Here is a 71,548-nt window from a genome sequence, read left to right on the forward strand (position 1 = left end):
TAGAGAATCAGTCAGCATGGGTAAAACTGAATTAAGTTTTTTATGTTTTAAATGAATTGAGTTTTTATATAAAAAACTCAAAAACTCAATTCATAGAATCTTATCAGGAAATTCTTAGCACCAGAGATACTGAAAGAAATCACAAAATTACCGTTTTGTAATCCCAAATTTGCAAAACCAGTGTGACATAGGGAGGGGGAAATTTTGTATAACATGCTGAGCTTGACATATGAGATTCATAACAACTAAAAATACCAACTGGGTATGTGATAGCTCAAAGGTTCCCATGGTCTGCTGGCATAAGTTTTCATGTGATACTATGACTGTTCCAAGTCAAAGCCAATTGCTTGAAACTTTTCAAGTCTGGAGCAATTAATAACCTGTATAAGGAAACAGATAACTTGCAAATATCACTTCTATGAATATTCAATTATGGAAGTTCATGTAGTTAGATTCAAAATTATCATGATTATAATCTAGTCACTTATTGCTATTTTGATAAATGATAGCATTTCAAATATATATTATGTGATGCCTGAGTTGATAAACAGAGAATAAATTACAAGTAGTGTCTGACCATCACTGCAATACACACACCTATCCTCTTTTTGTCCACCCATGGGGTTTAGACACATCAAGAATAGTGCCTATTGTGTTGTTGTCCAATTAGTCAACTGGGACCAACACTCTTGCCATGAAAACACTGAGTTTGGCAATATGTCAACACACACACTATCACTTGTGCTGGTGCTCGAGACGCATCAATGGTGATGTAGCCAACATTCCAGCTATCAAATATGGGAGACTAAGCATGCTTAGTTAGCAAGATATTGACATGTTGATACAATAGCAAAAGGCACAACCTACCCTCTTCCTCGACAAGTACCAGCATCACAAGATCTTTTTTTTGAAACCAAGATTGTTGTTGCCCTTATCAGTACTAGTGGTGAATTACAGTAAAAGCCCTCTTATTGCATCTAGGCTTAATAATATAAAAAGTTAGTCAGATTTAAGAGTATTGTCATTGTCATGGTAGGTATGGTACTCATATTTGGGCTCGAGTATATCAGCAAAAGTTATTATTGTAAAAAAATATCTCATAAATGCTAGTAAGATACTGAACTTGAATTGCTTAGATTTAAGATGAAATCTCATATAAACAACTAGTTAGGTATAAGATTATTTTTGCTATTATTATAAATTAGTCCTCACAGAACCCTACTATGATATCTAGGCTTAACTATATAGATCCAGTTAGTCAGGTTGAGGATTATAAAAGTATATCAAAGTAACAAGCTCTTCATATTCTCAGGCTTGATGCTACAACCTTAGATTGTTGTGATTGCTACTAGTATGGTCAAATGAGCATCACTCAACTCTTTAAAATTCTCAGGATTGAACATTTACATATGATATTCCAATATAGTTAAGGCTAGATTTGCTTTTAGTACACCATAGGTAATGGAGAGGTAATTAAGGGAAAATTAATGAATATTTTCTGATTTGGAAGTGTGAGAAACAATTAGGGCTATTGGCCATCACCATAATAATATACACATATAGCCAGCCATAATATGGTGCCATAACCATATTGTATTGGAGCACTGGCCTTAGTAATTCATTTACTCCACACTGCCATTTTGAGGGTCACTGGCATACTGTGCTGTTAAAGCCCTGAATTGGTAACAAAAGCTGTAAAATCTAACTAATCATAATTAGTGCTGGCCAGAATTATATTATGGTTGATTAAATATTGAATATATTCAGAATATTATGAATATATTCAGAATATTATGCCCTTAGTAGATCACTTGAATATGGTTATGTTTGAATATATTATATTATATTATGACTATACTATATTATAGTCATAGAATATTCAACTATAGTAAGGTGGATGATCACAGCTATTTTCTCAGTCCATGTACTCAGTCTTAGTACTAATTCTAGTCTGAGTTAGCCCTACTTCTGATGAATATCATATATTATCTATCATATATGGTGGTTCATACATTACTCCTAGTAGGAACAAGTGTCAGGAATGATCACTTTGGGTTGACCCTATTGAACATAGTGTAGAACCTGTGATCAAGTGTCTACTGGCCAACCTGATACTAGTGGCAATGCCCCTGATTGTATTTTGAGAGTCCTACTTTGTTGTATTCTCAGCATGCACTATATAGATTCTTCTCTTTGGATCCTCTCCTGCCAGACTTAGGTCAGAGCCTCCAGGGTTGCTCTCACAATAGGTGATGAGTAGAAAGAGTTCTATCTGGTATGAAAGATCACACATCCAGAAACCTAACTGCAAACTAACATAAAAAAAGTGTCAGTGAATTGGTAATAAATGTTATTGGATCCCTGGGTCTAATTACTGGGCTAATTTCATTTTTGCTGTTCAGAAGGCTGTCCCATCCATAAGGTCTTTCTGAATCCTTTTTTTAACAATGAATAAAGAGATGCCCTTTTATAGTATTGTTGCCTTCAATAGTAATTGTGAGTTATACTCAACAGATCTGTACATTACTTACTAAATTAATTTTAGTTACTTCTTTCAGTCTAGGTCTAAACTCATTCAGAATAGGTGAGCTTCCTGCATAAATATCAGCAATGATATATTGAACAGATCATTGTCAATCATGGTCTAATCATGGTCTGATCATGATGTATTGTCATCTGATGACAATCCCTGTCAGACAACCTCAACCTCAAACCACAAACCACCATCTGCTAACCTCAAGACACATCACTCAAACCTCAATCCAGGAAAAACAAAGCTCACAGTTGAAAACACAAACCTTCACTTCTGGACAAAAGCACATCTCAACCACCTCAAAATCAGTCAGAAACACCACCCAACAAGCTCACAAAGAGCAAAAAACCTCATTGCACTATTAAACAATGAAAAAAGATGTTATAGGAAGAAGGAGCGATCATCGGACGCGCTGTCACACGTTTACGCCGATCGATCGATCAACGTCTTCTTCGTCTCGCCCGCCATGTGCCTGCGGCGCCTTGACCGCGCCCGCTACCAGCGCGGGACAAACTGCTGTGCGGCACGACCGTCTGGACGAGAGGGACTACGGGTCCGGACTCCGGGGTGGCGCGGCGCGTGACCGTCGGCCTCCGCCACTCTGGCTTGCAGTCCGGTCCTCCCGGGCCCTCGTAGGCTGCGCGCATGAGGCACACTCACGCCCCGGTGGGTTATAAAGTCCCTTCCATTATGTTGTCAACGCTGAGTTGCTGCAGTCCTGCCCAGCATCAGGGCCGCCTCCGTTTCTGCTAGTGAATTGCTGGCCTTGGCTTTGGCCCAAGCCAAGGCCAAGCCAGGAAAAGCCAAAGCCGAGCCAAAGCCACTGGCTTGGGGCCTGGGCCATGGCTTTGCACAGCATTTGATGGATCGCGGAATTGAAGGTACATATTTGGGATAGAATTGGTGGTTGAGGATATCAAGACTACATCCTAGAGCTCACACTCTGGCCAATTATTTACTCCCATGTCTTTAATGTGCCTTTTGAAGGTCGAGGATGAATGTGACTGTGACTTTGATGTCATCACCCAGAGTTCCCAGGAAATTGACGCGACCTCTGGTGCCAAGGAATCACCTGTTGACTACCAAAATTGACCAGATCAGTCCTAGTATTGGTTACTTTAGAAATATGACACAAATGTACAGCAAATATGGCTATTTCCCGACCACTTCCTAATTGGGAAAAGCCATTTTGCCAAAGCCAAGCCCGGGCCGAGCCAAGCCAAAGCCGGGCCAGAAAGCCATGGCTTTTTGGCCTGAGGCCAAAGCCAGCAATCCACTAGTTTCTGCTTTCTGTCTAGCAGGCCGAGCCTGCTGTCGCGGGACGCTAGCGCAACCGTAGTGGTCTGCAAGCTACGACGAGAGAAGGGTAGAGCTGGTATATGATATTCAGGTGCGTCCGAGCCTGGTTTGCTGTCAACTTTCTGTTTGTAAATTGCCAGCCTGAGCGCTGACCGTTTTTCCCTCAGATGTCCTCTTACTCTTACTACGGTGACTCCGAGCCGGCCACAATGGACTATGTACCGCCCGTATACGCGCCTCCGCTGCTCGATAACGACTACCCGCTAACTCGACTCTCTCCACGAACAAGTACTCGGGGACCTGACAGGCTGAAGCCTGAAGGGAGAAGCGGGGCATGTCGAGTACTTTCAAGAACTACCCGTGCGAAATTGGCATAAGTAATGCTAGTCATACCACTCTTTCTCCTCAAACTTTGCGGGTGATTGCGCTCTAGCAGGAGCTGGCGGACCAAATATGACGTCCTGGAGCACCGCCGCGGACGCCGACGAGCCGCGCTCCGCGCAGAAGAACAGCAGCTTGCTTGCCATCGCCTCGCGCACGGCGGGCTTATCCAAGTTTGCGCGGAGAAAAGCGACTTGCATTGTTTTGACTTCGTCAAACCTGCAGCGCCGGTCAGTCGGCTGCAGCAGAAGAAAAGAGGCGTACAGGGCAGTGAAGTTGGAGAATAGTTCGTGCACGATGGTGTCGATGGACAGCCGCGCACGGATCGCCTCGAACGCGAGCAGTTTAAGTTCCGCAAGGCCATGCTATTGGTGGATTCTCAGCAGGTATCATCAGACTGACAGCTGCCTCACCTTGTCCGCGAGTTTGTACATTGACTTCGCTGAGCATTCTGGTGCCCCGTCTTCCCTCGGGTACCGGTAACTCAAGTCGAAACGCGAAAGTCTGCCGCCGACCTTACGGAAATGTATCTTGCCTGTGTAGAGGTAATATATCAACGCTTTCCAACTATGCGCCTGTGTCAATTCAACGGCCCTCAATAAAAAGACGACTCACGTGTTGTAAGCATGTCCCTTGATGATCGACGCCCCTGAAGCTCTTGTTGAGCGATAACATCAGGCGGTGTCGAGCGCTGTGTGCTTGGTCCGGCGAAGGGCGGCTCTTTCTCATCTAGTCATGTTTCGTCTAAGTAATGGGAGAGAGGACGACGGCTCGCTTACCGGATTCCATTTCGCCATCGAATTCCTCGCCGTCCTCGAGGTCACTGTCGGACATGTAGTCGTACCCATCAAACGCGTCCTCGGGAGCCTGATCATTCGTGATATCCGTCTGCCCAGATTCGGAAAACCCGCTGAACATGTCGTCAAGATCTGGACATTCAACTCTATCAGCACAAAAAAAAGATGAGCGCACAAGTACCTTCATCGAACTGTTTCGAAGTCCCGCGCATGAGCCTGAGGTTTCCGTAGAGCGGACGGGGAGCACAGACGTAGCCGTTCCGCGCGCGCGAATATGCCCAGAACTTGACATCGATGAGCTCGCCGCCATGGATCGTGTCGACAAGAGCGGCGCGGACGCGTGTTGGGAGGGGCTCGTCAGAGAACGGGAGGCGGGTCTGGATGGTGACAGGCTGGGGAGGCGTGAGCGCGAAGGTAGCCTCAAAGGATATGGTAAGCCTCAAGAGCCGATAAGCGCCGAATTCTGAGTGTTTTGAGGAGGCTCTGTAGATGGGGACTCGGAGATGAAGCGACTCAAGGGGAGGTTGAAGGAGAACGTCCGCAAAGAGTAATCCAAGCCATACTTCGACAGTCCTGTTGCTACGACATTGGCAGTGCACGATACGCGTCCGTACTCCGCGTTCGCGACAAGGTACGGGTCGAAGTAGACAGCAATGGGACCATACGAGCTGTCCCACTTGAATCGCCAGCCCCAGCCGCAGACATCGGTCGTCCCAGTGGGCGAGGAGTCCTTGTCGAAGCTGACACGGAAAGTGGATTCGACGCCGTTGGCCGTCCAGGTATCGGGGAGTCTCTGACGAGCGCCATCGATGAGGGCAGGAGAGAAGAGGCGTCTGTGAGTAGCCAACTCGTGTAGGCAGCATGTATGTCTGTGTATGCAGCGTGTTTGGTTGTTTTGCTCGGCCCGAAAGTGGGAGGAAAGAGAGGAATCCGTTGTGACGTGACAACCACTCTTCTTCGTCTTCTCCGCCATGCCGCGTCTCGCCATCCTCTCCCATTCCATCTCGCTCAACTCGGACACAACGAACGCCAACGTCTGAGGCGACCCATGAGAAGAAATTCAGCGCTTATGTACTTGGTGCGCGTGAATAGTTTCACTTACAAAACTCGTGCTGATCGCTGGACCAGCCGTCTTGACTCGATTGCTCGCAAGCTCGCACACTGTACCGGTCTTCTGGAGGGCAGGGAAACACCATAGTCGACGAGGAGCTGCTCTTCTGCTGGCCCTAGGTGCGTGGCCCAAATCCTCTATCTTCTCCCCTTTCGTCGTCACTTACGCCGCCTCTCTAGATAGCCCCCACTCATTCACGCCCAACACCGCATATCTACTCCAAACTCACGCCCTCACCACCCCGAAAGCCGTGTTTTTCACTCCCCGCTTGTTCTTCGAGTTTGGCGGGCGAGGTCAGCCTCTCCAGCAAGAAGATGTCCCCGAGCTCTTCTGAATCCATTCGCGACGGGCGCTGCTGTTGTAAACGAATCAGATCGAGGTCTCGAGTGCGTATCTCGAGCTACCGCCCATTTCTTGTGTTTGACGCAGTCTTTTAGCTCCGTTTTTGCCCTATTCCTCTTACTCCCTCCTCGCGCTTCAAGTCGGACTCCCACCCGTCCCAGTATCCATTCTCCGGTTGGAGAAGGAGCAAAAGCCGCTGTCAGGTCCGTTTCAAGCTTTCCGCCAGCGAATTCGACTAACGAGAATATGCAGCCGCCGTCTCACAGTCTTTGACGTTCACAGACGATGCACGAGGAATCGCGGAGGCGGAGGAACGGAAGAATTGAGCTGGATGGTGAAGAAGCCGGCCTCAAACTTGTCTCTTTTACAGACCCAATATCGTGGCGGTCGTAAACTCCCTACGAGAAAATAGGGCCTCAAACAGCTGTGGTCATCAGGTCTAATCGTGCGTGTCTTTTCATCGTGTCGCTGGTCAGCTGGTAAGACTATCGTTGGTAGTTTTACACCTGTTTGTCCTGCGGCAAGGCCACAGACACAGGCTACACCCACTTCCCTCCCTTTCTCTCTCGACTCCTTCCTCTTTCGACAGCCAAAAGCAATACAAATACTCGTCTATGCCTTCTCCATCGCTTTCCAGACACACCCTCTGTCCACCCTCTCCATACACACCCCCTCTGTCCTCTGTGCTTTCCCCCCGCCCTCCATCCTTCTTCACCACTCCCTCCGTGCCGATAACGCGTATCGCCGTCATACATCGACGAGGAGCCGGTGTAGCATTTGCTGAGGACGATGGATATACCCGAAATATGTGTACCTCGTCCTACATGTTGGAGACATGTTTGCGCAAGATTGGCGAAGACATTATCGTCGACTGGATCGTTTCTTCCTTTCGAGCGGCAGACGCGGGATGAGTTATTGCGGTAGGAGGCAGCGTCTTCCGAGGAAATTTGGAGCCGCTGGCGCTACTGCAACTCATGGGAGTCAAGTCAGCCGCTTCCTTTGCTGCTTTTACTGCCTTTTGTTATTCATGTCGTTCACTCCTACATTCTTGCTTTTACTTTTGTATACGATTACACTACTCTACGTTCGCGGATGTAGAATTCTGGGCTCGGCAGCACAATCAAGCGGCTGGACTGTCTCTAACGACAACGCTCCCCGAGAAATTACAAGCGACCACTTAGATCTTTTGAATAAACTTGTGCTGATATAACACTGGCAGTCTCTTTGCGTTCATGGGTTTCATCCAGCTCGTGAATAAGTATTCACGTTCTCCTCAAGCGAGAGAGTCTGTGGAGTCAATATTTGGCCATCTTGCCCGACGCAGCCCTAGTTACATAAATCCGACTCACTTTCTTTGATATCCATAATGCATGCTCGTAGTACGCGACCTCTTCTTCGGGTTGGGCACGGGGAATGAGTATTAGGGAACCCTTGGAACTAATATTTGTCAGAGATTTCCTAGTATTCAGGTACTGATAGCTATGGCTCGCATTCAATTACCAATCCCCTTTCGCCTCGCTCGTGTCTCCACTCTGCTCCACAATATCCGCAACCGCTTCCCAGCGGAGCTTGAACAGCTGTTGTTCAGCCACTACCTGTAGCGCAATTTCGGGGGTCTCCAGGCAGCGGTGCATCGATGAAGATAACCGAAGATGAGCGAGTAAAGCAAGGCTTAGCAAGCACACCGAATTAGGCAAAATATATCACCTTGTTGAAACCGAGCTGAAACGGTCGCTGAAACAGTCGGGGAAAGCCGGAAGGGACCCGATTGGAACGGCGCATTCGGCCCGCTCAGCCGCTCCAATCGGGTTGCTTCCGGTTTTCCCCGACAATTTCAGCGACCGTTTCAGCAGATATATTTTGCCTAATCCGGTGCTTGTAAAATGTGATCTGATAGAGGAAAAAGTGTGATCGATCACACTTTTCCTCTCTTCCGTACCACCATCCCGTTATTGCCGTCTTGTCCCCCAGCATCGTTCTCTCGTCTTTAGCAACTGTATCCTCCCGCAGATGCTGGCGCGTCTGCTCCGTTCCTCCTGCACCCGCTCTACTAACTTTTCATGTAGCTTTCTCCTTGAAGTGACTAGTATCGCAGAGCTGAAAGCTTCAGCACTACAGCCGCCGCACCCCCGCACACAGGCAACCCTCTCTGGTCCAAAACGCGCCAACGACGGATACGAAGGATCTACTACTGAGGATGGTCGTTCGCGGAGAGGAAACTTCAAGGATGGAGGATGCATGTGGATGGCAATCTGCAGACACCAGTCGTTGACCGAGCTTTCCTCCCTTTGCCGATTGCTCATTGCGACTTCAGGACTCGATTATACTCCCTCTTCTTAGCGCCCCGCGCACAAAAGCGTGCAGCCTGGCTATGCATCTACGCTCACACTCCTGACGAGCCCCACACACACCCATCCGTCCTTCGTGAACAGGGTTTTCGCCGCCTCAGTCACCTTCAATGTCGTTTTCGAGCGCTTCCTGACCCAAACAACGCCCTCCTCCCACCCAAATAGCCCTATCTCCCACTCGAAAGTCGTCTCTACCGCCTTCCCCAAGATATCGGGCTTACAAGCCCTATCAAGCATATCTTGTCCGCTCGTGTCTTCCTTTCATCCAGGTTCCCCCGCCCTCGTTTGCCTTTTCGTCCCCCTCTTCCAAAACCAGCCGACTTCGCTATCGACATCGGAAAGCAAAGCCGCCAAGAGTGGTGGTGAACGGCGCTCAAGCGTAGTCGGCGGGCGCAGAAGCTGTCGTGGTCGTCGCAAACAGAGAGGAGAATGTCGTTGTGGAGCGCGCAAAGGAAAGTCAGGGAACTCCAGTATGTAATCGGCTTCTTGCTGCGAGATGCGAGCTGACAACAAATGGGCAGGCTGCAGGACGTTATATTCGGCCCGCCACTGGTGCGATCGCCCCCCACGAATGTTGTTTCTTCCTACGAGGAAGATTGGGAGTGATTATCTGCTTATTTGCCCTGTCAGTACTGTGGTGTATTCATGCTTATTTATTGTCTTCGAAAGTACTTCAAATGAAATCATAGCACTCGCCTCTTTCTGGCGCTGACTCTTCTCTCACTTGCCGAACAAAAACAGCTTCTTGTTGCCTGTCCTAGTCGAGCAGCGCAGCGTCTCGGCGGTTGTAGTTGGTCGGGAACTGCCCGGAGCCGACAACGCAGAAGCTCTTGCGGATGCTTTACAACAGGATGAAGGGCAAGAATACCAGCATGCTGGTTGTAGACGAGGAGGTGTTGCCAGATCTAGAATACCAAAGTTGCTCATCAAGGTCACGGTCAGTTGCAATGAGTCCAACAAAGGCAAGAAGCACCCTTCCGACGGCCGAGGACTTGAAACAATCGACAGGCAACTATGGAGATCGCACAGACCGTTCAGACTGGCCAGTGCTTCAAGTTCGTCTGGAATGGCAGTCGAGCTTCGACCACGAAGACGTTCGCAGGCATCAGTATAAACACCAGTCCTCCGTTGTTCTTCTCCATTGTGGTCCGCGGACAAGTTGCCTCGAGCGCCGGGACCGATTCAAGATATGTGAAGGTAATAAGGCGGAGTCCGATGTATGCATAGTGAAGGTAATGACGGCGAGAGCGAAAGTGGGGGGATCGAGATTGTAAGAGCAGTAGAAACATCAAGAGCATACGGAAGCTATAGTAGGGGAGTCGGTAAGGTGTCGACGGGCATAGACCGAGAAGTAGCGAAAATCATTATGGAATGGATGGGGCCAAAACCACCCGCAGAGGTTGAACGCGGTGCCAAAGCGAATTCGAAAACCTTCCCAATCCTGAGGGTACATGCACGGGCATGCGTAGATACGTAATTTCGAGTGGTCGTAGCTTGCAGTACGGATGTACATCCAATTCCGGTCCAAGTGTGGCCGTTGTCAAAAACGGCGTCAACGAAGCCCTTCTGGACCATCGTGGCGCCCGGAAAGAATTGCATGGCACAGGTGGTGTGTAATGCACCACGATATCCAGTCGATATAGGCGTAGGTAATGCACGAGGAGAGATTCAAAGTCGGATGTGGACAGCATGACGGTGTCGCATGTGACTTGCGAGAAGGCACCGAAAAAGGTGTCGTCGAAGCGGGTTCTGCCCTCGCAAATGGCGGGAGTAGCGGGGGCTGGTGCCTGCGCGGACGTGGAGGAGCGGGAGGCTGTTGTGGAAGGAGTATAGCACTTGGCAAGAGTCTGCGTGTCGACGCTGCTAACCAGCGGCTCTGGCGCTTCCCTGCCTGCTTGAAAAGAAGAATGAGTCGACGATTCGGTGCAATAAGGACGACCAGACGCACCGATTCAATTAGCTTCCGCCGCAGATAAAGTCTTTCCGCCTTGGGCTCCTAGGCAGCCTCGCTTTGAGTGGTTGTCGCGAGTCCTACGCACCAAGAGGGCCAGCGATTCGCTATTCAGCCGCGTCAAACGGGGTCGTTGTCTTCGAAAGCCCGGTGCATGTTGGTGGTGTTCACTGAAAACGTTAGCAAACACGACAATAAAGGGAAAAGAGCATACTTACCACTCCCGACACACCTTGCTCCCGCGTATTCTCGCCCTCGTTCGCAAGGCTACCTTCCGCTTCATCGCCAGACTTGAATCGTCCTCGCTCTTCACGACTGCCGTGCCCTCCATTTCCCCCACCGACACCATTCGCGATGACGAGTCTTCTTTGCAGGGTTCGCCGTCCAGGTAAGGATGTCTGGCTCCTTCATTCTCGCGCGCTGAATGTCCTTCACGCCGTGTTGTCAAGATTACTGGAATGGGAGGAGCGCGCCGGTTTGGTAAGCTTGGAAGAACGAGTCAGCATTCCCGCCAAGAGTAATGGCCAGCACTTACGGAGTCATAGTCTAGCATACCCTGCTATTCATCCCCCCCTCCTCGTGCTAAACCTCTGTTCGGCGCTTCAAGTTCTTTCCTTCCTGGTGCCGTTCCCGACTTGTGCATGATCGATGCTGACCAGAGCCAGACCTTGCTTGGCGGCATGGATTCGAAAGACACAGAGGACGGAGACACCAATTTGCTTCGCCAGAACTTGATGGACGGGCCCGAGGGCTTGTTTCCGTTGGTACGGGTGCAAGCGGGAACGAGAACAAGCTTGAGCTCAGGGTCGAAGCAGTGTCGTCGAGAGCGAGCGAGCTGATCAGCGCCTGGATCGCGTTGATCTGGGAACCCGCGTCAAACGCGGTACCCGGAGGCCCAGTCCACTGGAGGCACCATAGATATCGCCGCCACCCTGCTTCGCGAGGTCGGCGACAGCGTTATACTACGCCTGGGTGATCACTAACATTATTTGCGGGAACGAAGGAATGCACACCTGAACAGCTAGATATGCGAGAACGCTCGGTGTCAACGACGCACTTTTCGCGTTACGCAGGTGCGCGGCCCACGAGGAACCGACCCGTCGCCGTTTTTGGTCGCTAGCAACGCTGAAAACCAATGCGAAAACCAAAACACACACATCAACTCGCGTCCCCACTGGATGATCCCCGTGCTGTTTTGGGGCCATCACACCTCTACCGCCGGCCCCAGGCATACTGCAGGCACCACCTGCACCTGCACCACCTGCACCTGCACCTGCACCCGCGCCCGCACCCGCGCCCGCACCTGCACCCACGCCCGCACCTGCACCCACGCCCGCGCCCGCGCCCGCACCCGCACCCGCACCTGCACCCGCACCCGCACCTGCACCCGCGCCCGCACCTGCACCCACGCCCGCGCCCGCGCCCGCACCTGCACCCGCGCCCGCACCCGCACCCGCACCTGCACCCGCGCCCGCACCCGCACCCGCGCCCGCACCTGCACCCGCACCCGCGCCCGCACCTGCACCCGCACCCGCACCCGCACCCGCGCCCGCACCCGCACCCGCACCCGCACCACCCGCGCCGGCCCCGGCCCCCGCGCCGGGCCCCGGCCACTGCATCTACCCATAGGAGCAACATATAGGAGCAAGCGTCGCGCGGCCGCGCCGATGAAGACGGGACTCATCGCAAACGCCAGAAGGTTGAGGCAAGGTGACCCATGAATTACTACACATGTTTATGGTCTGACTTGAACTCAAAGTGCACGCAAGTCCACACGCCAGAAAAAGCCACGAAATCTGGAGCTCCCATCGACAACAACAAGTAAGGCCAAGACTGCCAAGCGTGTCTGTCCAACCATTCCCGGTTTATTCTCCACACACAGACTGCCCAAGGCATATCGAGCATGCACCACCCGCTGCCTTCACCCAATACCCCCCGCTCAATGGCTCTTTCCCACGATGGTCTATCTGAATAAGGACGATGACTGGGGCGCACTCTGGAACATCCTGAACGAGTGGTGCCATGCAGCGGGAGCGAAATTCAACGGAGAGTGCACTTTTGGGCGTGCCCGATGGGCGTGGGCCTGCGCCAACGGGCAAAAATATTTCGCCGCTTCTGGGGTGGGCGGCTCGGAGGCGGCTGGTGGGCGGCTCCACGAAAGTTCTGTAGACAATATCTTTGTAAGTACTTGACATAATAACAACATTCTTGGGGCGTTCGATAGCCCCCGACGAGCCCTTTCCAACGCGCCACTGAGCGGTTCGAACGGTGGCTTTGTTGTCGAGCATCGCCCTTTGACTTTTTGGGTGGGCGGCTCGGACGCGGCGGTGGGCGGCTTTTTTGCCTGGTTTTCGCCGCCCTCTTTTTGCGGTGGGCGGCCGGTGGCAGTGTTGCCGCGGCTGTGGGCGGCTCTCGCACAAGTGGAAGCGGCTCTCGTGTGACAGAGGGCGGCTCCCAGCGAAAGCAGGAGGGCGGCGATTAACAGTGCCGCTACCCCAGTACGCGGCAGCCATCGACCTCACTCTGCCCTAGGCCTCACTGCCTCGTCATCGCGAGGCTATTCATCGCTTTGGTCGCCAGCCTGACGCATGTTGTGTTGCTCTTACCGTCGTCGTCATCGCCATCAACGTTCGCCGCCGGCGTTAACGCTGACAGATGGTGAGTCATCTTCATCACCGCATCTTGTCTTCGCTCCACCACCATGTCCCCCGCCCGAGCGGTCCGAGCCCGGCCACCGTGCTCACCTGCTCCTACCGCGCGACTTGCGGGTCCAGGACGAGCCCGCGAAAACAAACAACGGGCTCGACTTCACACCGCTGTTCCCGAACGCAACGCCGACTTCTTCTGGACATTCCGGCGGGCCGCCTTCCAGAGTCGCTCGACACCCGCGACCAGCGGCGGTTGTTCCCGAACACGGGCCAACTCCCTCGGTTAGCATCTGCGGCGCCGCTCCCGCACCGTCCTCCCGCTGCACGTGCAACCGCTCAGCCGCTGGTCATGAGGGAGCCCACCGTCTTTCGAGGGCCAGTGGCTGGCGCGGCGATGTACACCAGCATCCTTTCTATAAGTATATGCCCATCGCTTGGCAGAATGGTGAGCGGCAGTATAGCGTGGGGTGGGCGGCTCAACGTGGGATGGGCGGCTGGGTGGGCGGCTTGCCATCGGTGAGCGGCTCGGTGAGCGGCTCGGCAAGCATACTTTCTAGGTGAGCGGCGGTGCGCACTCAACTGACTCATGTATAAACAGACACAACATAGTTTTCATTGGCCCCCCTCATGTGCGCTGGCAAACAGTTTCGTGCAGACCGCGCGATTACACTGCTATCGACCACGCGGGCGGGCGCTAATCCGCAGCTTGCCAGCAGCACTATTGCCACTGTCTGCTTCACAAGAACGCCACGCTCCTTTGGCAACAGCACTATGCTTAGCATGCTGACCAAGTATCGGTGGCCGCGGATGGTGGGCATACCAATGGGCAACTCGCTGAGCACACCTCCTAGCGCAAGCGGCGATATGCAGAGGGCTGCAGATTACTGCCAAAGTCAAAGTAGCAGCTTGGCTGGTACCCTCGCGTTCCGATGACCATCCACTGTTGCTACACGGCCGCATCGATCTGAACCGAAATTGCAACGGTGTGTCGCATTCTCCTCTCATTGTTATGCTGAGCTCAGTGTACAAACAGAAAAACATCCCCATTATCACGCTCATGGACATCGTAGAGCGCTGGTTGAGCTGCTTGGTATACGCATGCCTTGGCGAGCGGCCTTTTGGGTGAGCGGCAGTGCGCCACTGTGTAAGCGGCGGCTGCCGCAGTAAATAGACTGACTGTACATTGTGCCCGGAAACGACGAAGGGATAGTCATCGCAATGCCCGCAGATGAGTTTACCTTACCACCTGACACTCAAATACCACAAATTATGGAGTTCTATACAAGTTATACACCTCAAGTTAAAACTTAAGAATCCCTCAAAATTTCATCATTACTTAGAATGGGAATAACGGCGAAACGATTACAAAGTTCGCATCGGGGTCTTCAGTGTTGTATACAGTACAGGTATGAGTACCCAATACACCCATAACCTCGGAATCCAAAAATTGAGTATTTCGCCGCCCACCTCATGGCGCCGGCGCCCGCGATGATAACGCTGTGGGGAGCCAGGCGCCATAGGCGGCGACGCCAATCGTTGGTCTTATGTCTGGTCTTCGACATAGACCATTGGGCAGCATAATCTGGTTGAGATGTTGTTCTTGAGTGAAGATGCTCTCACGACGGTGGGCGGCTTGCATGATTACGTCAGATCATGCGCCGCGCCACCTCGCCGCCCACCCACTGGTGTGACTGCCGCCCGGCAGCGTGACAGAGGTGGGCGGCGATGGGGCTAAGTGACGCGGGCGGTGGGCGGCGGAGGGCGGCGAAATATATCTGCCCTGCGCCAACGGGCGTGGATGGGCGTGGCGGTGGGTTTTGGCGGGCGATCAAAGCCCACGCCCGTCCATCAGGCGTGCCACGCCCATCGGTCGGCTTGGCACGCCCGTTTGTCCTGCTTGGCACGCCCGACAAACAGGCGTGGGCTTCATACGACTAACCTTCTGAGCGTTGTCCGAAGGTGGCAGAGTTATATGTCTGCTTTTCCTACGTGCCTCGGTGGCCGCCAAGCCGTCCCATGACTCCCATCCGTAGGCCAACCGACGGTAGGCGCACGGTGCCGCCCGCGCATCGGCTGGCCGCTCCTTGGTCAGCGCTCACTGGCGGCACCGACTCGGCCCAGCGCTGGCAAGTAGATTGAGGAGCACTTGTAACTCTACCACTCCCGCCGATCCCGACGCGGACGCGAAGGCGAAGACGCCAAGCCAATGTCCGCCTCCGGCCCTCCGAATCGCCTCGGTCGGCCCGGTCCGAAGCCCTTGGCGATAGTCGGTGTCCTCGCCTACAATCCAACACCTTGCGACATAAGCAGCTGCGCACAGTCTGTGCACGGCCCAAGTGGTCGATGGGGGAGTGGTTTGCCAAGTATCTGGGTGCTCTGTACCTGCTTGGCACCGTGGTTGACGGCGATCAACACATGTTGATGCGTTCTGGTGGGGGCCGAGACGGTGTTGCGGATAAGCGAGCGCTACATGACGGTCATAGAGCCGTCACTTCACGCAGCGTAGAGCAGGAGATAGCCTCCGCACAGTGTCCCACGCCCGCCCCGCCACGCCCACGCCATCACGGGCGTGCACGCCCGTTGGCGCAGGCCCACGCCGTTTGGCCACGCCCATATGCGAAGTCTCAAATTCAACGTTACCAAAACAGAGGTTATACCAATCGGGTCCAAAACACACCGAGATGCGGTGATCGAAAGCCGAACGGTAAATGGCATAGACGGCTCACAGATCCCCGGAGGGATCAAAGTGGCAGCGGAAGGTGAACCATCCGGACTCTGGGGGCATGGGTCGGAAACGGCGTCAAACAGGTTGACACCTGGTCGCGCGTGCTCGAGAAAATTGACAAGGCGCTCGAGTTGTGGGAGCGAGGCAACCCGACGATGGAAGGACGACGGTTGATTGTCCAGATGGTAATCGGGGGCATGACCCAATACCTTGCGACCGTACAAGGAATGCCAAAACATATCGAGAACAAACTGGAGAAGAGAGTCAGACACTTTCTCTGGGAAAACAAAACCCACGTCACGATAAACCGAGAGACTGTTTACGCGCCCAAGGGTGAAGGAGGTCGAGACCTGCTGGATATAGTCGCGAGGAACGAAGCGATTGCCATAACGTGGCTTCAACGATACCTGAGCTTGGACCCGACCGTCCACGCTGGGCAAACATAGTTGACGAAATACTTGGGATAGTCAGGAAACATAAAGAATATATAAAGCTTGATAGACATACCGTGACTTAAGAAACAAATTGTAGGGTTATTATGCGCAGTGTTGTAGATAAGGGTTGAATCCTTATCATTATTAAGGCCTTATCATAAGATAATGATAAGTACTTATCATAGTCCGAGGTCTCGATAAGAGTCTTAATATGGTCGGTCACCTGATATGTCACGGCGTCACATCACATCTTTTTTTTTTGCTTCCTTCTACGGCTCAATGCCTCCGAAGATCGGTCCGATCTGGGGTCGAAGCACGGAGAAGATCAATGGTGCTCATCACCGTGCAACCCACTATCGCTGCATTCAGACACGTATGCCCACGACCGCGCCGGTCGTCGTGGATTCCGATGACGAAGAAGATATGGCTCACATTCCGCGTGTCTCCCGGATTGAGCAAGAGGTATGGTTTGCTCAGGGTGTGTCCTCTGCAATACACAGTTGCTTTGACTCACTCAGAACTTAGCGCTAGCGGACACTATTGCCGCCAAGGAATTATTTTGACTACCCTTAATAAGGCTTAACATATAATTAAGGGCTTATCATGGACAAGCAGTCTTATTAAGGGTCTTATCTACAACACTGGCCTCGTTTACCCCGTCAACACTCTCCCTGCCGAGACCCTATGCCAAATCTTTGCGGCAGCCCTGTCCACTGGTATTTCACCTCGGAGCCGGCGTCGCGTCACAATGATCAACCGCCCACGCTTGCGGATTACCGCCGTTTGTCGGTATTGGCGCAGCATCGCAATCGCAGACCCGCACTGCACAAATTCGCAAATAAGTAAAGGGTCAATTGAGCTTCAAGATTTCACCGAGCAATACTGTAGTATTTTACTCAATTCGAATGCCAAAAATGGTGTGACATCTGATACGAAAATTGGAATTCGAATTATTTCCCAATTAGGAAGTTCTTGGCGCCGGAGGCGCCCGGAAATGTCATAAATTACCTTTTTGGGACAGGAATTTGAGCAAAATGGTGTGACATGCGGAAAAATTTCGAATTTTATAGCCTGTGTGACGCGTGACATACGAACTGAGTAAAATACTACAGTATTGTCTTCTTCTTGAAACGATGTTTTCGATGACAGAAGTAAGGGAGGTAGTCAATAGATTAACAGAGGGCGGTTCTGAGATGATATAGAAAAGGGGGGAGGACGTAGAACGACGGAAAGCCATGTACTGACTGCATGCCAGTACTTCAAAGCAAAATTTATCGACTTAAAGAGTGACTAGGCGAAGATAGGCAGCAAAAAACGACATTTGCGCACGCACGCCTGGCTTTGAAGACGGAGGAAGGGTATGAGGATGAGGGGGGATTAGATTCCGCTCTGAAATGGGCATTGGCTGTCTTTCATGAAGAGACACAATGGATGTATTGACGGTGTGATACATGTTTGTAACGTCTCTGCCCATTTGTTGTCAGCTTCGGAATCCTTGTCGAGCAAAACCCAACCTATATCAGATTTCTCTCGTCTCTCCTTCGCGTGCTCCAGAACCAAATCTTGTTCTGTCTTTGCGACACTCCCGAGATGTTCTGTGCCGGTGCCCACTGCTTCAACGCGATATATCGCAAGGCTAGCGGTCGTTTCCATCTTCGTAAGCGAAGATGCTTGGACCGGGCGATGGAGCACGACAAGGACAGAGACAGAAACAACGGGCCTGGAATAGCCTAACCAGAAGATTAGGCATAGCAAGGTCGACGGGTAGCAGCTCGAGGTCGTTGAGACCAAATCGACGGCCTTCCGGCGGCGGAGGCCGGCGTGTCACGTGATCTGGCCGTTTGGGAAGGATGACCGAAAGCAAACGCGGATTGTGGAGGGGCGACCGTGGGCAAGGGAGATGGAGGCGGGAGAGGGTGACCGTGGAGGTGGAGAGGGAAGAGGTGAATATGAGGAAGTAGAATCGGTGATTAATGAGTTCCATGGTCGTTTGGCCTTTCGGTGGGTGGAGTCGAAACTTGAGACAACATGGCCGGGCAGTCTTCGACCTCGAGGTCAACGGGGAAGAGCGAATGCTTTACAAGGATGCAGACGAGATGAGGTGTGTGTCGGTTGTTGTCATGGGCATTGGGTTTAGCGCTGAAGAAGAATTCATGCTTTCAGCCTTCCATGTCCGCGACGACCCAATCTAAAAGCCCGGCATTAAGTTAGTGCACTTGAACGGGGTGGAGCAACGCACTCTTCAACTCGAGGCGCGAGTGTAACAAAGGCATTGCCGGTCGCAGAGGGTACGGAAGTGTTGTTTGTGCGTCAAGTCTGGCGTTGGAAACGTTAGAAGTGCTTGCAAGCAACTGGTTGCTGCTACATACCTCTCTTGCCGACTTCGAGTATGCTAGCTCTCCCGCAGGGCCCTGCCGCCTGCGATTTGCAACAAGCCATCTTCGGGAGTGGGCTGCAAAGGTGTCAGCTTAGCTAGAGAGGATGGCAAGCTAGCGGGCATACCCAGGCGGTTATTGTCGCTATCCCGCTTGTAGCAGCGAAGAGCAAGTATTGTCCGTCTACTCTGAATGACGGCGGACTCGTCGAAGCTATACTTCGTCTGAGTTGTTGTTGCTGGTCACAGCAGCTGGCCCGGGTGTCAAGGAGACCGGCCCCGACACGATTGCTCTTCCTCCCAGCTCCATCGAGCTTGTCCTCCCCACTCCTCTACATTCGCATAGCTCCGCTTGGGTAGCGCGCACTACTGCTGGCATAAACGGTGACCATAGTTGGCCCACGGCAAGACACGACACGAGAGTTGCTGTATCGAAAAACGAGTGCGGGGGGTGTAGCAGTCGAAACGAGTATCTGCATCAGACAGTGAAAAGAGGGCGGAAATGCAGTAGGAAAAGGCGCACCTCCAAACTTCCTCTTCCGCTTCCCAAGACCTCACTACCGTCCCATCGTGTCGTCCCTCAATCATCCGCCAGCTCGAACAGTCGTTTGCCGCAATGTATGGGCGGATATGGAGGGTGTGCCCAACGGGAAGCTTGCGTGGAATTGGCGTGGATGGTGGAAAGAGGCAGGAGTGGAAACGCGTAAACGCGTGACCATCCTTCCTCGTTGTCCCAAACTCCGACAGCCACAGTATCGACTTGATATCACCACCCCTTTACCAAAGTTATTGGCCATTCGCTCCCACAGTCTCCATACAGCCTCAGGCTTCCCAGAACCGCAAATTGAATGCTTGACCCGCGCTACCGGGATGCCGTCCAAACCACTGCGGGCGGTATATTATGTAGCTCTGTGGATGGCAGAGAGGTGTAAGCGACTCTTCAGGAGCGGAACACATCTAATTTATTGGAAGGCTGCATTTGGCTGTAAATGAACGAAGGAGGGTAAATTCGGTGAGTTAGCTTATTTGTTAGTACTGAATATTCTAGAAATGTCATTCTATATATAGCTGCAAGAGGTGTACAATCACCTCAGAACAAATAGATGTGCGTGCATTCTCGCCTGCGCTACATACCTTTTGCCGTTCCCGATTCCGCATTTCTGTACCTACATCTATCTTAGATGTCTAGGCGACACAAGTTCTCCCATTGGATCTACATAGCTATGGCTAACTGATATCATTCGGCTTTGTATCTACTTGGTTAAATGTGCCTAGTCTCAGTCTTCTTGTCCTGCTTCGCACGCAGTGACCGTAACCTTCTTTGCAGGTATGCCAGATCGCGCATATCCTCAGCCGGAATCACCCCCGGCGCGCGAGAGTCGAGAACGAGCCGAGTAAGTTTCATCCTGTGTGGAGCGCCGCTGAGCAGCGCATTTGCAGCTCTCATAGCAATCCCCTCGAGGAAAGGCCGAATGCTGCCGCACAGAAATGCTACTTCGGGTCTATTGTCAATGAAGGAGATCGACTCGAGGTTGGGAAGGTAATCGAGGCGTGCGAAGTTCGCGGAACATTGTAATGCCTCGTCAGGGTTCATGTCGAGTAGGGTTAAAGCCAGGTGTTTGAGTGAGCTGAGCAGGGAAGACAGGGCAGTGATGTAAGCAATAGAGTTGATTGGTGCCAAGAACAGAGAGGTTATGTTTGCTGAAGATCGGAGGATACAGGCTCCCAAAAGGTTTACATCTTCTGTATAGCACTGCAAGAGATGCAGCGTCGTGAGGACCGGCAAATCGAGAAATTTCAGGATGTGGCCCTCGGCCACCAACAATGTTGACAGACAGGGCAATCGTACAGGTGCCAGTGGCCGCAAGCCCCATCTTAAATCCCGATCTTCCCAGCCATGGGGGGACGACATGGTGATAGAGAGCTCTTCCAAGCCCACGAGTTGTGCGAGCAGAAGGATAAGCTCCTTATAATTTACGGGTTGAAGAAGAGTCAATTTCTTCAGTCGCTGTGGAGGAAACGAGAGGCGAGAGAATAAGTCGGTTATAGTGCAGGTAGAAAGCTCGCGGAGACAGGGAGCATTCATCAACAAATCCTGGGGCGTACTCGCTCTGTCCTTTGTTGCGTCGAAGGTAAGTTTTGTAAGCTGAGGACAATCAATTCCTTGATTGGTTGCCGTATTAGGCGCCCAATTTCGTGGCCAGTACACGTTTATCAGGCACACTTCCTTCCACTGTGCAACAGAGTCAAACACGAAATGGGGAAGTGATTGCGATCCCGCGCGAGCTATCAGGGTGAATTTGATGGGGAGGCTGTGCGTGCGTGGCAGGAAGTTCTCGAATAGCAAGTCGCGCTGAGGGTTGTTGCTATTGATCAAGTAGTATGTCTGTGTCCACAAGTGCGGGTCTGCGATTGCGATGCTGCGCCAATACCGACAAACGGCGGTAATCCGCAAGCGTGGGCGGTTGATCATTGTGACGCGACGCCGGCTCCGAGGTGAAATACCAGTGGACAGGGCTGCCGCAAAGATTTGGCATAGGGTCTCGGCAGGGAGAGTGTTGACGGGGTAAACGAGGCTGGATAAGTCGTACTGGACCTCATCGAGACGGTCTTCGAGGGCTTGTAGCTTTGTCTTCAGCTCATCAATGAGCTTTTTAAGTTGTTCTGCCTCTTCTCTGAGCCTAGACTTGGTAGGACCGTCAAGGAAGTCGGGTGTCAGGTGGCACAGTCGACGCAAAAACGCAGTCGCATCGGCGATGTCCTGATAGCGTGTGTCGAGCATTCGATTTGCAGATCTGGGACAGATGAGGCTTTATGCAGCTTGCAAGTGCAAGTATACAGTACTCTAGTCCTTGGAGAGATTGTGAGACAGTCGTTGGTATTGTTACTGTCGAAGTTGAGGGCACAAGTGTCACACATCACCTCTTTCCACCATCCACTGGGAATTCCAAGCAATCACCCCGTGGGTTAAGACCCTCAATCTTCGAGAATGTGCCACAGCAAACGAGTGCTCGAGCTAGTCGACGCTGGAAAGACATCGGACGGAGCGGGTAAAGTGAAGGCTTTGAAAAAGCGAAACTGGTGTCGGTCGAGGTGCGCTGTGCTCACTGGCCTCTGCAGATATTTGTCTTTAATATGACATGTCCTCCCTCATTCTCCGAGGATGGTCTTGTCGATCGGCAGCAAGCGCCTTGACCGGGTTGACTACTCCCGATTGCGTCGTTTTGCCACTGGTAACCCAGGCGGAGGGCTATCCTAAGGCATATGCGGATGGATGGAGGCTCTGCTTGCGTCAGGCCCGGGTACACAGAACAGCATGCAAAGAAGGAAACCAAGAAGGTGCGTCATTCAGCTCGCGATTGCTTTGGTCCGACTAACTGCCTTCATAGCTCCTCTCTTCAACCTCCACCCGTCTTGTCTCCTCTGGCCATGGATGGCTGCCTCCCTCCCCATACTCAACCACAAACCTCACACCAACTCGTTGAATTACCCTCCCGCTCGGAATCGATGGTGAAGGGATGCTGGTACCCGTGCGACGGCACTTGGGAGGCGCTGTGGTGCTCCGGCCACAAGAGTCTGAGCGGCTTTTCCGACTGTTTCGGCAGTAAGCCCTCTCGCTCGGCGGTCATATGATTATCCTGCCTCACTCATTTTGCTCTAGCCTCTCGGCCGTCGGATGCGCGGGACTTCGGTTCCTGGCAGAATGTGAGAATATGGGAGCATTGTAGGAAGGATAGAAGGGGTGGAGCAGAAGAAACAGTCTACATAGAGGGTCAGTGCTTCAAAAACCCTCCGGTCGTGCTGACTTGCCTCAAGTTGCCTCTGGTTTCACTACCATCTACAATCATATTGATTATCGTCTCGTTCTCCGCTATTCTATTTTTCACCGGTATTCAGCTTCCAATCTAGCGACACGAAACTCCGCCTCTTTGTTTTGTCTGCACTGCAAGCCGTTCTAGTACCAATAAGAGCACCCACATCTACGCGACACATTCCCTAATTTTCCGCTGGTTCCTTCTTTCTTTGCGCGTGCATGGCCTCGTCACGACGATAATACTCTTCCAGTTCCCATCCTGTGCCTCTCTCAACCCAATCTCGCGCTCAGGCTGCCCGAAGTGAATACAGCACTAGCAATTAGTGCCTCCCTTGGTGGACTCGTCGAAGCCTTTCCCGGGACAAACTTTCGCGAGGACAAAGACTTCATTGTATGGACAGTCGCGAGATCGAGATTTGTGGATGGTGGGGAATCTGGGGATGGATACTGTCTTGGTTGAGCATACCTCTAGCTCTGCGCGTCGCAGTACTAGCGATTAGTGCCTCCCTTGGTGCTCTTGTCTTCCCACCACCCCGCCCTCCTAGACGCGCTCTGCGTCAGGTTGCACAAGTCAGTCAGTGGTTGCGCAATTGCTGCATAGCCCTTGATGAGCGTGCGGAAATAGCCTGTGAGCCCCAGGAAAGCACATAAATTTTGGATGTTTTGCGGACGCTCCCAATTTACTACCGCTGTCAACTTCTTGAAGTCTGGCGCAATCCCATTTTGGCTGACTCTCCCGCCTGCAAACACTGCGCTTGACAAGAAGAACCCGGATTTTGCTGCAGAGAGCGACAGATGCTTCTCGCGGACGCGTGTTAACAGTGTCACGGTGTCCCGAAGCATTTGCTCAAAGTCGTCGCCTGCCATACCGCCATCGTCAACCACCAACTCGAACAGTATTCCTACCAAGTCGCCCATCGCATCTGCAGTGAGCTGTGCAAATGTTGAGGGAGCCTGTCAAGCCAAAAGGCATTCTGAGGTATTTGAAGAACCCTCGACCTTCGATATAGAAACAGATATATGGTTGATCTTGCTCTGCAATCACACGTATAAAACCCTGATGTGAAATCGAATGTGTTGAGCCACCGGTGGCCGCTTAGACGCTGTTGCTTTAGGCGGATATCTCCGTGTGGCATTGGCGGCACTTCTGTCACCTTATTGAGGTCGCACCTGTTTAGCCCACAAAGCACTGTACATTATCAGTGGTATGCAGTGTTGCTGCTATGGACTATAGGGTCCTATGATGTTAGGGCCCTATAGGCCCTACAGTAGAGGCCCTAAGGACTTCTTTAGTTTCTGAAGGGTCATATATAGGGCCCTATATTCGCATCTGATCCCATCAAATCATCATTTAGACCATTAATATCCATAGACACTTATATTTAGGTTGTCTGTCTGACTAAAATATGTGTATAGAAGCAACAATATCTGAATAGTCATATAGTATGTCTAAAAAAACTCATCTTCCTTTATATATGCTTGATCAAAGATTTCCTAATTTGGACAATAGGGCCCTATGCTCGGCCCTGGCCTGGCAGAACAGCAGAAGTTGAAGGGGTTGGCAGAAGGTGGCAGAAAGTCTCGGACCGACTGTGGTGATCCATGATTTGAACGGCTTCTAGCACCCTGTACCTATATAAATGATACAGCAGTAGTCATTGCTCAACCCACAGGTGAACTTCCACTACTTTGGAGGCAAGAATAGTAGTGGAAGGGGGTCAGCGAGGCATCAGCCATGTCTGTCACTGGTGAGAGAGTTGTTGATTGGAGTGAACTGGGTCATATTGGCAGTGGACAGGTAGCCTTCACTCCAGAAGTACTTCAAGTTATTTCTTTGGACAGTGTAACATAGTATATTTACTTCGTTCCTTTTTAAAATATGCTAATTCAATTCTGCCATTCTGCCACCTTCTGCCACCTTTCTGCCAGCCATTTCTGCTGCACCGACTGGCAGAATTCATCAAAATATTTCTGCCCCTCACACTATGCTCGGGCCCTATATATAGGGACATAGGGTCATGTAGGGTCCTAAGGGGTCCTGGCTCTCAATATAGGGGCCCTATCAGCAATACTGCAAGGCTTGCATCATACTTAAAATTAATTTCCTGTCAGACTTCGGGTCGGGCCGTGCAAGGACCTCTCCTAAGAACGCACGCCCGGAACAGAACAGACGGATAGTCGGGCCTGCAAGTACGGCGGGCGGGGTAGATCGAAACCGAAAGGGCCCGTGAACTCGGTCCCTTGTTGCCGTCAGTGGTCGAAGGTTCGAATCGGGTCGTGTCGGGCCCGATGAGTCGATAGCGCCTCCTTGCACAGAGTAAGGTAGTTCTTCAGACGATCTAAGCGATAGGGTACAGGGTACACTATCGCGCCTTATATACGCGGGCCCGCAAAGGGGGTGATCGGACACCCTGGCCTCTCCTCCTCCTCCTCGCTCTCGTTCCTGGCCGCAGAGGGGACGATTGTACATCCCTTGCGGGCCAGGCACTACTCCTAACCTCCTAGCACTCCTCCCCAGTCCCCTTGTGTCGAGTTGGGCTCGGCGATGGCTCGACACGTCATTCTCGGTCACGTGCTTCCCACCTGTGCGTTCCTCCTACTGGGGCGCATGTTCCCCGTCGTCACGTGCTGCATGCTACGGGCCCGTCACCAGCGCCGGAGCGGACGGGCCGGGTCTTATCCGTGACACAATTTTCATTAAGTAACCTATAGTGGTAGCTGAATAGTTATGCCCATACTAGCCTTTTACTAGCAGATCTATAACTGATGAGCCTCTATGTCTATAACTAGAGTATATACGAGAGTAGTGGGACTGGGACTGGGACAATGGGACTCAAGTCCCACTTTTCCCGGTCCCAGTCCCATTCCCGAGGGCCCAGAGTGGGACTCGGTGAATCAATATCATCCGCGTTGATGGATCGACACATGTCGCATCACATCGGTTGCGGCGCCCGGCCCGCGACGGCCGGGGTTTTCCACCCGGACCCCGACCAGGGCCTTGCCCTGGACCCACCCTGCCGGGGGCTTCCGCTCGCCCGCGTGGCCGCTGCGCGCGGAGCGTGGGGGTCCATTTCCGGCGTGTTTCATCCTCTTTTGGATGGAAGCATGCGGATTTCAACAGGGTGGCGGCGCCCGGCCGCGACGGCCGGGGGTTTTCCACCCCGGACCCCAACTAGGGCTTTGCCCCAGACCCCACGCTGCCGCGGGCTGCCGCTCGCCGCGGAGGCCCACTGTGTAGTGCCTTAGACATCTTTTTTTGATTGATTTAAATTTTTGATTGATTCTGATTGTCTTGCTAGTCCTCGGCTAGGTGTTCTCGGCGCCCGAGAGTGAGACTCACCCCATCAAAGTGGGACTGAGCGCATCAAAGTGGGACTGGGTCCCATTGTGCGAGTCCCAGTCCCACTACTCTTGTCACTCCTCCTATAACTACTTAATGGAAATACATGATTGAAGTACTGTTAGGAAGATTCTCAAGAGTATTATTAATAGTCCATGGCTCCTGATCACCATCATATGATTAATCACTGTAATTAGTATTTAGTCATATAGAAGGGAATATCTGCTACTTCAACATTATAAGGTACATGACCTATATTTGCAAAGACTCCAAACTAAGACTTTACTATGTCCACTTGCAGTCCCAAGTGAATTTAACACTGAGAAGGCAAGGCATTCACTCATCAGTGGTATTTGATATCCATCAACCTTGAAAGATAACCATGGATATTGAGCTAGCCTGAGTGGATAAGGCTGGGAGGGAGCTTATTTGAAGGGTATACCATTCTACCATGATGTTGTCTATCTACCCCACTCATCATGTACCATCACATTAATCTATTGACTGCCAAGTATCACTGAATATAGAGTTGAGGAGCATTTTGCTGATATCTTGGGCCCCATGCATGAAATCTCATGATCCGAGTTGATATACTTCAACAGGATGGACTACTATAATCCTACCCATTGGTAATGCGAGCAATGCTGAATGCGGGAACAACTCCACAAATAAACAAAACACACAAATCATGGTTGATGTATTCGGGGCTCCATGGAAAGTATATCCATGCTGCAACCCATAAGAGCAACATGAGGGTGATGACAAAATTGGATAAGAAGTGTGAGTGTAGGTGTAGGTGTGGTTGTGGTAATGATGGGATCACTGATGATGGTGATGGTGGATGGTATGAAGAAGGTGGTGGTGGTGGGGTTGTTGAGTTGGGTGGAGAGGAAGGGGGTGTGGATGTAGAGGAGAGCAGGTATGACACACAGAGTATGCCTCTTGTAGTCAAACATACTCCCAACAACAAACCACTCCAAAATGAACACAGCCCAAAACCAGCACTAAAACCCAAAACAGTAGTGGTCACAGTCACAGTCACATCTGATATGTTTTTGATATTTGATATGTTTTCTCTTGTTTTCGTTGCATTTTCTGTTATTGTGCACAGCCAAACCACCAGCATCAAGAGCATCAACTGCCACACCAAGAATGGCATAAACAGCTCCAACATGGGTCGCTCAATCCAAAGAGGGCGACGTTCCATGAAGGTAAGCGCATCTGAGCATAGTGGAGTCTTCATCTAATCACATAGACCACAGGTTCAGTATGTCCAAGTGTTGACGGAAAGTCTCTCTCTTCATATGTTGTCCCAATATATCGTTTGTTGCCAAGTCCAAGGTCCGAGATCGCTTATCTTATCGTTATCTTATCGTGTTATTGCCATCAGAGAGGTGAGCCAAATCTAACCCAAAGGTGGGGCTACGATTCACTGTCTTCTAGGTACAAAAGCTGCTAATTATATACCTTTTCCCCTTGCTTACATCAGCAGGGTGCTCGGCCTCCACAGCGCTCCCCGCACCCTCGAATCCGGGGTTGTCCGCACTGCCCAACAGTGCCTCCACTTTCTGAAACATGCCCTGCCGCAGCCACCTTGTTTCATCTTCGTGTTTGAGGGTTTGCACCCCAGAACCCCGTTTTTGAGGGCTCGTCCCTCTTTCCTTCGCGTTTGAGGGCGCTCTGTGCTTGCCAGTGTGTCTAGTCGCGCCCAGTCGCGTTTCGGATCACTCCTCCGTGATCGGCCATCATCGGCCGATGATCAGGTCATTGGACTTTGACCCAGTGCGATAATCCTGGCTGAACGGGGTCTTTTGAGGCCTTTTCAGCACAATTCCATGCGTGAACGCGTGCCTCGCTTGTCACTATATAACTCAGGATGTATATATGCTAGAGGGGCAGGGGCACCACTTTCTGAGAGGTGGACCATTCCCTTACTGGTCTATGTGCTTTGATTTCTCAGATTCATAAAGGCCAGGACATGGTGAACTCATCATCTTTGCAATGGATAACACTGATAATGGTACTGTGAGAGATCCAGAATAGCTATGAGGTTGATTCAAGTGCTAGAAAGGTTCATTTGAAGTTCTATACTATCCTACGTTAAAGTCTTGTATCATACTTGAAATTAATTTCTGACCAGTTGTAATAGCAAAGACACTCTTTTCTGCTCTAGGGGTACCTACCCTCTCTTTAGCTACCTTCTGTAACACATGCCAGAACCACGGCTAATTACAGTACAGGCTCCTAGTAGATATCCAGATACCCCCATCCATGCATCTCAATGTCCAGTACTCAGCCTATAGACCCACTATTCATGTAAACTAGTTTCACACCTAACTGGTCTTTGAATGTCCATCCAAATTCATCCTTTATCAGCATTCAGACATCAATCAAAGTATGTCTGCATATACCTCATTGACTCAATTTGACATATTTTGATTCATAATCACCTGGCAGATCATGGCTGTATTGTCAATATCATGTGTAATAGTAGTCATATGTATAATGGAGAAGAACAAGCAATTACACGGATATAGGATCATGGAGAGCATACTACCTCTTAGGGGGACCCTTCTGTATGCTTCCTACCTTTATCTCATCAGTGATCCTGTACCTCTAAGTAAGTTATTGGGAGATTGGAATAACAGGATATATGCCATATATACAGGTATGTAGGGTGTCTAAAAATATGTGTGTCTTTCAGAACTATAATGGACATCCAGCCGGCTATAACACAACTTAGATCATGGTTATCCATGCATTCCTCACCCAGATATCATAACATCATCATGCTTGATCAAATTCAAAACAGAAAAACCACAGAAAAATGGTATAACAGTATATTTCAAAGGTCTGGGACTATGGTCATATAGGACCATATCAAGACAATATGACCACCTACCTACTAATGCAACAATCATCCGAATCCATAGAGAACTAGTAGAGATATAGCTAGATTAATAAGTCTGATGCACAATCATTAGATAGTATGGATATACTGATAATATCATATTGACAGGGATATTGACCCTACCACTCAGGTATCCTTAGTAGAACTTCACTCAGCTCTGTAGCCACTCTAGTTGTTGAGATATCATTTTATTAGTGGTAGATCAGCTAGTGATTGGCTAGTGTGGACACAACTAATCAGATGCCACTATAGGTTACTTAATGGAAGTTGTTTATATAGACAATATAGATAACTTTGGTTTGTGACGATCTGTGACATTCTCTAATGATTGCATCGTCAAAGGGTGGAAATTTCCTTTTTTGGAAACTTGTCATGTATATCATGTTGTGTTACAGTATATAACCATATAATATAGTGTCTGAAACTACCAGCTCTAGTGTCTATTGACAAAAGTTCCTTTTTGGGACACTGTGTAACATGTCACATAGCGTGACTCCGAGAGACTTGGCCTAGATGGCCTATGTCATATTATTCACCTTTATTCACCCCCCCTATATACTGGACTTAGCGAAAAATTTGCCTTGGACTTCACAATTATTCACCCCCTTCACCACCAATTATTCACCCCTCAGTAGATTTGTGGGCTTATCAGTGGCAAGCGTGCAGGTTGCCACTGATAATATACAGTGGGTTTTGGGCTAAACAGGTGACCATGTGGTTGAAGGCATGTCATTTCATAGGGGAATCCCTCTACATGCTTCCCACCTTAATCTCATTGGAGACCCCTCACCTCTAAGTAGGTTGTTAAGAGATTGAATTCATAGGACATATGTCATATATACAGGTATATATGATATCTAAAAATATAAGGGGTACCAAGGGCTATCATGGACATCTATTAGACCTGAATACAACTTGGATCATGATTATCCATAAATCCCTCAGCAAGATATCAAGTGATCATTGTGCCCGATCAAATTTAAAATGTGGAAACCAGGGAAAAGTTGTATAATATTGGAGTCTCCAGATATGGGACTACAATAACATCAGAACATTTAAAGCCTAGATAACTGGCTACCTACCAGTACAACAATTATCTGATTTCATACAGAATTAGTGGAGATATTTCAGTATCAATGGATGTGATGAGCCATCATGAGATGATATAGGTATACTACCAACATTATATTTTTGAGAGTATTGGTCTTAACATTCAGGCACCCTAAGTAGTGCTTTAATCACCTATGTGGGTTGTCTACATAGTAAGATATCACTGTACCAGACATAGATCAGCTAATGATTGGCCAATGCTAATATAATTACTGAGCTGTCACTATATGTCACTTAATGAAAGTTGTTCATATAGTCAAAGTATACAACTTTGATCTTGTGACATTGTGTGATGTTCTCTGTACTATTAAATGGTAAAAAAAATTCCTTTTTGAGGGATATGTCACATTTGTGACACTGTAGTTGAAACTAGTATCATCAATCTATATATAGTATGACATAATATAACAAATATAGTCAGATGTCATATAACAGTGTCATATCTCATAGTTACTTAGGTACTAGATTTGGCCTACAGTAGTACTAAGCATTTCCTTTTTTGGTAACTTTCAACAATGTAATCATAATATGTCACTGGAGAGAGTCAATATTACAGTCTACACGCCTTGTACTTAGTCCTGTCAACTGAAATTTCCTTTTTTGGCAAGCATTAATGATCTGTTAGCTGAATATTCATAGTAGATATTACAGCATAGGTTGCCGACTTAGCATTCAAGTCTTAGGCCCCAGAATCATTACATTTATTGCAACTTTAAACTCTATTTATTGCAGCATTAGGCTGTTTACAGAAACCTTTCTAGTTAGAATGCACACCACGCTGTAGCGTACATTCTAACTACAAGGGATGTGTGGGATTAACAGGTGCACACACGTCCAGTCACGCGCCCGGGCCTCCTCACAAGAAGAAGCACGGGCTCGGCGCGGGCATCATGCATGGGCAGGGGCATAATCACCAGTCCCCCATGTGCCGCCTCCTACCCGCCGAGTGCCGGCTAGCCGAACTAGACACAGCGGCGCAGCGAGGCTCCTCAGGTTTGGGAGGGCGCTCGTCACAGTGTGACTCTGTTTCAGAACAGTGTAACACTGTGACATCCTCTGTGTCATCCGTGCGGGCCTGCCTGGCGCCGCGTCCAACAGGACCAGGGTACAGCATGCGACCCTGCATGCAGCGGCAGCCCGGTGTGATGTGTGTAGTGATGGCCAGGTCTGGTTTGGGATTTTGGTTTGAACCCGGACCAGACCGGACTGAACACGCGTTCGGCGTTCAGGTTTGGCCAAGGCCATTTCCAAACCGAACCTGGCCCTCGGTTCGGCCAGGTTCGCCCGTTTTCGGTCCAAAAACGCCAGTTCGGGGCTGGTCCGAACCGGCGTTCAGCAAAATCCCGTTTTGAACCGGCCCGGCGTTCCGGCGTTCCGGCGTTCGGCCGAAAAGGGCCAAGAACCGGACCGAACCGGACTTGGTCATCACTAGATGCGTGACATCAGCAGCCGAGACCTCCGGTCTTGGTGGGTGTGGCATGGTTACGTGTATGGGTTTGATTGATTGATTGGTGGGTGGTAAGTCGCGTACTTAGATGGCTGTCTGTTCTGTAGCCAGGTATAGCGCTTGGAGGTGCACTGTGCGGGCTGAACCAAGGCCTGATTCCTGTACCTTTGTATGTTATTTGTAGTATGTAGTATGTATGCACTAGGGACTCATGTATGCAGGGTATTAGGACTGGGGCTCATGTGAATGCATACTAGTTCTCCAGAGTCCAGACACGAGGAGGAACACTGCAAATCCAAGGAAGGAATTTCATTCCATATATCTCATATCTTGATACTGACGAGCCTCCAGCCTCGTCATCACTGCTTAGTCATCATTGATCCGTCGGATGTGCCATCCTTCTGGGACCACTCCGGCACATATGTTCCTTTTTGTCCCTAGTTCCTGTTCCTGATATTCAGTAGCTCCTATAGCTTTTAGTATAAAAAAGCTTGTAGTAGTTTAGTTTCTCCAGAATAGTCATTCTCCCACTTTTGTCCACTTCTGTCCTCTGTCCATCCCTCTGCCTCTCTGGATTTGTTGAGCTGTTTCCTTTGGAGCAGTGAAGCAGTTTGGAAACACTTGCCATATTTAGTCACTTGCTCATTTGGTGAGCAACGCGTCATTTTGGAGCCCACCCGAGGGTTTTCAAAAATAGCTTCTGACTCCTACGGCTTACGGCCCAACTCATCCCGAACCGCCGACCGCGAACTCCGTCAAGAAGTCCTCGCTGCGCTTCACGACCCCTACCTGTCGGCTCCTTTCCTCCCTGGCGACCCCGACGATCTACTCGAACCCGTACCTGATTTATTTGCGACTCACACCAATCTCACTCCTCACCGACACGGAGATCCAACACTAGCTTGGCTATTCGACAACCCACCTACACCCATCGACGAACAAGACGACACCCCCGACAACCAGTCCCCGCCTGACTCTCCCACACCCAACCGCGCACCTCTCCAGTCCCACCACCTCGATTACCCCTGCCAACCATCAGCCCCTCATGGCTCCCATCCCTATGCCTGCTCGCGGCGCCCATACCACGCCTCGGTTCGACTCTACCAAGCCTGGTGAGCTGCGCCGCCGCCGACGACGACGACGAGTTCCTGCTCGCCCAAGCCGCCATCACCACCACGCTCGAGAAAAAGAAGGCGTGCTCACGCTACTTGTCAGTTGCAGACCAAGAACTGGTCGAAGGCCTTGACGAGTTCAGCGACGCCACCAAGACCTACGAGGAATTCAAGAAAGCGGCTTTAGCGCACTATGCGGGCAACGACGAAGACCACTTACACACCTTGAAAGACTGGGACGCGCATCTCCCGAGTCGGCAGCACCGCCCGTGTGGGTATCCACTCTGAAGCGGAGCTGGCCACGTTCTACCGCACCTTTGTCCATATGGGCAAATTCCTCATCGCCAAGAAGCGTCTCTCCGAAACGGAGCAAAGCCACGTGTTCCTGCGCGCACTGCAGCCTGCTTCGCTCCAAGCCGCTGTCAAGCAGTGCCTCCAAATCATCCGCCCAAACATCCACGCTGACGACCCGTATGAGCTGAAAGACTTGTACGAGGCAGCGAAATCCCACTGGCGGGGGCCCCATCCACTTTCCTGTCCACCACCGACTCCCTCGTAAAGCCCGAGCCAGCCCCAGCTGCGATGAACTCCGAGCTCAAAGAGATGCTCATGTCGTTGACCAAGCTGGTCACGGTGCTCGGCCACCAGATTCAGACCAACCAGCGCAACGCGGCCCAGCCCAAGTCTATGAGGCCAGTTATCACAAAAAATTATTTGCTTGTGGTTTGTGGTTTATGACTTATAGTTATGTTCACTTTCTGTGGTTGAGGCCATTTTTGTGCTTGTGGTATACATGGTTGAGGTTTTGATTTCCGTGGTTAAGGTTTTGATTTCTGTGGTTGAGGTTTCAGGGCTGTATTGTAAGTGTCTAGAAGCTAAAATTCAGATTTCCTTTCTCCCTCCCATCAGATTCAGATCAATTCATCAATGCTCTACGATAAGTTAATACTCTTTGCAAAGCTCCAAAGTCTGGACAGCTTTACTTACCAGGTGATTTATCTGGGGATCTTGCAGTTCAAATGTCTGAGGGCCTGAGGCTCTCTGACGCTTGGTGAGATCAGGAGAATCTAGATATGAAGGAGGTAGGTGCCTTAAACTGCGATAGCAAGATTGATGGGATTGATCGGCCATCATAATATCAATTTGTACGAGATTTAAATGTGGGTAAGAGGTCTAATGTATGATACCTGAAGCTCAAACATAATGAACATGACCATAAATCTCATAGCACAACCACAAACCATCAATTGAGAAGCAAAAACCATGTAGACCACACACCACAACCTGGTAAAAAAACCACAACCATAAAGCTGTACCATCTTTAACACCTCAATGGAAAGAGCACAGACTCCAATAACTAAATTTTTGTGGAAACTGCTCTTATACAAGTCTGACAACGCGCGCGCCCGCAAACCGGGTTCCAACCCGGGCTGCGGCTACTGTCGAAAACCGACTCACTACGTCGGTGAGTGCAAAGACGTCAAGGAAGACCTCCTAGCGGGGTTAATCAAAAAGAATCAGCAAAACCGCATTGTTCTCCCCAACGGCGAGTACGCACCTCGTTCCCTGGAGGGCAAGTCCCTCCGTGAGAAGGTACAGAAGTGGCACGAGGAGAACCTTGGGAGAACCCCGGCCGCAAAATCCAGCCCCAGATGGTTGTCGAAGTCGTCCCCCAGCAGCACGCGCACGCCGCCGAACCCTGCCTCTCTGCCCATCACCACCCCACTCACTCCTTCGTCCTGAGCACGGAAGAGCGCCTCGAGTCGATGGCCGTCGAGCAGCACATGCTGCGAACGCGTATGGCGGCGAAAAGAGAGAAGGAGGCAAAACCAAGAAGGGTGACGTGACACCCGCTGACCGAGACACCGCCGATCACGGAGCCAAGCCCGCGGGACCGGATAGCCGCCCGATCATCGCTCCAGCCGCTTCTCTCTCTGACTCCGCCACTGCCAGCGCATCGACCACGGCCAACGCGTCCACCTCAGACGCGGTCCCACCTCCCGCGGTACCCTTCCCCCGAACACCCATACGCAGCCGCACGCGACGCCGCTTACGCGCCACCTAAAGACCGCAACGTGGGTGCAGCCCCAAAAGCTCAGCCACGCGCTTATGCGCCAATCCACGACGCGCACAATACGAACGACCTGTACCAAGCCGTGCTCAACACGCCGGTAACCCTCCCGGCACGCACTATCCTCGCCAATCCGGAAGTCTCGGCACTTGCACGCGCAAATCTGACCCCGCGGCGAATCACCGAGAAGAAGGCCGCCGAACAGCTCTATCAAGCCGAACACCCTCTCGCTGGCTTCAATGACTGGGCCTCCGACCCTGCTGACGAACGCGAGACCGCCCGCGCCGCCGCTATCGCCTACGCGCTCCCGAATACGGCCACGCCAGCCTCCGCCGAATCTCGCGGCAAGCTCGTCAGCAGAGACGAATACGTCCTGCTCTACGATGTTGGCCAGCTCCCCGAAGACTTGGTCGTCTCGGCCAAAACCACAGCTATCCGCTGTGTACTTCCCGTCGTCGACAACCATGAGGCTATCGAAAGCATTGTCGACCCCGGCTCTCAGATCATCGCAATGTCTGAGGAGGTCTGCCACCGTTTAGGCCTCCAATACGACCCCAACATCGTCCTCCAGATGCAGTCCGCCAACGGCGCTGTCACCCCCGTCCCTCGGCGTCGCCCGCAACGTCCCTTTCCGCTTCAAGGACATCGTCCTTTACCTCCAGGTCCACATAGTGCGCAATCCGGCCTACGACATCTTGTTGGGCCGCCCGTTCGACACCTTGACTCGCTCGGTGATCCACAACTATGCAAACGACAACCAAACAATCACTATTCACTGTCCTAACACCGACCGCGCTGCCACCATCCCAACGCTTCCGCGCGGCTCCGCCCGCGCTGCCAAACTGGATTTTATCCAGGACAAGATGATCCGCTGGAAGCGCTAGCCGCGGACAACGAAATCGCGCTCGTGATCGACCACGACGCGCTCACGGACTCATTTCACATCTCGGCCTACAAATCACTCGAATCAGACACCCGCGAACACGTCCAGCTCGCTTATCTGGCGGCCTGCAACAACATAGGTAACTCCTACGATACCGTGCATTGCGCGCACTACGCCGCGCAACCGGCTTTCACTCTAATCGACGGCGATTCAACTCGCCCGTCATTTCCCTTCCCTCCATCTCACTCATCTACTACCAGTGGGCTAGTCCCCATATTCTCTATCCACAACTCTCAGCGCCTTCCGCGCGCACGGCCTTTTACTCCTCTACTGAACTACTCGTACCTGACTCACTTACCTCACCTTACAGACCATCTCCTTCTCCACTCTCACCACTACATGCTTTCGTACATAGCTTCCGCCACAACCCAACGGAACGAGAATCATGTACCCACTCGCCAGCCGCTCTCTTTTACTACAACTTCTCACTCGCTGCTCCCCACGACCATACGAAAGGCTGTCCGTCTTGTTCCTGCTTGCAAACGATGGAAGAAAATTGACAAGGAGGGGTTTGCCTTACCTGCGTGCTTCAGCAATTCGGAAATTCTCCTTGGTCGCCGCGCCTCAAGATATACTTCCTGCGAACGCAAAAACCCGAACCTCGCTGTTTCAATGTTCCAAAGCTCTTCACGGAAGGCAATCCTGTATCCCCAGTCCAGCGCACCGACTGCAATTGTCGCGTCTGTCCTGTCCCGCCCTCAGCACGTGCCGTCACGCGTGACTCGTCACCTCATCCGACGACTCTTCAATGGCGCGTCCTGCGGCGCTATCGACCGGTGCTCGTGCTGCTACGATATACACACATGGTGTCTATTTCTTTTGGCCCGTGCTAGTCGGGTTTAAAGCCTTCGCTGGACGCGTTTTTGCTCGCGAGTGGACTCCGGCGTGGGCTTGGTCGCGAAGCTGGGAATCTGCTGGGAGAGGGGATGTGGTCGTGGAGGGGGCGTATATGGATGTGTTTGTGGTGCTTTTAGCGCCGCGGATTTTGTGAATGTAGCGTTTACAGTACTGAGTTCCTTCATGTAGAGTGTTTCTGTTTTAACAAACAATATAGTATCTGTCTTGAAGGCGGTCCGATGCCCGGCGTTCAGCGGACAACTCGAGGAGGGCAACGTGTCAGTGGCCGGGCAGGATTTATGCTGGAGTACTTGCAGTGGGGAATTCTGCCCTAAATTCTATGGTCTCGGAACGCTTTAACAACGGCACTTTTTTCTTGCTGTTGCGTTAGACATATATTGAGTGGGTATGTAGACAGTTGCATACTATTGAATTACAGACAGTTTCGAAGGAAATTTGGACACCTGTAGCTGTAAGATCTAGGCAGTGCTTCTAGTGGCTGCTAGCACCCCCATTGCCTAGAAGGCTAGATCCTACTAGTCTAGCAACTGCTAGCAGAACTAGGCTAGATAGTGCTTACAAAGTCATCAAAAATCAGTATTGATACATCAAATTGATTAATATAACTAAGATATTACTATATATAGAAGTTTAACTCCTTTTCTTCAGGCCGATGATCCGGTATATAGTGAGGAAGGCCTGTATCAATTACTATCCTAATTGGGACAGGAATGATGTAGTATCATAGAGCCATCAAAAATTAGTGATGGCGATCAAAATTGGTACTACAGTGCACTGATAATGATAGATTCAAACAGGGAACAAGGACATTAAGGGTGAAGCTCCACCTAGTTGAAACTGGGACTTGATCTTCATATTTTGCATGGCATAAAAACAAAACCCAGTGAAAAATGTAGCTGCAAGTGACAAATATTGTTGCTTGAACTGACCGAGGACGGTCAAGATTCATGAAAAGGGGAGATAATGAGCCGTCAATATGACCACCATATGAAAGATAACATATGGACCCCATAAATTCATTTTCATGCACAATAGCTATGGAACATATGAAGAATCTCAGAATAAATGTTGCAAACCTTTGAATCAAATCTATATGCACCCGGCCACAAGATCTAGGCCTGCTAGGCCAGGGACTAGTCTAGACTCTGAACCGAACCAAGGTAACATGTCCATATTTGGCAAGTCTGACCCAGGACCTATATTAGAACCTTCCAGAAGCCTAAACTAGAACGTTCTAGAACCGGATCAGTGGATCAGGTCACATCATCACGTATTATGTAATTAATTTGAGAGTAGTATATAAGGAGGCCTGTAAAACCCTAGATTAATAGATTAGCCCCCCCTGGGTGTGCCTACTACCATTGTCACATCAGTCGGGTTTTGTCACACTTCACATATTGTCAGGTTAAGATAAACGTCAGGTTAGGTTAAGTGCAAGTGCAAGTGCTAGGAGAGTAGAGCCATATTGCTCCTCTCAAATTTCAACTCCTCACCCAACATCTGCTGTTTTCCAGTTCATCACAGTGAAAACTCCAATACAAGCTTATACAACATTCCAACTGTCAACTGATACTAACCAGAACATCTGAATCCGAGGGCCAGGTTTGGTTTGAACCCGGACCCGGACCGGACTGAAGCGCGTTCGGCGTTCAGGTTTGGCCAAGGCCGTTTCCAAACCAAACCTGGCCCTCGGTTCGGCCAGGTTCAGCCGTTTTCAGTCCAAAAATGCCAGTTCGGGGCTGGTCCGAACCGCTGTTCAGCGAAATCCCGTTTTGAACCGACCCGGCGTTCCGGCGTTCCGGCGTTCCGGCGTTCCGGCGTTCGGCCGAAAAGGGCCAAGAACCAGACCGAACCGGACTTGGTCATCACTAGATGCGTGACATCAGCAGCCGAGACCTCTGGTCTTGGTGGGTGTGGCATGGTCACGTGTATGGGTTTGATTGATTGATTGGTGGGTGGTAAGTCGCGTACTTAGATGGCTGTCTGTTCTGTAGCCAGGTATAGTGCTTGGAGGTGCACTGTGCGGGCTGAACCAAGGCCTGAATCCTGTACCTTTTTATGTTATTTGTAGCCAGCCTGGAAGAACGAGGCGGGTATTGCAGAGCCAGGCGACCGACTCAGTCTGGACCGGACATCCAACAGTTTTGCCGAGGGCCTGGTGCTAGTCCGGGCCGGGTCCCACAGTGGCTGCGCCGCAAACGATGGTCGCCCGGCATCAGCGAATCGTTGGCTGGTGTAACGCTAACTGGCCTGGCCAGCCGACACGCAGAGCGGGGATGATAAAGTACTTAGTATGACTGCTGCATTGTGCAGCATGTCGGGAATGCCTGCAGGCCACACGGTGTCACGGTCGGCCGTCAGATGGCTTATAAGCGGCCCTGGCGCTTGTAAGATGTCACCAGCCCCTTGGACTCTGACCGCGGTTTGGGGTTCTCCCTGGCGGTGGTCCAGAGCGTGTCGGCCCTTACTGCTGCGTCGGCCATCACTGCATCGGCCATTATCGGATCAGCCATTACCGGATCAGCCATTACTGCATCAGCCATTATTGCATCGGCCATTACTGCGTCGGCCTTTTGCACACGTGGCGCTTGCAAGATTCGAGTCGGTCCGACTCAAGCCACGGCTGCCTAAGTTCGGTCTGGCACTGGCATTGCTGCATATTGCAACCCACACCAGGGTGTCGGCGGCATTTGTTATTGTTAATGTCACAGCGTTACACTGTTTCAGAACACTGCTTACTCAGCAATTGTCTGAGTAACACTAACAGGCGGCGAACCAGCAGCATAGCACAGTCGGTCTACCAGCTGTCTGGATGGCATTGTAAGGGCAACCCTGGAGACTCCGACGAAAGCCTAGCAGGGGAGGATCCAAGACGTGAATAAAAGCTACAGGAAATACACGGAGGGACCGACCTAGCAGGGGAGGATCCAAAGAGAAGAAACTCTAAGGGTCTGCCTGCTAGGGCGCCAACTATATACTGGTCGTCCGTAACTGCCGACGTAGGCGCAGAAAGCCTGAGCTGAGCGGCGTTGCAGGCTCTGTCCCAAGGTGATCGTTGGGAGGGTCTTGACGGATCAGTGATTGTGCGGGCGAAGGAGGCCGAGGACGAGGTTGGGGTAGGTCGGAGCGTCCGAGGGGCGCCGGTCGGATGTGCCTCGGATGCGCTCGGATGGTCTGAAGGAGGCAGGAGTGGGGTTCCCCTGACAGGCATATGACTATGGTCAGGCCCAGTTTCAATGGGCCTTGAAGTTAACTTGAGCTTAGGTTGGACTTGCACCAACTCCAAGCCTCAAGACTGGTCTGGTGTGATGCGTGACATCAGGTATCAAAAGCTTTGGCTTGGGCTAGCACCGTCACGTGGGGAGTTCAATGTTGAGTCGTGGTGATTATTTACTTGCTTGCTTGCTTGTGTGTGTGGGGAGCTGGGGGAGGGAATACTGACCCATTTCGATCAATTCAGCGGGCCTGTGACCCGTGACCATTTGGCCGAAATGTCCATTCGGCCACAGGCCGAATTTCGCGTGACCTATTACCCGATTGGGAAGTTCGGCGTGCCGCAGGCGCTGAAAATTTCGAAATCTTCCCGATTAGGACAGTTTGGGACCAAAAGATTTGGCTGTGACCCGTGACCCGCCGAAATATTTCGGCCAAAAAATCCGATGTGACCGTGACCCGCCTAATTGAATGAAATAGGTCAGTATCCTACACTGATCTGGAAGTCGCAGGTATTGGCCCTTGTTGCGTCACTGCCTCCGCGTCTTCCGTCCACACTTAAAGGGCTCAGTGTGATGGGAAGGTCATCCCGGCAGTCCGACGCGGACACAGTGATTGCGCCCGAACGCGAACTTCGCGGTGCCCGACCCGACAGGCTGCTGGCGCAGTTGCGCTCACGCTGCCCGTCAATGCATCATATCATGATTGAGGTTCCGCTCCTGCAGCTGAGGTATTAGACCATGCCCATATGCACATCTCTTTGTAAAAATCCACGAGGCTCTTCAGTGCTGATCTCAGTGGATCACTGGGCATTGGAGTGAAGGAGACAGATGATGGTGTCCGACTCGGACACAGACAGGCTACGTGTGGAGCTAGCTCCGCCGCTGGTATCTGTCGCCGCACGCGGGGACCATTGATGCATCCACACATTAATTTGGCAATTAAGCAGCTCAAGGCACATAAGACGCTCTCCCGGGGCTAACGAACAGCGTCCCTGGCAGGAGACGAGATGCAGGACCCGGGACCAGTCCGGTGCCCCACCGGCGTCAACAAAACGGTACGCAGGTGGGTCCCCATCCGCGACGCACCTGCCCGGCGGGCTGAGGAGTGCGCCGCCGCGCCGCGCGGACGGCATGTCCGTGATCCCGCAGAACATGGGCCGCGGGATAGATGCTTGAGGGTCGAATGCAGATGCAGTATGGTGGAACACACTGTCGGTTGATCAGTGCTTTCAGAAGACCGATAAGGTGGAAGAGCACACTGAGCATTGGAGAAGTATACAGTGCGGCTTCTCCGAGGTCAATCTGCTGCGCGCATCATTTGGAGGCGCTAATGGACAGCGTTGTTGCCCACGGGCTGCATCGCATGAATACCGGTGCAGAGTGGAGGAATAAAGATAGCGCACTGCTTTGCGCAAACAGCCCATGTCCGTGTTGTTGCTCCACCGCTCCAGAACATCTTGATGAAGACGCCAATGACGTCAGGGCAGCTCGAACACGCCTCCGAGTTAGGATGCTCTTCAGCGGCGCGTCGTCGAAGTTGATGTCGATGCCGGTCGGCAGCTAAGATCGTCGTGGGGAAGCTGACGCGGCCGCAGCGATAGCATCCACGGCCCGGCCACAGTTGGGCATAAGCCAACCGCAGCGCGGCGGCCACCAATCCGCGCGAATCGGTAGCCTGGCAGGCGCCTAGTGTGATATTGTGTCAGGTGTACGGATTATCCTCCATAGCGCTGAGGCGGATGGCAAGCAGCACCACGGGGCACGATCGTCTCCGGATGGCCAGCGCGCAGACCCGTTAGCGTGAGCTTTCAAGTTGCGTCGACGTTTGATTTGCCAAGTCCGGACCCACAGAGTCGGAATCGATGCCGGTGTAAGTCCTGTGTTAGCAATTTCGTCTCAGCGGAGAGTCTCAATACAGATTTAGACTCTCGAATAAGTTGGCATCCAGAGAAGGAGTTGTTGGGGCATGTGTATCGGCTAGTGTTGCGTAGATCTGCCCCTGAGGCTGGCATTTTGCATCGAGACGAGTTAATTCGTGTCCTCGACAGTGCTGTTGCACACACGCTGCATAGTTATTAGTATAAATACCGGACCGGAGTGGAGGAACAAATCCGAAGATGACCACTCTCCAGCGGCAGGTCCATATGCTGGAAGATGATGATCATTGTCGATGTGCGCAAGATGGTGCTGACCGAGTTGGGCGTCAGGAAGCTGAGGTGGCTGCGGCGCGGGCATCAAAGGACTGCCAGTGGTTGGGCACAAGCCAAGGTCCAAGCTTGCAGCGGAGGAGAATCCAGTATGGCCCAGACCACATTTTGCATACCGCGGGCAGCGGTCCAAGTTCGGTTGGGAAATCCGAGGCAGTTGCTAGTATTCCTGCTCGGGTAGAGCATACGGTCGATTTGATGACTGGTGTCTGAAGACAGAGAATAAGCTAGGATAAGAGTGGGCTTGTAAAAAAGGTGCGCTCGGTCAGCGATGTCGGGAAAGCGAGGACAGCGTAACACGCCAGGCAAAGATCTCCAGCAGCACAGTGTCACCACAGATTTAGACTCCCGGAGAAGTTGGCGACTGGAGAAGGGGTGGTTGGCGCATGCGTATCGGTTAGTGTTGCCGTAGCATTGCGCCAGCTGGCGCCGCAGGTGTGCTGCAAAGGCTGGCATTGTGCGTCGAGATGGGCGTCAGGAACAAAAAGGGAGGCGATTGCGTAAGATGTGACTGGGCGATCACATCATGATTAGCTCCGCGCCGGGCACGCCGATTGGCTGGGCACACGTGTGCGCTGTCAATATGTGGCAGCGCTTTCCTCTCTTCACTTCCAGCTTGGCTGCAACTGGTCGCTCCATGTTTCCGAACGAACTCTTTCACGAAGTGCTCAAAGATGTGTCGCCCGCCCAGCTCAAGCTCGTCGCTCTTGCTTCTCGTCGCCTGCGCCTGCTTGCCCGCCCATTCCTCTACAGCAAGCTTGCCGTGAAGCCATATGCGCCCGCGGAGGAGCGCATTGCCTGGTCAGGCGGCGCCATCCTTAAGCTCCCACCTGCTCATGAGGTGGTGGATGCCATCGCAAAACTGGCCTTCTTCATGTCCCCCCGCCATTGCGCCGTATGTGCACTGCATCAATGTCGCCTGGGAGGAAGTGAATGGCTTCGCCGAAAGAAGCAGAGACGCAGTATTCAACGATGTAGCCGGCACGCACACCATCTGTGACGTGCTATTCGCCGGCATCTCCAAGTTCGTTAACCTACGCAAATTCTATGGCCACAGTCTCATATTCACGCTCTCTGCGCTCGCCAACCTTGCGCAGGTCCGCGGCCCGATTGAGCTGGATCTCTTTGCCTGTTCTGTGGACTCCGAGATCCAGGCATTCCTTCGTGCCGCTATTAACGCACTCGACATCCGTATCCGTGTCTCAAGCGTCAAAGTCGCCACCTCGGCAGCATACAGTCCCACGTGCACGCTCTCAGAATGGTTCGCGCTCTTTGAGCCCATCACACTCTCCGCGGTCAGCCTGGACATGGATCAACCAGTGGAAGGGCTTACGAGTGTGCTACCTCACGTAAAACACCTGGCGCTTAGACTCTCCGAGGGCTGCGGCGCGCGTTGCTAACCTACTCTGGCTGTGTGCAGCTGCAAGCGGCCTTTCCCGCAGTTGAGCAGCTTAGTGTCGAGGCGGCACTCTATGTGGACGATCCGGGGCTGCCGTGGGATGGCCCTAACGGCGGCGAACCGTTGTTTCCCGCTGTATTCAAGCTCACGACCACGTATGAAGCCAGTGAAGCTTTACCCCTCCTCCTGCGGATTGCACCGTCTATCCACACATTGCATGTCGAAAACGCTGATGCCACAAGCTTAGTGTCCGTGCTGCAGCGCAATAGGCAGTGCATCCCCGTGACAATCACGACACTCACCCTCGAATGCGACTCGGAGGACGGCGATCTTGCCGTGTGGGGCGCGGTCTTTGCACATTTTCCGCACCTGCATACCCTCGACTTCACCGTAACGATGCTGTCCGGACGCGTGCCCGCCCGTAAGTGAATGTCTCCTAAGTGTCGTCATCCGAACTGTGCCCATACCCTACTCAATACTATCACAGCCTGCCGCCTTCCTCACGGGCTTCCCGGCTAGTCTTCCCTTGGGTTTGCAGCGGCTCAAGTCAAGTACTCGGACACGAGTATGTTCTCTCGCCGTGGCCCCGGAGCGGTTCCTCGTCCGACACCTTGGTGATGCAGACAGGACAAGTGCTACGGAGGCAGCTGCTTCGCCGTTGCCCCAATCTGAGCTGGATTTCGATACTTGCACCACCCTTCCATCTCAACCTCCAGTGGACAAAGGACGCATAATCATGATATAGACACATACGAATTGAGCACACCAGATCACAAAAGATATTCAATATTGATAAACGAGAGAATGAGTGGCATTTGTATTCTTCCTTACTTGAGCTGATCTTGTGGTCAAAGGAAAGATAGGGGTGATATTGCACCGAGTCAAAGGATGCCCTGATCCAGCGGCGGGCGACCATACGTCTCCTACACCAACATCATTAGTGCATTATCCACCTCATCATTGGATAGAGAAATACGCACCGGCTCCTGCGGGTGGTTACCCAACACAGCCTCGATCCGCGCCAACACCGCAGCATCCAGCTTGGGCAGGACCTCAAGCGCGCCGAGGTTCGCCTCGAGCTGTGCGACGGAGGACACGCCGAGGATGACTGTGGAAGTGTGGCGGTGCGCCGCAACCCACGCGGCGCCAGCGCGGTTCCGCCCAGAGTTCAGCAAGTCGGGGAGAAACGACGCACCCGCAGCAATTTGGCTGAGGAGACGCACTTTCCAAAGCAGCTCTTCGCCCTGGGGACCCTCCGTCGCCCCGCGGAACATGGGCACGGTGGCGGCGCGTGCCGTCTGGGATGCCGTCGTTGTACTAGCAAAGTTAGTTTACGTGTTAGAGGGTTGAGGAGGATATACCTTCCCCGTCAGCAGTCCGCCCTGCAGTGCAGAGAATGCGGTTGTGCCCAGGCCGTACCTGGCGTACAAAGGGCTACAAAGTCAGCATTAGCTACTGCTGAAGTTTGATGGTTGCCCACGCACGCCGTATTCCTTCTCCGGACGTTCGCGGTGGAACATGCTATCGTCTCCTCAGCATTATTTCGAAGGAAGAAAGAAGATGGCGCAGACTTGTGCTTGCACTGCTCCGCGATCGGCGCGATGAGGTTTAAGCGCGTGGCAACATCTGTGCTGCGGGTAAGCGACGGGAGGTCTCGGGAGAGGTACACGCTCACGATGCGCCTCCTCGATCTGGTGCGCTCCACTCGGAGGTGCCCCAGTAGAAAGCCTGCGTGTGAATCTTAGTGGATATGGATAGACAAAATCCACCACTCACCCAGCCCTGGTCGATAACATAGTTAAATGCGCGGACGATCTCCTCCATCGGAACTAGCCTGCGTCAGTTGACCTCCTTATGGCGAATGTAAGAAACCCACCGGTGGTATCGCAACGATGCGCGAAGATGACGTCGACATAGTCCATCTGGAGCCGTCGCAAACAAGCCTTCGTGCCCTCGATAACGCTGTTGCCAGTCAGAGTTGTAGGAAGGAAAGGAAGGTGGCGCACTGTTTGTGCGACAGCCCCGTGTCGTTCGGGCCCGTGCCTGGCTCGTGGCTCCAGAATATCTTGGTTGAGATGACGAGGTCCGTGCGGCGCCAGCCAAGTTCTTTGATAGCGTGTCCCCTGATTTTGCTGGAGTCAGAGAAAGCGTGGTCAGAAGGGAATCTCAGGGAACGCACATTTCGCGCTCAGCCGCACCTTTCTGGTAGTCCTCCGCGGTGTCGAACATGTTGATCCCATTCTCGAAGGCGGCCTGCATGATGTCCTTGACGCTCTCGCCGACGACGGAGCCTCCGAGGGTGAGCCCTGTCGAGAGCTCAGCTAAAGCCAATGGGGAATGCGCAAAGACGGACAGCCGCCGAGAGAGAAGAGCGGCACGCGCAGACCGCTGGGGCCCAACCGGCGGAAGGGCATCGCTTTTGCGTCGAAGACGGGGACTGGAGAGGACATGGGGGCAGGTGGAGAGGAGTGGAATGGGAATCGATTGCAGCGTCGGCGAACGGGCCGGTGGTGTCTGCGGAAGGCGGAGCGCCGTCGGTGGGGGCAGTAGACCTATTAGTGAAATGAGCGATTGGCTCTGCGTGATGAGCAAGACATGGGTAACGCACCGTGAAAAACTTGAACACGCGTGCTTACTATCAGGACCCAGTTACGCGGACGAAATAGCACACGCACCTTGTCCCCGCCTTCGGTTGTGCCCTGCTGCTTGCCATCCGGGCCGTCCGCGGCTGATTTCACGCCGCTTGTTTCCGCCCAGTAGAGGCCGCCACCCTGGGTGTCAGACTCGCCAGCGAAAAGTGAGGGATTACTGGGGAGTAGATCAGCGAAATAGAGACTGAATGCACAACACGCACCTCAAGCCACGCCAAATCGACCGTCGCAGCCCATCCCTGCTCCTACTCGCGCTGTGGCTCAAGCATAGCATTCGTGCCGCGCTCCGACCAGGGGCGGGACCGTCTCTCCAGCGCACATGGAAGGAGAAGACAAGGCGTGGCTGCTTACGTGGCACTGGCGATCGGCATCAGGTCCGGGCTCGGCGGCCGTGACATCAATCTCTGGTTTCTTTCCTCCGCTCCACGACGACGATGCGCTTGCACGACGATACCTAGCGCACCCTGCGGGCCACTCCCCGCCACGAACGACAATCCGAGGCCCAATTTCTCTGGTGCATTTCTACTCCAGACATCGCCCTGCTCGTTCTCATAACTCGGGCCGGCAGTGCGTCCAGGACTATGGTCGAATGCCACTCCCCGTGCTCGTCAGCTTTCTTGCTCCACCCGCTTTGCGCCCGCCGCCGCCCGCCGTTGCTAAGCCGTTGCTGCGCTGCATCTACAAGTTTGCCACCCCCCCACGGCTCTTCCTTCGCCTTAGAAATCCAGCCCTCGGGCCCGGTCCATATATCCCCTGGTGTGTAGCTCCGGTCGCGCGTTCGCCTCGCGGACCGGCTCTTGCGCGACACGTCAACGACACTGGCCCGCGCTTTTGCTTCCTTGCCGCCAGTATCTTGGCGCCCCACGACAATTGTACTTAACGCGCTGAATCTACGGATCCTCTAGTTTGTCGTCCACTCAACGTGCACTTACCAGCAAGCTCTTCCGCACTGAGCTGTCCCCCGCGCATGACTGTGTTTTCGGCAACGGTCATTTGATGCTTGTCATATCTATTCGACAACATGCTGGAATGCCCTGTCGTCTTACCAATCAAAGAAATATTATCGAGTTAGGCATGCACGAGTCCAAACACATGTCCAGTCGGCGATAGATTCAATCGCTGGTCCACTGCAAGTCCAGGAATGACCCACGGATAACTATCTGCCGTAGACCGCCACACCCTTTCAGTAGTTCTGCCTGGAGCTCATCCGGCGCTTGGAAGACGGCTCAATCCCACTCTTCCCGTTTGCCCCCCGGGAAGGACAGCCCTTGAGGACCAAATATGGACACGGAGACTTTCGAGAGTGGGCGGAAGGATGGTCGATAGGCTGGCGAGGAAGTGAGGGGCCTGGAGAACGGTGTTGATAGGATCAAGGCCGCAGATAACAGGACAGAATTCACCTCGCTTGGCCGAGAATCACCGCTGGACTCTTTGACACGGAAATCGAGGGTGCGCAGGTTCGGGAAGAAGGCAAGGATCCCGGACCAAAGGGAGTAATTGCCATTATCCGACTGCAATGCTACGTTAGTTATCGTGGGCGGAATATACCTCTCGATGCGCTGGAGCGTAAACAGCAGTCTCCCGGCAGCTTCATTCCAAATCTTCAGTTTGTTCACAAATGGTGTGCATGGGAGAACTGCAGGCAACACTTTGCAGGCTGTGGTCAGCTCTCGCGCACACACGGAAGCACACAAGCTGGCTCGCTCGCGGCCATCTCTGTGTTATAAGGCCCATCGATGACCTGAACGCACAGCTGTTCGAGTCCCGGGAAGGTGCGCGGCAGCTGCTCGATGCCAGAGTGGGTTAACACCAATGAATTCTGGATCCGCAATACAAGATGTCGCACCCGGGAACCACGACATCTTCTGCGCGACAACCTGGCAAGGCTGAGCAGACGCTTGTCAATGCACCAAGTGAACTTGACCAGCATGGCAAGATCGAGGATGTGAATCCATGACCAGAGATCCCCTTCTGGCTCCGAATCTCCAATCGCAAATCGGAAAACCAACTCAGAGACGGGAAGTCGGATATCGAGTGCACAGGAAGCTGCAGGAAACGCACCAGCGGCACCACTCTTCCACCACATCATTTCTCTCGTCCCGGCCGCCTCGCTCACTCCTGAACTAGGCTTGACGGAGCAACGCCCTTGCACGAACAGTATATACCACCAGCCACGGTATGGCTTGCCAAAGCGGTCCCCACCCGGGCCGTCGCGGGTCAGGAGAACATCTGTCCAATGAGCCCAGGACCCTGCGCGGAGCGGAGCTAGCGGGAACGACCCGAGCGAGTCGAGCGGGGCATCAGGACGGTGCAGGCCTTCGCGTTGAGGGTTAGGGTCACGCTGGCAGACGGCCTTCTTCGCGGTGGGTCCCTCCGCTGTGTCGGCTGTGCGTGCGCGGGACTTATCTGCGGAGGTGTAGCTGAGCAAGCGGCACCACCCCGGCGTGCCCGGCCACCAGTCGACGCCCGGCGTTCCGGGGGCGTATAATGTCCCGCGCCGGCGTTCCACGAGGTTGCGGAGGCGTATAATGTCCTGCGGGACGCGGTACTAGGTGTGCCGCATACGGTTGATTTCGTGTGCTTCACAGAACTGAGGAGACTGTGACAGACAGCGCATATGACAACACGCTTCCGTGTGAGAAGTGGACGCACTTGAAGGCACTGATAACTTGGAGGATTCCGATTCAATAGTTTACAGAATATTTTCCACTAGAAGGACTACCAATCATTGTCATATTTCCCTGGGGCGCCCGCTGAGCGGCGCTCCGCAAGCATTTTATCCACGCGCTCCCAGAACCCCGCACTAGTCGCGCCGCCTGTCCACTCATCCTGCCACTCCGGCCAGCCGATCCCCTGGTGGACCAGGAGGCACGCAGGGTGCTCTATGAGGCGTTCGTCGGCGGCACCTTCCCAACGCTGGTAGGACAGGACGAATACATTCAACCGCCGATGTGGATCCGACAGCACGTCCAGCAACATGTCGAGCGGTGGGGCGTCCCTCTGCAGAATGTCGTGGTACCACTCCTTTGTATCGATGGCGAGATGCGTCAGCGCACGAAGCGCCAGAAGCGGCGGCCAGACTTGCGGCCAGCGGTGGTAGAACGACAGGTGGAGGTGTGTGATGCGCGAGCGCGGAGAGGTCGGGAGATGCGGTCATCATGTAGAGCGAGAGCAGGTTCGTGGTGAGCCGCCGGAGGTTGGGCAGAGTTCGAGCACGTCTGCCGTGCTAAATATGAGACCACGCGGTAGAATGACAACATCTTGGAGGTGGGGGCAGGAGTTCAGAATACTGTTAGTCTCAGACGAGGAGAGCTCTCCGTCGAGGCGCAGACCGGTCGACTGCGCGATGAATGCCTGCCGGCGGGGGTCTTCGATGAGCGCCCTGAAGGCAGACGGCGACAAGACTGGGAATGGTGTATTGAGAGTCGGACCAGCCTCCGGATCCGAAGACTCAAGGCGTTGTACAGCAGCGGCTCCACACTGGCGGCCACAGCTGGTCAGCGAGAGAAACGGACCAAAGTACGCATTGCCGGACGCACCACTCTTTCACCCACCACGCTACGCGCATCAACACTGGGATGCCCCCTGGCCGCTGCAGCGCCGCCTCGCGGAAGATGTGCAGCTCGATCTCGCGGGGGAAGGGCGGGTCGTCCATGAGAGTGAGAAGCAAGATCCGGGGATGAGTCAGCTGGCGACCGCGGGAATCAATCAACTGGAAGCGCCAGTGTTCCGCAAAATGCTGTATAACATCGCTGCAAGTGCCTACCAGCGAAAGACGGCGCCGATGCGGGACAACGCTGTTGGCAGCCAGATGCCAGCGCATAGTGGACGGCGCAGAGGATCGGTCGAATAACGGCGACTGCACCATTCTTGGGGGAAAATTGGCAATATGTTGATTAGTAGTGCACGGATACAACAACGTCTATTACACTGACAATGGGTGAGCCCCAATTACTAGTATCAAGTGCACAACACACCTTGTCCCTCTGCACACGACGACAACCATGAGACCCGCCGAGGCGGGTCAAGGAAGATAAAAAATTGTGCCACGACGACGGACAAATACGATGTACAAGGAGCCGCGTGCGCTGGCGCCCACCCGCCAGCCACATTTTATTTTTGAAGCGCCTGATCCCATGTCCATCCTGCCTCGAAAGCAGGCTGTTCCTTCCTCGACACCAGCGCGGGCCACCGAGGGCAGAATCGCAAGGTCGGCTCAGACCGTGGGGGGAAAGTGGGCGGAAAAGAAGGGCGATGACCCGTGTTTGGCGGGCGGCGCACGGACCATGCTGATGCACGTGCACAGGGAGCCATCAAATTCATGTCCGTGGACACGTTGGCCGTGAAGGTTTTTGGGCACCATTGTAGTCCTTTGAGCGCAGAATGCTGCACTGTGTCCTCCGATACCCGACTGTATTAAGCTGGAGAAGGAGCTTGAGAGCAAGACCTGTCTTTCAAGTTGAGCGCAGTGGCTTGGCATCCCAGTCGGCTGTCACACGCTCAGTGGCGCTCTCACGCGGCAACCATTTCTCTCCTAACAACCGTGTTGCCCAACGAGCTCCTCCTCGGCGTCTTCCCGGCGAGCGTCAAGGGATGACCTGCACAATGTCGCCCGTGCATCCCTGGCGCTTCTGCTCTTTGGCTCGCACACTCCTACTCACCAACCTCTCGTTCCTGCCCTATACCTTTGACGCCGGAGCAAACGCAGCAGTTGGAGGATAAACTGGGACTGTTTGGGTCGAATAGCGTGGCGCCGTCACGTCAAGTGCATCTCTGTCAACCTGCTTAGCTGCTACTCTGGGTATTCGTACAAATTCAGCGATGTCAGGTTCAGCGACGAGGACGAGATTCATTCTATGCTCCATAGCGTACTCACGACACTCCCCCGCCGGCAATCTTCGCTACTTCAAGGCTGAACAGATAGAATTCACGACCGCGGCGCTTGGTGCGCTCGCCCAGCTACAATCACTCGAGACATTGTTCCTCATCAACTGTGCAATCCCCCCTTCTCTCGCCAGCTCTATGTTCCTCCAGAAAATATCCATCAGCAGCTTGATACTCGCCGACTGCAGCGAACCGAGCTCCTGGCTGAACCTTGTAGCCTCAGCGCTTTCGCGCTGCAGATCTGATGGGAAGCAGCAGCGCCAAGTCTGGCATTACACTGCCAGGGCGGAATTGCCGTACTCCGATATTCCTGAATACCACCCACCTCACAATTAGTATCAGAGGCTCGGAGACCAGTGAACTCGCCACCTTGCTCAACACCGCCTTTCCTAGGCTGGAGTCCCTGATACTCACGACCGACAACATTCCCTCCCGGTAGCCCCTCCGGACCGCGATTTGCCATGCACATTCCGTACTTTGACACAGTTACAAGCCACGCTTGAGCTGGCATTGCTTATCCTTCCGCTGGCCAACATTGACAAGCTCACGCTACTGGGACCCGATCGCCAGCCCTGCTGCTCGCCCTTGCTGCCCTTCCCTACGCGCGCACTTGGAGCAGTCACGGATCTGGCGCTTGCAGTGCTAGAGGGGTGCGACACTAGCAGCAAGCTGGCATCCATAGCCAGCTACTTCCCTGCATTGGATCTTTTGAATGTCCACCTCGCATTTCACTATGGAGACGAATATGTACACTCGGTGGGTGCCTGCGATATCGACAAGTACAGTATGAGGGGTGACGAAATCAGTGGGACTGGGACTGGGCCACCCCAAACCAGTCCTACTGATCGTGAGTCCAATCCCACTGATCAGCCCTTAAGCAAGGGTGATCAGTAGGGATTGATCACTCGACGCATGCTTCCTATGACCTCGGGAATCAGCTCAGGATCAATTCACGAGCTGCGCAGCAAGCCTCCGCGGCAGCGTGGGGTCCGGGTGGAAAACCCCGGCCGCGCCGTAACTACGTGATAAAAAGCTCCAGAGCACCTAGGAAAGTGAGAGAGGGGAGGAGGGAAGAGAAGAGTGCTCGCAGCAGCCTTCCCTGCGGCGAGCAGAGGCCCCGGCAGGGTGGGTCCAGGGCAAGGCCCTCGTCCTCTCTATCGTTAACGTTTTCTTGTTTGCTGAGGCTCTCCAAATCCCCGTTAGATCCAACGACAACTGGGAAGGGAGCCTAACCCGGGAGCATTGCGCTGCTCGGAACGCTCGCATGTCCCACGACAACAACTCGGACTACGGAAGCACATTCGTAGAGCAGCTTTGAGCTGATTAATCTCACAAAACTATGGATTGCACGCGCTAATGTCCTCCCCCTTACACTTCATGTGACAGCCTTTCTTGATTCCACGGCGCAGACATTACTCCCGCTGGTATCTCGCTGGCGAGACGTCTCACTAAGCGTGCCAATGGAGACGCTGGCCCAGCTGTTTTTGGCTGGATCACAATTTCCAATGCTACAGCGTCTTTCGATTGCGGCGTCCGAGGGTGACTGGGAGTTGAAACGACTGCGAATCCTGGACCACCGGAACTGCGATCCCTACAAATACTCTCAGTGGAGATCATTGCGCTGCATCCCTCCAAGGCGCCATTTGCACAGCTAACAACCTTGTACTTCAAACGCCTCGCTGGAGTCTCTGCTGCCTTGGACATCTTGAAGCACAGCAGCAGCCTTCAACAATTCTAGCCTGGTAATCACAATGGCTTTGTCTAGGAAAATTGTCTGACTTTGACCTCAGAGCGACGAACATCTAGTATGTAGTGCTTTTGAAGTTTTCTCGTTTAACCCTCCAAAGGCGCCGGCAATTATGACATGTAGATCACGCTTATCGAGATGGATTTCTGTATGGACGGCGCCATCCTTTCCCATTCGAAACTTCTGCTAAGCGTCAAACAGGACACCCCGACATACTCAAAATACGCGGAGATTATTGCCAGTGCGTCTACTTAACCTGCTGCTTGTACCCCACTGACCGCGCCCAGCATTGTGCGTCTGCGTCGAGCAGACCTCATCAGAGTCATCTGCCTCCATGGATGACTTCCCGCACGCATTTATCCAGGCGGTGGAAGCGTATTTCGCCCCAAATTCCGCTGCACGCACCTCTGTCAACAAAGAGACTGCCAAACTGTCCCGTATGATTACCGGGAGATGCAGGACACGACGTCGGACTGTCCGTCCCGGCGCCCGGCCACCGCCAAGCTGATACATATAATATGTAGCACTTCCGGAGGACTTTTGAGCATCTTTGGGCTGTCCCAGCCTGCGGCTTGTGCTTCCCATCACCATCATGATCAGTCGTAAATCATGATCAGACACGGTCACGTGAGGCCAGGCTGGGTAATGCAGGGCAACAGGGGCTGCTGTGCTGGTGGTGGATTTGGGAGAAGGAAATAGGGTGTGTGGTTTCCACGTGCCCGGGGCTCGCTGCCGGGCAGCCGGGTGACGCGTTTGGGGTGGGGCTGCGGGGCGCAATGAGCAGGGCGGTCAGAGCAAGGTGCAAGCAAAGCGGACGCGCATGGCGCACAGTGCGGGCTGGGTCTGGTGGGGGCCGCTCTGGCTTCCAGGGTGTTGCGCACTGCGAGAGGAAGAGGTACAGCGTCATGGAGTTGTTGGGACGACGCAGAGGATATCGATAAGGAGGGCAATGATGGCAGGGGGGGGGCGTGGGTGGGGAGGGCGTCCAGTTTTTGTCTCTTTGCTGTCAGGGAATATCTTTTTGCTGCCAGGAAATAGCTTTCAAGTTTCGCTGTGAGGGAATTGCTTCTCGTGTTGATGCTGCCAGAGCCCGCGGTCCAGCATGGATGAGGAGGATTGCTAGCCAGCTACACAGGTGATTCCTTGGTCGCTGAGCAGGAACGACTTCAAGTTCGGAATAATGCTCAGTTTGCAGCTGCCACGCGCCACACCGGCGCGATTCCCCTCCTCCCCCGCTCCTGTCCTCACCGCCTCTCCAGCACTCATTGAGTCTAATGTCCCGACCGCGACTTAGCATTTAAGTCTTCCTTTGGCTCAGCTGAACAGGTAACAAGAACTCACAGTTGGCAGTACTCAGTTACCACGCCGTATGCTCTGAGCCGACCACGACCCATGTCACTGGCTCATCCTGCATATCCTGTACACACAGGTTGTGCGTCGTCGTGGTCCCGCTCGTGGGTGTGGTTGTGGGTGTTGCACATGGTGGGTGGCGGAAAACAGGGCCGGCCGGTGTGACAGGCGTGACTCGGACCGGAAAAGAGCAGTCCACCGGCGCTGAGCTCAGGCCCCGCTGGCCAGCACGCGGTGCGCCGACAGGACATACATGTGCGTCTCTCCATCCTGTTATCTGTGCCGTACTCATCGTCGCTAGGCGTTCCTCGGCACCCATCCCGGCACTGTGCCTCGTGCCCAGGGCGGCCCCGGTGCCCCTGGACGTGGCCGCCTGCAGCTGTCGGCAGTCCTTGCTGGCTGACTGGACACCGCTGCGGCTGAGCGCCTGCCTGTGCCCTGCTCCTCCCGTCCAAGCCTGCTCTATTTCTTGTCATTGTTGTCCACTTTGTTTCGCATTTGTTCTTAATCGTCAATTACTCACCACCATTGGGAGCCGATCCGCCATCAATCACCCTCCTCGCTATCGACCGCTTTCCTGCTTCCGTGCTCTGCTTTTGCATTCTGTCACTTTGCGCCGCCTCCACTACCAGTACCAACAATACCTCTATTCACACACACACACACACACACACACTCTTAGCAGATCGAGTGTCATGGCAGTGCTCGATGATGCGTCTCGAAGGTCCTTGTCCTTTGGTACAACAATCTTCCCTCGGAAATGGAGGAGACCGTCGGAGATGGCCCACTCGTCAGAACGTGAGGAGCAGGGGCCTTGGGCTTGACCTTGAACCTTAAGAAGTTGCCGGGCCGCTAGTGCAACGGGCTCCTCCAGGTCAGGCTCACCGGAGAGGTGAGGACAGGCCCAGTGGCAGTGTCTCAGGATGAACGCTGTCGTTGCCAAGCTTGTCCCAACGTACACAACATGCTCCGCAGGGGCACTGATGTCGCCCATGATCAGGAGCAAACCCAAGAGACATGCCGAGAACCAGGGTCAGCGGGAGCCAGAGCAAGACAGGGACCAGTGCGACACTGTGACAGGGAGACACGACCAGCATCGATATCACGAGGAACTTGAAGCAGCTGAGTTCTCTGTCATTCCATACTTGATACTTAGTATGTTTTAGCGCGCCGTGGCCCGTGGGCCGTCTCCCGAGTCAGTGTCGCTTGTGAAATTTTGAGTTTAGGTGTAATACAACATCGTTGTTGTGATTAATCATCCCCGATCGCCGCCTGCTTCAGGTTCTCCAACTCCGCCCACGGCGGGAGCCCATAACGCCTGGAGCTTTTTGTGCAAATGTGCTTTGCATATCTGACAAATTCCATCCCAGTCGGCGCTGTTCTGCCATTCAACCATGTCCTCGCGGTAGTCGAACATAAGGAGCAGCACCAAGTGGTGGTCACGGAGGTGGTCCCGGAAGAGACGGGAGGACGCCATGCACATGATCCAAAGCTGGCACATGTCTTTGTCGCAAATTTTTTGGTGGGGCGGGCTTCATGCACCCATCTAGACCCACAGCCACCTGCTGTTGTTTCGTGGCCCCACAAAGGACAGTCACTTGATCGCCAGGATCGAGCCGGGCCGGGGACGCCATTGACAACCGTCCCGTTGATGAGCTGCTCCGCGAGGTCGTGCAGGTTGCCCGCGAGCCGATAGAACAGCAATGGCAGGACCCACAGCGCATTGATCTCTCGGGCCAAACGCACAAGCGCAATCAGGTGGTCGTCCCCGGGCAGAACCACGGCCCAGCGGCGCTCGGCCCGTGGTCCCCCTTGAAGGTGTCGTCATAACAGGCGGTGAATCGGTGTGTTGTACTTATGCCCCAGCTGCACACACCCAATGACTGCTTCCACAGTCGTCAGCACCGGGAATGACCAGAAGGAGCTGCATGGGTCAGGATGAAGGCTAAGTATTGAAATGAGTGGATATTACGATGCACGAGGGCACGAAGATAGCTTTCAAGAACAGCGTGATCTCCTCCTTGGCATCCTGCAGCTGGACCAACAGACATCCGTCAACCATGTCGCCCGGCGACGCCCGGCGTGCCCGGGGCTGGCTGTGGAAACACGAGCATGTCGCCAGACATAGTAGACTCCAGGCGAGGATGCCGCGGTACACCTTATATTGTGCGTGCCCGCCTGGAGGACGATGTTCCTGTCGTCGAACCACAGCTTCGCGACACGGTGGGGCTCGGGCTCGTGTGGTGCGTCCATGGTGGGCATAGAAAAACAAGATATAGTACAGCGTGACAATGTACATAAGTGACAAACTTAGTTCAATTTGACAAGCTGGATACAATCATTTTTGACAGGACATGTTCCTGTGACGCAACGTCCGAAGTTGTGATGGTTCCCCATGTGCAAGTACGAGGGTCTTCTGAGACTTGTGGCAGGCAGAGCCGCGGAGGTAACCTTGGACTCACACGCACCTGGTGAGCCACCCACCAGTCCCGCCCCCTCTTTCCATATGGTGCCGAGGTCCGAGCCGAAGCCGTTGACCGGTCGCCGGAGGTGAGAACGGGCAGTGCAGCCACTAAAGCAGTATTGAAGCTGAATTTCAGTGACTGCCAATGGCAGCGTTATCACAGTGTGGTACTACAAACAAACAACGAACTCGGAAACGCCGAACATCATAGGCCTAAGGCTGTAACTACTAACTTGAAAACAGAGAGAAGAATACATAGTTACGGCGGCTACAAAAGCAGGTCACACTGGATCGCCTCAGTCTTGAGTTTCTCCAGCTCCAGCAACAGGGGAGGCCATAGATGCCCGGGAGCGCGTCCCAGAACCGCTGCTGCGCAGTGTGCAGCTCCGTGCTCAAATAGGCCATGCATGCGGCGCATACTTTCAGGCCGGCGCTCGCCTCCCAGTCGTAGAAGCGGGCATCAAACAGGCAGAGTGAGTTGCCTGTGTGCGCGGCTAGGTGTGCGGCGATTGTGGGGAGGCAGCGGCCTGGGTGATTCGGTCGCGGCCCAGATAGAGCAGCATAAAACTTAAGAATGAAGGTATGGCTCAAATGCCTGAAAAAACCTGCAGATGAGTGAAAGTCCCTTACCTGTGTCTGTTGTAAGGTGCTTTACTGCATGTATTCCACACCATACCTTAATATGCCCTGCCTCATTATCATAGCACCTCACGACCAACATGGGTAAGGTACTTATAGGCTATCATCAGTACTAGCTGGATGTGCCCTGCCTAATATTAAAGCACCTCACGACTGACATGGGTAAGGTACTCAAGGGCTATCATCAGCACTAGCTTAGCACACCCTGCCCTGTCATTAAAGCACCTCATGACGGCGCACCTCATGACTGATATAGGTAAGGCTATTACCTCATAGAGCAGCATAAAAACTCAAGGATGGAGGTATGGCTCAAATGCCTCAAAAAAACCTGCAGATGAGTGGAGGTACCTTACCTGTGCCCATTGTAAGGTGCTTTACTGCATGTATTCCACACCATACCTTAATATGCCCTGCCTCATTATCAAAGCACCTTACGACTGACACAGGTAAGATACTTACAGGCTATCATCAGTACTAGCTTAATGTGCCCTGCCCTAACATTAAAGCACCTCAAAAACCTGCAGATGAGTGGAGGTACCTTACCTGTGCCCGTTGTAAGGTGCTTTACTGCATGTATTCCACACCATACCTTAATATGCCCTGCCTCATTATCAAAGACTCAAGGGCTATCATCAGCACTAGCTTAGCACACCCTGCCCTGTCATTAAAGCACCTCATGACGGCGCACCTCATGACTGATATAGGCAAGGCTATTACCTCATAGAGCAGCATAAAAACTCAAGGATGGAAGTATGGCTCAAATGCCTCAAAAAACCTGCAGATGAGTGGAGGTACCTTACCTGTGCCCATTGTAAGGTGCTTTACTGCATGAGTGTCTTATCAATATCTTATATACTATTGAAACATCTTAGCAAGGGGATTACCTTACTTCAGCTAGGTCCTGTATATCATAAATTCAGAACAAACAAGTGTAAATGACAAAAAAAAAAAAAAAAAAAAGGCTAATAATCTTCCCCAAATTTTTCCCCCACAAGCTTCCCATTCCAATGTCAGTCACCCGGCCCTCAATTTGTGACAGGGTGTTGAAGGGGTGGACTCTTGCTGACAAGGTAATTTGTCAGCAACTGTGGAACGGCTTCCTTCTCCCCCTATATGTGGCTGTCAAGCTGCATTTAGAGATCATATTTATTGTTGAGATTACATAAGTGTGAGGGCAAGTTCTAATCTCCACTGGTGCTTTCAAGTATGTAGCTGAGCTATATGTCCAATCATTAGATCATGTCACACATTGTCATGCCTCTATCTTCATAACTACTTGAGATAGATACATGATTCAAGCACTACCAGAAAGCCTTTGAGCAGTACAATCAATGTACTATGCTATTTGATCACTATCATACTATATGATGACTGTATTTAGTTCTCAGTAATAACAAAGGGAATATCTGGTACTTAAACTAGTATGTCGTAGGTGACTTATATGTTCATATACTCCATACCAGGCCTCTGGTATCAGATCCTGAGTGAATATGATACTAGTAATGCAATGTATCCACACATCAGTAGTATTTGATCTCCATTAACCCTGAAAGATAACCATAGATCTCTGCCTAGTCAGGGCAGATAAAGCTGGGAGAGTGCTCATTTGAAGGGTATACCATCCTACCATGGTCTTATCCATCTAGCCATCTGATTTAGTCTGATCACATCAACCTATTGACTGCCAAGCATGATTGAATACTAAGTTGAGCAGTATTTCACTGATATCCTGGGAATAAATGCATGGAATCTTATAATCCAAGTTCATATAATGCCATATAATAGTCCCCCACACTTCTACCCATTTCTAAGTCCACAGCAAGTTTGAGGGTCATTCAATTGCCAGGGACCTTAGGTGCTATATAACACAGGATAGAGATATGCTAGAGGGGTAGGGGCACCAGTTTCTAGGAGGTATACTATACCCCTACTAAGAGATAGACTCAGATACCTCAGACTTACAAAGGTCATGCCATGGTGAGCTCATCATCTTTGGGATAGATAACACTGATAATGGTACTGTGAGAGATCCAGATTAGCTAGGAGGTTGATTCAAGTGCTAGACAGGCTCATTTGAAGGTATATACCATCCTACATTTAAGTCTTAGATCATACTTGAAATTATTTTCTGACTAGTTGTAATAGCGAAGACACTCTTTTTTGCTTATGGGTACCTACCCTCTCTTCAGCTACCTTTAGTGACACATGGCAGAACCATGACTGATTATGTTCCAGGGTCCTAGTAGACATCCAAATATCCTTATACACCCACCTCAAGGTCCAACACTCAGTCTATAGACCTCACTATTCATATAAACCAGTACTGCATGCGCATGTCTTGGAATGTTCACCCCAATTCATCCTCCAAGGACATACAGAGATTAATCTAAGTATGCGGGTAGGTGTATACACCTCATTTGCCAAACCTTTACATATTTGATCCATAATCAACTACCAGATCATAGCTGTATGGCCAATATGATGTAGAAGTTGGTTCAGGGGGATATTAGAGCATAGCAGCATATTACATGTATATGAAATGGTGTGAGGGTCATCATGTCATCAGAGGACCCCTATGTATACTTCCTACCTTTAATCCATGAGGGGTCCCTCATCTTTGAGTGAGTTATTGGGAGATTGGTATAATAGGATGCATGGAATTTGTACAAACATATAGGATGTCTAAAAATAGATGTGTTGCTCAGAGCTATGATAGACATTTATTAGTTTATAACATGACTTATATTAAGATTATCCATACATTCCTCACCCAGATATCAAGTCATCATTGTGCTTCATCAAGTTTGAAGCAGAATAGCGACGGAGAAGTGGTATAACAGTATAATCAGCCAGGTACCTGTGAAACCATCTGCAGGTCAAGCCACTCCTGAGGTGCTTTACTCCGTACCTTGCTGTCCAAACTCATGCTTGTCAGCAGCAACGAACGGGTTTGTTGTCGTCGGTATTCGCGCGGCCAGTGAGCGATGCCAAACACGACCTCTTATCTGCCACAACGACTAACCATGGAGCCAACCTACTTCTTCTTCTTCTTCTCGCGCTTCGCCCCGCTCGCAAGAAAACAATGCTTGGACGGAACTCAGCTTGTTGTTTTGTCCTAGCCTTGAAAGGCACACAGAGGACTGACAACCATTAGCCAGGTTCAGGGAGTATATAGCTCGAAATGGATAAAGGTGTGTTGCATCAAATGCTGGAGCGTTTGGAACATTGACCACGATCGCTGTCTCCTTCTACAGTTCTTTTTGTCCCCCCCAAAAAAAACACTTGAGATTCAACGAGACCGTTGTTGTTTCAAGGCCTCGAGAGAACAGATAGTGCTCAATATACCCGAGGAACGGTTATAGGGCCCTCCTTGTGGCCTGTATGGGTGTGTTGATCGTTTGCCACTCGTTTCGTTTCTCAAGGGTGTATACAGGATTCTATCCTGCTTGTGACTTTTCTTTGGACGTTTTCTCCCTCCGAATAGCCTACTGCTATGATTGTCATTCATGGAGTTGACATCATTATTTTGCTGGCCTTTGACTTTGACGGAGGAGACGAAGGAGCGGGAGGTAGAGATAGAATGAGTTATCGGTGGAGAAAGGACATACAACGAGCGACATGTGCAGCATATCTCGAGGTGCGGCTGCTATGCTGGCTCATTCTGACCTTTGTTCCGCTTTCGACAGTATTGGGCCAGCCTGACCCAACCATAAAGCTATCGTCTTCATGGTCCCTTGAGGCATCAATAATAACGTGAAAAGCGTTATAAACAGGTCCTGTAAGGGCAACCCTGGAGACTCCGACGAAAGCCTAGCAGGGGAGGATCCAAAGCGTGAATAGAAGCTACGGGAAATACACAGAGGGACCGACCTAGCAGGGGAGGATCCAAAGAGAAGAAACTCTAAGGGTCCACCTGCTAGGGCGCCAACTATATACTGGTCGTCCGTAACTGCCGACGTAGAGCACACAAAGGTGATCGTTGGGAGGGTCTTGACGGATCGGTGATTGTGCGGGTGAAGGAGGCCGAGGACAAGGGTCGGGGTAGGTCGGAGCGTCCGAGGGGGCGCCGGTCGGATGTGCCTCGGATGCGCTCGGACGGTCCGAAGGAGGCCGAAGTGGGTGTTCCCCTGACAGGTCCGTGATACTATGCAATATATGCTTATGCTAATGACTTCTTACCAGCTGCTGCTTTCCCTCTTGATTCTGTCTACCTGTTGTCGTCAGATGCTGTCCTCCCATTTTGATCCTCGATCTGGGTGGTGCCACTCGGATTGTCGACGACACTGTTCCTTTGATTCGAGGAGTTGTTGCCCAGCACCTCCATTGGTATCATCTCATTCTCCGTATTTGCCCTCCACCTCTCAATTGCCTGCATGGGGTCAGGAGAATTGTCCACGACATCAGTCCTCTGATCTGAGCGGTCGTTATGCACCGCCGGCCTCGGTGTCAAGCCATTCTCCAGCCGTACTCTCCACCTCTCAATCACCTCATTCACGAATGGCTCTCCCTTTGCCTTCCTCAATTTGAAGCATATCATCCACCACCAAGATTTTCAGCCATCATCAATAAACAACTGTACTTTGGAGTGGACCTGGGCTGCTGCTCCAGAGTTTTGGTATTCCTCAAGTGCCTGATTTAGATCCACGTCTGTCAACGGGTGCGGGCGACCGATGTGGTTAAGAGTATTGCAGAAGATGCGGTCGAGGAGGAGTATGAGGTGGATGGTATATTCAAGAAAGAAGCGGAGGGTATCAGGACTGGTGAGTGTTATTATTCAGTGGCACAGTATGATAAGCCTTACTGGGCTGGCTCGTAAGCTGCTTCACATTGTTGTCCTCAAGACGCTTACTTACCCCTAGGCAACAGCACGGGTAAACCCGTGAGTAGTGGGGGCTGACGCGCACCCGTACCCGCACAACCACAATACTCATACCTGCGGGTACAGGTACAGGTTTACCCATGGGTTACAGGTGACGGAGGAAGAAATGTCATGGGAATAGAGTCAGCGACAGGCACAAATATGTGATAAAAGCACAACAATAGTAAGACTCGAACCCAAGACCTTGACAACAAGGGCCGAGAGTATAACAAGCTGGGTCACTAAGCCACGGGTATCACTGTCGCTTACCCGTACCTGTACCCGGGGGTAAAACCTGCGTGCCCACGTGGGTTTGGCCTACCTGTGCTGTTACCTACTTACCCCTATGAAGATTTGTCGGATTCTGGGTGGTGGATGTTGTAGGCTGTTGACAGTTCATGGACTTGGGAAACAAAAGGGGCAGCGTCCCATCGCTGCAAGTACTTAGCAGCATTCCTATTCCCAAAGAAAGAGCTATCTCACCATGTGAGGATCATCCATCTTCCAAATTCGCGTGAGGGTCCGGTGGAGTCGGTCGAGCATGTTACCCTGCGTGTGCCAGGGAATGTTACTGAACGCCCCGGATAATAGACTGGTGTACGATGAGCATTATTGATTGAATCCGGCTGCTCATACCATCCATCACAACTCTGGGATTGGGTGTGAGTCACCCTACCGCAGGAGCGTAATGAACACTGACTTGAGAGCCTCCGCAATTGGTTTCTGAGGACTATCCAGTCATGTGCGTTCTACCTCCCAAAGCTTGTGTTCGATGTACTCCTTCCCAAGTAGACAAGTTGTTTCAAGTAATTTGCTTAATTCTCCAATAATTCTGAGACTTGGAGTAATTTTTTTTTGCATATAGGACAGATGTGGTGACGAATCAACATAATCTGATGTGATCGATGATGTTTCCATATATGGCAACTTTTCCTAAAGGATACAAGTCAATATCTCAGATCCATATGTGACATATGTGACATTCTTATTTTTTTTAAAATACATTATTATTCTTTATCTAGTATCTTATGGGTTGTGCCAATGCCCTTATGTTTTTAATGTGGAACGATTTTTGATGGCTATATCATAGTATATCAATTTTGTCCTAATTAGGATTGTTCTTAATTCAGGCCTTCCTAACTGTAATCCGGGTCATCGGCCTGAAGAAAAGGAGTTCAAAGTATCATATATATATTATTATCAAATTATATGTATCCTATACCCATTTATCACATCATTGATGCTATTTAGTTATCTGCTTATTAGATAGAAAAGGGCTTTGAGAGCTAGGTGCACACAGCCCTAGGTGCAGCTACCCTCCTAGGCAAGTGATTTCCTAGGTGTATGCAGGGCATTAGCCTTAATATTACAGCTACAGGTACAAATTTCATGCTACATCTATCTGCTTGTCTATGTCTTTCCGAATCTTCCTATCGTTCTTACCACGTTCAATGCTATCCGAAGGCGTGCGAGAAGGCATACCAACTCTCCCTATTCACTCACGACCTCTTGCCACACGCCCCCTACATTCCATCGATGTCGCAGCCTTGAACAGTGCTGTAGCTCGGGCAAACCAATTTGCTGACACGATAAGGGCGAATCTCTCTCCCTTGGGACAATCTTTCAGGAATTACACTGTCAACGATACCTGGGCTGCGGTTCCAACAGAGAACGTGTCGTCAATCCAAATCCGCCAGCTTTGATGTGGTACATGTCGAGTGCAATCCCAAGTCCACCGCACCGAACTCTGGTCGGGGAAACTGCACCAGCGAAAAGTTGGCAAACTGTCCGGCGAGGGCAAACCTGCCAGTGGCGTCTGGTCGCTCGCGTCCGTGAACATGAACTGCTTCATCTCCAGCTTCCCGAGCTGCTGCGACATCTTGTATGTCTTCACCGAGCTGGCGCAACCGTGAGTAAGCTGATTCCACTATTCGTGTCAGTGCTTACTTCGCCGTGGCGCCACTGAACACCGTGAAGCTCCCCGACCACATAGTGATTGTGTTGTCGTTGACCTTCTGGACCATTTTAACATCCGCCTGGTGCACGAGGCTCAAGCTGAGCTTGCTTGACTTGTACGAGTTCCCGGGCGCGACGGCCCGGTAGCCTGCATCCCTGGTCGCTAGGTCCATTGCGCCTAAGTGATCAGCGGACCACACACAAAGGGGGAGGAAGACTTGCGCAACACCGCTTAGCGTCAGCGTGATTCCCGTGGTGCCCAACGTGAGCGACGCAGCCGCAGGCACGAGTGCGACGGCAATCAGACCACCCGTTACTAGTAGTACAACGAGGGCCACGACGCCGAGCAGGCCGCTGACGACGGCTGCGATCCCGAGCCCGACGCTGTTGGCTGCGTATTTGATGTAGAGGATGTTGTTGGTGTCGTTGAGGGTGGAGGCGTAGGAACCCATGGTCGGCGTTTTGCTGGCGAAGATGGTTGTTTTTACTTATACTGGCCCTCCACAATAGCTAAGAGAAGAAGCAAACCGCTGGGACTGATCATTTTCCAGGGACACATCTGCTCTTGCGTGGCCAGAAGGCTTGGGCCCCTTCCGAATTCTGGGCCTGGCTTTAATTGTTATGATGGCGACCAAAATTAGACTGAGTAGGCTGCGACTTAACTTGAAAGCAGTCGACATAACAGCGCTCTCTGGCACCACCGCACCAGCAAGCACCATGGGGTCATACATTTCAATCATGGATAATGGACCTATCAACCAGTTCCATGTCGACGTCCGTCGTCCTTTTTGGCGGAGTTCAGTCCTTCCCCACCGGCAACACGACGAATGACGTTCTTGTTTCTGGAGTCGTTTTTGGCCCAGAGTGGGGTGGATACCCGCTTGGTAAACCCGATTCTGAACAGTATGTTGCTTCAAGCTTGTAACTGCGGGAGTGTATGTATATGTGCTGACGCGTTGTTTTGTAGATGACACACGAGCAGCGGCGTTCAATGGTTGCCTAGTATGAGTCGATGATTCAGAGTGAGGACACCTCTGCGTTTACTGTCGTGATGACAACATCGCAGTCGCCAGGCGTTGGATTAAGGAGAACACTTAAACGAGGGGTACTCTTGTATTCAATATCAGATTCCATAACAAGAACAGGAAGTTGTCGTCGTCTATGGCCCGGATTTGAAGCTGAGCCACGTTTGAGTTGTTGCCTAAGGGCTTGAGAGCAAGTTGAGTATTAGCGCTGGCTTGAAGAGAAGTGGAGGGAAGCCGCACTAGGAACGCTAGCATGTGTGTTGTTTCTTCGCGAACCGAAAGGAAGAGCAAGCTTGAAGCCAGAAGGCGTGACATCACACTTTCTAAATTCTCCTCTTCTCTTTGCGCGGTCATGTCGTCAAGCCAGCCCACCTATCCCAACGCCTTCTTCAGCTCAAAGCACGGGGTGGATGGAGACGAAGAAAAGTGCTGCTGCAGCAGGGGAGGATGTAGAGGGAGAGGGAAGCTAGACGAGGGGCGACACATGGGTCATGGTGCATTGCGGGTACTTATTGGTGCGTTGACCTGTTTTTTTTCTCGCTTTTCAAGTGTATCATAGCAACCTTAGGACTCAATTTTCACTCTCAAATCATACTGTGCAGCGACTTCGGAGCAACGATGAAGTCCTCACTAATCCACACATACCGCGTTTATTTGTCGCTGACGCTGTATCCACATCCACAATCGCTTCCAACGCCATTTTCAAGGGCTTTCAGAGCCAGAGAACGCCCTTCGTTTGCCAAAGACTGGTCCCCTTCCGCTCAATAGACTCATTCTCCACCGTTTCTCCCAGATGTCGGGGCTCGAGCACATCTTCGGCACTCTTGTCCCTCCTCTGTCTTCGTTTCACCCCCACTTTGGCCCTGTCGCGCTCCTTCTCCCGGGACCAAGCATCTTCACCATCGACAGTGACGAAAATGGACAGCCAATTTGAATAGCCTTGCGATGGAGAACTCTGGTATGGGTGATTATGTGCTCTGAGAATATCGAAGCTAACCACTAAGGGGCAGATAGACATATTACGAATGCATATCCACATACATACCCGTCAATACATCCATCACCTCTTCACGAAAGATGACCACTGCAAGGCCCATGGATTCTTGCTCATCGACAACGAATGCGAAACCCCATAACCCGACTTCAATCAATGCTTCCTCAAAGCCAGACATACGCGCGGCTGTCTTTTTAACGCCTTTTTGGCCTGAGATGACCCAAGCACATCCAGCAGACAATCGTGCAGCGTCGCGAAATCATTGTGTAGAGGCCTACAAACCGTATCTTCTTCTGCAAGCCACCACCACCCTGACATTCAATGCTTCCCTTGGCGTATTTCGACGGTTATGGCCATTGTCAAGATCGTTCTCCAACGTTGACGCTGTTTCGACACATACCTCATCCCTACAATGCTGTCCGAACTTGATATGGCTACTGCCGTTGCTTCATCACCTTCCCGTCTTGCATAGCCACCTCCCTGTCGACGCCTGCGCTATCCGCACGACCCAATCTAAAGTGTGTCCCAAAATGGCAAGTCACGTGGACCCATGGCCTTTCGAAAGACTTCGATGTATCTCTCCTGATACAGCAGCTGTGGCTCCCACTGCTATATTGTCATGTGCCCCACACCTCCCTTTCTCTACCCAATTCTTTTGGCCGTCCTATCCGCAGTGGAAGGTCTTCGTCCAGCGCGTGTTCTGTGCAGCGACAGTGGGCATGTAGGCGGGGTCGTCGCGCCGCAGAGTGGCATTCGCGTTCGAGCAGGTGCTCCACCATGAGGATTAGATGACAGGGAGTGTCCGCTGGAGGACGTGCGTGCTGCTGTCGCTTGCCTTCAAGTCTGGCGTCGCCGGTTTGTTGGAGGAATAACGATACTCAAGTTTTTTTGCCAGTCTATTTCCTTTTAGTGCCGCATTGTCTGTCTATGGACCAAGAGTTGAAGTGTTATTATATATCCAATGTTGTACAACAAGTCAAACAAATTATCGGTCAACACCCCAGTCTTTCAGCTTCTTGCACTCCCATGATTCCCGCATCGGATGGCCATTCGGCATCAGAACCTCAACGCCAAATGTTCTCTGCAGGTGCTGCAAATCGCGGATTTCCTCTACCATACGGCGCAAGCTCGATGACAAGCAGCAGGGAATGAAAGTGTCAAGACCAGACTGGGAATGCTGATGGAAAGCTCTCGGAGACGGGGAGCATTCACACTGTAAATATAGAAATTTAGCGTCTGCTTAAAATGTTACCTAATTGACTGATTCTTACAATGTTAGCTGTTTTAAGTTTTTCCTAATGTTATTCCCTAAACCACTGGTTTACACATCTGTTTAAGCATGGACTTTATTGCGTCCAGAGGTGTGGATGCGCGATAGCAATCCGCCGCCAGCGTTGACAGACAGCGGTAATTTGCAGTAGCGTGCGGTTAACATCGAGGGAGGGAGAGGAGAACACTGCTGCCGCGAAGATGTGGCAGAGTATCTCGGCAGGGAGAGTGTTGATTGGGTAGACAACGGTGGATAGGTCGTCTTGGAGCAGTCTTCAAGGATTTGTAGCTGGGTTTTCAGTTGATGAATCGTCTTTTTGACCCGCTCTGCCTCGTCTCTGAGTTGAGAAATAGAAGGGCCGTCAAGAGGAGGGTCGGGTCGGCGAGGGGCACAGAAGAATGAGAGCGCCTGGACAGGATCGCGGCCAGACATGACAAAAAAGCTGAAGCAATCTTGACGGTCGAGCGGTGAATAGATAAGCAAAGGTTGGAACATTACTTATGGAGGACTCGAGACACCCAAGTACAGAGCTGGCCAAGATGAAAACAACAACAGGAAGGGAGTCAAGTCGTTTCTGCGGGCTGGTGGAGGTTGTTGTCAGCGAAGATTGTCGCGTGTCACACGTCATCACTCTCTCTTCATCTCCACCACCCCCAGCCAATGCCGCGGCTCAGAATGCCCACGAGCCGTCCTTTCACCATTTATGCATTGTCAAGCAGGCCTGCAAGCCAACTCTAGAGTACCGAAAGAAAGAGACATGGGTGACGGCAAGAGTGCAGAGGCGAAATCTTGGGTGTCGAAGTGTGTATTCTGAGCGCTGCCCATTGAATGTCTCTGCTCACCCATATGCTCCCAGCTTGTTTCACTTCCCGCGGGCACAATCGCCACCCGCATTCACCCTTCCACACCGCTGCGACATCCCCGTCTTCGACAACGAGATTTACGACAGCAGACATTCGTGCTACCACTGGCAAGCGGAGACGCCAACTCGTTTGGGCGGCTCGAAATGCCGCTGGGGAAGTGGATACTGGGAGAGCAGCGTGCGTTCTCAAGTGCTTTCAATGTTTTGCCCCCGCTTGACTGGCCCAGATGCGTTTCGTCGCAAAGATTTTCAGTCTGAGCGCATGAGGGTATGTCTACGCTCTCTCCTGAAGCTTTATAATGGCTCACCAGGTCGGCAGTGGCTTGGGACGGGGACGGAGGTCTGAGTTTGCTGTCGTCGGCGAGCCATAAGATAGACTCGGAGGTGAGTAAAGCTTACCGCTATTCCTTCTGTTTCGTACTTACTTGGTCTTTGGATAGCCAGAGGCCCTGCGCGTTTTGACACTACATACCATGCACTCCCGCTCGTCAAGCGGTTTGCGCTACCGCTGCCTCGATATTTGCACCCCGGCAATGCTTCCGACATTCTCGTTCAATACCACGGCTTGCACTATGGCGCAAACGACAACGAAATGCCCTGGCGACACTCTATCTGTTTCCCGGTACCTTCAGACCCAGTTCTTCAGTCGCGTTCATCTACCTACCGCTGCCGCTCGGCGCTCGCATGCCCGCCGACAATTGCCCCCAGGCTTTTCAGATCCTTCTGGCGCGGGTCACGCTTGCGCCCGCATGACCTGGCTTTGCAGACCCCATCCTTCATCGACATTGCAATCCCGCGATGAATTATTCCATCGAGCACGACCTCACTTTTACGAGTAGCTCTTGTTACCATGTTTCGCTATCGATACTGCACTACTTTGGTAGTCCGTGAAGGAAGTCAATCGGAATACCACTCCCGCGACCTCTATTGTGGCATGTGCTAGACTCTGGAATCGTTGGCATGTGCTAGACTCATAGAGCAAAGGCTTCGTGACAGCCCGTAGGGTATCTTGGTGATTGTTTCCCGTGTATTGTCCTCATATTATATTCACTAGCCGACACCGTGACGGTCAGCGAATCGTGATATCGCTGGGTGTGTGATGCCGCGGCGGAGGACAGGGCTTGCCACTGACATGATTCAACGACCGCCGATATCTTGGGCGGGCTTCGTTTCCCTCGGCAAAACTGTGACAGTTCTGCAGCAGCAGTCGGTCGCTCCCCATAAATATTCTCATTCGCTCACATTGCTGCTGCATAAATAGCTGCAGGCAGAAACGACATCGTCTCAGCTCGACTTCACGGTTAGTCGTGATTCTCTTTACGAATGGTTAATGCATTGACGCGACTATACTTAGATGCAATTCACTGCCCTCTTCACCTCCCTCCTAGTCGCCGGCGCCGGCTGAACCGGTGCCGTCATCGCAACACAACCCGCGGCGAAAGCGGGCCAGTGCGTGCTCCTCGCCAAAGGGCCGCACCGCGCGCAGTATCTTCTTCAACGGCGCAAAGGGCATCAACTTCTTCGAGTCGGGCGGCAAGCACGACAACTGTGCGAACGGCGCGCAGGCGAGCAGCAAGAAGAACTCGGGCTGCGTGACCGCGCCGGCTGGGTATGTGTTTTATGTTCTGGTTCTTGCGAGAGTTGGCTGATGGAAATGATTTTAGATTCAACTGGGCGAGCGTGCGCCTCCGGTAGAAAGAACTGACGTTCGGCGCTTGTGCCTAGGCTAGTGGGAGATTTATCTGTAGACTTCGATATATGCATACCAGCTGAAATTTGTTTGATTTGGTTCTCAGGTTTAATACGGCGTGAACGGCCGTCTGTTAATATATTCACTGCTGCCTTACTTCTCTTATCGAAACTACATCGTATCGAGAAGAAGACGATTGTTCCATACTAGGCGTGTCTATCGAGCTTTTTTACATTTCCTGACTATCCCACAAGAGATACTAGTACTAGTACTTTCCTCTTCAAGTGGAATTGAAGCCCTTCCTTCAAGTTGACTTCCCCACATTCCAAACTTCTCGCCGTTCTGCACCTACTCGGAAAACAAAGTGACCTGCCTCCATCCACGTCTTCTGACTGAGCAAAAACCTTACATGCAACGCAAACGCTGAAGCCAACGACTGATTGTGCACGATAAACGTCCCGCCGCCTCGCCCCAATGCTGTTCCACCAGTTGCTGAATTTCACTATGTTTTCCAACAGCGTGCCCGGAGATTCCGCCATTTCTCCGGATTGGGCACAATTTCATATGCAATGGTTCGAAGCCGCACCAGCGCCTGGATGATGTTGGGTCTGCCGTCTTTTCGCTCTGTTAAGTCCGTCAGCTGACCGATTACATCGCGTCTCGGATGCTTTAGGTCCATCAATCGCTGCTGAATGTCGAACTCGCGGAGTGTTGCAGATTATATTATTGAGTAGGCATACAAGGTCGGCATCACTGGCAGAGACCTCTGAGACGAAGTACAGGGAGAGTCGGCTGAGTCACATTTGCGTAGTTGTCTGCAAGGTACGCATTGACAATGCCTGGTTTCATGAGTGCACAAGCGTTGTAGATCGTGAGATGCTGAAGTGAAGGAGGTGGTACCACGATCTTGAATAAAACATCCCAATGCTTGTATCGGCCGTCGATTGCCAGGGACTTGATGCCGCGCGGGCTGATAACGTCCAGGTTGGAACTCAGAGGGTCGTGGGTGAGGCAGTCCGAGTCGAACAATGCAACATGTTCAATGGTGCGAGCGGTCGGAAAAGACAAGCAGCGGGAAAGGGTTTTGTGTGTATTGCTTGCGAAGAAGCGGACACCACCCCAAGTGATGCTGTTCTCCAATTCATCTAACATCGACTTGGATGGGTTGATGATGCACATAAGTATTCTGCAATGGCGCCGTCTTCAGCGCTGCAAGGAACTGTGGCCCGTCGACGAATGGTTTCATAGAGCACCGGGAAAACGATTTCAAAGAGCCGAGGCCATCAGCGTGGATGTTGCCTAGGATAGCAGTGTCTTCAACGTTGACGAGGTCCAGATGAAAAAAGCGCGCCGTATGCTGGAACAGTGCTTCGAACAGTTCGGTGAACCGGTTACTAGTAGCGTCCTCAGGCTGTTCAGCCCAGAGGGTAATTCGGAGGGGCTGCTGCTTGGAGCGTCGGAGATGCTTGAAGATAGCTGGTTGGGCCGTTTGCGGCGTCTGCCGCGGCTTCATATAGAGGAATATGGTTGTCCAGAGGGCGCTGTTGGAGTCGACGAGGGTCTTCCATGCCCGACAAACGAGTCGGAGGCGGTAGTGCATCCGCATGCTCCTTCGTAATATCTCATTTCGCGTCTGGATATTGAGGAGAAGGAGACGGTTCGAGCTCCACATCTCGACCGGATGATGTTGTGCGCTGTCGAAGTCGAGCTCGAAAATGAGGCCCCAAAGTTCGGCTGGCATGCGCAGACAGAAAGCGCTGTCAGGCTGCTGCACGGAAGGGGCCCAGA

The 71,548-nt window shown here is 52.1% G+C and overlaps 4 protein-coding genes across 4 annotated transcripts; 2 read left to right on the forward strand and 2 right to left on the reverse strand.

Annotated features, from left to right (window-relative positions):
* Positions 1-4,766: 4,766 nt before the first annotated feature.
* On the reverse strand, positions 4,767-5,873 carry MIND_01430600 (uncharacterized protein; the record flags this gene model as incomplete). The annotated part of the gene is made up of 6 exons (XM_037370686.1): positions 4,767-4,780; positions 4,829-4,942; positions 4,993-5,142; positions 5,192-5,583; positions 5,625-5,803; positions 5,859-5,873. The coding sequence occupies 6 exons, from the start codon at positions 5,871-5,873 to the stop codon at positions 4,767-4,769; spliced, it is 864 nt and encodes a 287-aa protein (XP_037212892.1).
* Positions 5,874-22,217: 16,344 nt separating this feature from the next.
* On the forward strand, positions 22,218-22,902 carry MIND_01430700 (uncharacterized protein; the record flags this gene model as incomplete). The annotated part of the gene is made up of 4 exons (XM_037370687.1): positions 22,218-22,282; positions 22,333-22,547; positions 22,605-22,715; positions 22,760-22,902. 4 exons carry the CDS (start codon positions 22,218-22,220, stop codon positions 22,900-22,902), a joined length of 534 nt encoding a protein of 177 aa, XP_037212893.1.
* Positions 22,903-32,610: 9,708 nt separating this feature from the next.
* MIND_01430800 (uncharacterized protein) lies at positions 32,611-33,236 on the forward strand (the record flags this gene model as incomplete). Its single annotated transcript, XM_037370688.1, has 3 exons — positions 32,611-32,677; positions 32,727-32,930; positions 32,968-33,236. 3 exons carry the CDS (start codon positions 32,611-32,613, stop codon positions 33,234-33,236), a joined length of 540 nt encoding a protein of 179 aa, XP_037212894.1.
* An 11,015-nt stretch (positions 33,237-44,251) lies between these two features.
* Positions 44,252-49,676, reverse strand: MIND_01430900 (Aldo-ket-red domain-containing protein; the record flags this gene model as incomplete). The annotated part of the gene is made up of 20 exons (XM_037370689.1): positions 44,252-44,293; positions 44,351-44,668; positions 44,732-44,804; positions 44,855-45,001; positions 45,046-45,098; positions 45,147-45,199; positions 45,247-45,332; positions 45,377-45,493; positions 45,550-45,922; positions 45,979-46,178; positions 46,225-46,275; positions 47,298-47,368; positions 47,422-47,669; positions 47,714-48,554; positions 48,587-48,620; positions 48,674-48,682; positions 48,744-49,021; positions 49,078-49,247; positions 49,312-49,514; positions 49,561-49,676. The coding sequence occupies 20 exons, from the start codon at positions 49,674-49,676 to the stop codon at positions 44,252-44,254; spliced, it is 3,483 nt and encodes a 1,160-aa protein (XP_037212895.1).
* Between the last annotated feature and the right edge of the window lie 21,872 nt (positions 49,677-71,548).

This window comes from Mycena indigotica (assembly GCF_014461135.1).
Source record: "Mycena indigotica strain 171206Taipei chromosome Unknown Mind.scaff0022, whole genome shotgun sequence".
In the NCBI taxonomy this organism is placed as follows: Eukaryota; Fungi; Basidiomycota; class Agaricomycetes; order Agaricales; family Mycenaceae; genus Mycena; species Mycena indigotica.